The sequence below is a fragment of the Salvelinus alpinus genome, chromosome 30 (assembly GCF_045679555.1).
Source record: "Salvelinus alpinus chromosome 30, SLU_Salpinus.1, whole genome shotgun sequence".
NCBI classification, from domain to species: domain Eukaryota; kingdom Metazoa; phylum Chordata; class Actinopteri; order Salmoniformes; family Salmonidae; genus Salvelinus; species Salvelinus alpinus.
This window is the reverse complement of record NC_092115.1, coordinates 40725411-40797499: the sequence shown is the minus strand read 5'-3', so window position 1 is coordinate 40797499 and position 72089 is coordinate 40725411. Positions and strand designations below refer to the sequence as shown.

The 72089-nt window shown below is 40.2% G+C and overlaps 2 protein-coding genes and 1 long non-coding RNA gene across 3 annotated transcripts; 2 read left to right on the top strand and 1 right to left on the bottom strand.

Annotated features, from left to right (window-relative positions):
- Nucleotides 1-18599: 18599 nt before the first annotated feature.
- Nucleotides 18600-27038, top strand: LOC139560516 (zinc finger protein 180-like). The gene is made up of 2 exons (XM_071377381.1): nucleotides 18600-19218; nucleotides 25474-27038. The coding sequence occupies exons 1-2, from the start codon at nucleotides 18903-18905 to the stop codon at nucleotides 26361-26363; spliced, it is 1206 nt and encodes a 401-aa protein (XP_071233482.1). The 5' UTR covers nucleotides 18600-18902; the 3' UTR covers nucleotides 26364-27038.
- A 20889-nt stretch (nucleotides 27039-47927) lies between these two features.
- LOC139560511 (zinc finger protein 180-like) lies at nucleotides 47928-57674 on the bottom strand. The gene is made up of 2 exons (XM_071377373.1): nucleotides 57023-57674; nucleotides 47928-50606 (listed from the first exon to the last, which is right to left on the bottom strand). Exons 1-2 carry the CDS (start codon nucleotides 57426-57428, stop codon nucleotides 49645-49647), a joined length of 1368 nt encoding a protein of 455 aa, XP_071233474.1. The 5' UTR covers nucleotides 57429-57674; the 3' UTR covers nucleotides 47928-49644.
- A 3692-nt stretch (nucleotides 57675-61366) lies between these two features.
- On the top strand, nucleotides 61367-71755 carry LOC139560522 (uncharacterized). Its single transcript, XR_011671964.1, has 2 exons — nucleotides 61367-62308; nucleotides 71614-71755. It is a non-coding gene; the product is annotated as an uncharacterized lncRNA (long non-coding RNA).
- The last annotated feature ends 334 nt before the right edge of the window (nucleotides 71756-72089 follow it).

The window sequence follows — 72089 nt, the reverse complement described above, 5'->3', positions numbered from 1 at the left end:
AGAACACGTGGGCAGATGAGGAGAGAGCAGTAGGAGTAGCAGTGTTATCTGTGGTAATCCATGTTTCCGTCAGTGCCAAGAAGTCGAGGGACTGGAGGGACGCATAGGCTGAGATGAACTCAGGCTAGTCGCTAACTAGCTAGGTTAGCTGGCTAACATCCCCAACCATGAATTCACTAAGCTACTCTCCTCCTGCTAAAGAAGAGGAGGTCTGCTGGACGGAGAAAGAGGATCTGTGGCTGAACGTTGTCGTGAAAGAGGAGAAGGAAGAGGATGATGTCTCAGTAAAAAAAGAAGTAGAGGGTGAGGCTGTTAAAGAGAAAGAAGAAGAGAAAGACGTTACAGTGAAAGAAGAGGAAGACGTGTTCAGAGTGAAAGAGGAGGAGGATGTTACAGTAAAAGAAGAGGAGGCAGAAAAAGAGGAGGATGCAGTTTTTGGAGTGAAAGAGGAGGAGGGGGAGATGACTGTCACATTGAAGGAGGAGAAGGAAGAACATGAACAGGAGGAGGAGATAGGCGATCTGATTAAGACCAGTAAGTACTGTCTTAAAAACAGGAGCACAAACTATTGTTGAACTGATGCGTGGTTTTAAAGCAGCGTTCTACTGAATGTTTATGCTTGAAGAAGTTATTATTTAATGTAGGAATTGATAACTACACTGTAAGATGTGTATACCACCAAAGAGCGGGTCACCAACAAAACCTTAACAATGGATTAGCAAATTCACAACTTTAATGTCACTCAGAATTGACAAGCAAGATATAAATGATATGGGATGTGTGTTGCTATAGTAACCCGTGGGGAGTGAACACCCAGACAGTGGACATCTTTGAAAACAAAACCAGGAAGGAACTTCATCGTTACCCAGAAAGGATTTGATGTTGAGATTAAAAATGGCTGCATTGGCACTTTAATGTAAGACACATACGGTGTCACATACGGTGTCACATACGGTGCCATAGAGAGGCTTTTATTCTCTATTTTGGTTAGGCCAGGGTGTGACTAGGGTGGGCATTCTAGTTTCTTTATTTCTATGTTTTGTATTTCTATGTTTTGGCCGGGTATGGTTCTCAATCAGGGACAGCTGTCTATCATTGTCTCTGATTGGGAATCATACTTAGGCAGCCTTTTTTCCTTTGGTGTTTGTGGGTAGTTGACATTGTTAGTGGCACTATAGCCCTAGTAAGCTTCACGGTCGTTTCTTTGTTTCTTGTTTTGTTGGCGACATTCTAAATAAAAGGAAATGTACGCTAACCACGCTGCACCTTGGTCCGGTCATTTCCACCTAGACGACGGCCATGACAGACGGCTTCTTATGTGTTTTATTTATCCAACATAACTACCTTACCGTGATAGCTTTCAATTAAAATAGTCAACAAAAAAACAAAAAATAAAATACATACACCATTCTAGCTAGCTGACCACCGACTTTCATTGCAATTCATGTAAATTAAGTTAGATTTTAGTTAAATTAGGTTTTGAGAGTTTTCAAAAAAGTTATGTACACATTTTGTGCGACATTCTGTATATTGTAAAATTCGACTGTGTGACAGACCACATTTAATTTAATATCCAACTTTTAACCTCTGAAATATAGCTAACGGGTTTGCTAATGTTGCTAGTTTAACGTAGTTGTTAAATGTTGATATAACTGCTCGTAACCAAAAAGGAAAGAAATTGTACGTTTTAGATAATACATATCACGAAAACAGCTGAATGTTGTCAAGCTATAGATAGATAATAGATCTCAGCCTAAAGACATGACATGATCTATTATTATAGAGCTCTGCTCAGCCTATAAACATGACATTATCTATTATTATAGATCTCTGTTCAGCCTATAAAAAATGACATTATCTATTATTATAGAGCTCTGCTGAGCCTATAAACATGACATTATCTAGTATTATAGATCTCTGTTCATTCTAAAACATGACATTATCTATTATTATAGAGCTCTGTTCAGCCTATAAACATGACATTATCTATTATTATAGAGCTCTGTTCAGCCTATAAACATGACATATATTATTATAGAGCTCTGCTCAGCCTAAAGACATTATCTATTATTATAGAGCTCTGCTCAGCCTATAAACATGACATGATCTATTATTATAGAGCTCTGCTCAGCTTAAAGACATGACAGTATCTATTATTATAGAGCTCTGTTCAGCCTATAAACATGAAATTATCTATTATTATAGAGCTCTGCTCAGCCTGTAACCATGACATTATCTATTATTATAGAGCTCTGCTCAGCCTAAAACATGACATTATCTAGTATAGAGCTCTGATCAGCCTATAAACATGACATTATCTATTATTATAGAGCTCTGCTCAGCCTATAAACATGACATTATCTATTATTATAGAGCTCTGCTCGGCCTATAAACATGACATTATCTATTATTATAGAGCTCTGTTCAGCCTGTAAACATGACATTATCTATTATTATAGAGCTCTGCTCAGCCTAAAGACACGACATTATCTATTATTATAGAGCTCTGCTCGGCCTATAAACATGACATTATCTATTATTATAGAGCTCTGTTCAGCCTGTAAACATGACATTATCTATTATTATAGAGCTCTGCTCAGCCTAAAGACACGACATTATCTATTATTATAGAGCTCTGCTCGGCCTATAAACATGACATTATCTATTATTATAGAGCTCTGATCAGCCTATAAACATGACATTATCTATTATTATAGAGCTCTGCTCAACCTATAAACATGACATTATCTATTATTATAGAGCTCTGCTCAGCCTTAAACATGACATTATCTATTATTATAGAGCTCTGCTCAGCCTAAAGACTTGACATTATCTATTATTATAGAGCTCTGTTCAGCCTATAAACATGGCATGATCTATTATTATAGAGCTCTGTTCAGCCTATAAACATGACATTATCTATTATTATAGAGCTCTGCTCAGCCTGTAAACATGACATTATCTATTATTATAGAGCTCTGTTCAGCCTATAAACATGACATATATTATTATAGAGCTCTGCTCAGCCTAAAGACATTATCTATTATTATAGAGCTCTGCTCAGCCTATAAACATGACATGATCTATTATTATAGAGCTCTGCTCAGCCTATAGACATTACATTATCTATTATTATAGAGCTCTGTTAAGCCTGTAAACATGACATTATCTATTATTATAGAGCTCTGCTCAGCCTATAAACATGACATATATTATTATAGAGCTCTGCTCAGCCTAAAGACATTATCTATTATTATAGAGCTCTGCTCAGCCTATAAACATGACATGATCTATTATTATAGAGCTCTGCTCAGCCTATAGACATTACATTATCTATTATTATAGAGCTCTGTTCAGCCTATAAACATGGCATGATCTATTATTATAGAGCTCTGTTCAGCCTATAAACATTACATTATATATTATTATAGAGCTCTGCTCAACCTATAAACATGACATTATCTATTATTATAGAGCTCTGCTCAACCTATAAACATGACATTATCTATTATTATAGAGCTCTGCTCAGCCTTAAACATGACATTATCTATTATTATAGAGCTCTGCTCAGCCTAAAGACTTGACATTATCTATTATTATAGAGCTCTGTTCAGCCTATAAACATGGCATGATCTATTATTATAGAGCTCTGTTCAGCCTATAAACATGACATTATCTATTATTATAGAGCTTTGCTCAGCCTGTAAACATGACATTATCTATTATTATAGAGCTCTGTTCAGCCTATAAACATGACATATATTATTATAGAGCTCTGCTCAGCCTAAAGACATGATCTATTATTATAGAGCTCTGCTCAGCCTATAAACATGACATGATCTATTATTATAGAGCTCTGCTCAGCCTATAGACATTACATTATCTATTATTATAGAGCTCTGTTCAGCCTGTAAACATGACATTATCTATTATTATAGAGCTCTGCTCAGCCTATAAACATGACATATATTATTATAGAGCTCTGCTCAGCCTAAAGACATTATCTATTATTATAGAGCTCTGCTCAGCCTATAAACATGACATGATCTATTATTATAGAGCTCTGCTCAGCCTATAGACATTACATTATCTATTATTATAGAGCTCTGTTCAGCCTGTAAACATGACATTATCTATTATTATAGAGCTCTGTTCAGCCTATAAACATGACATTATCTATTATTATAGAGCTCTGTTCAGCCTATAAACATGACATATATTATTATAGAGCTCTGCTCAGCCTAAAGACATTATCTATTATTATAGAGCTCTGCTCAGCCTATAAACATGACATGATCTATTATTATAGAGCTCTGCTCAACTTAAAGACATGACAGTATCTATTATTATAGAGCTCTGTTCAGCCTATAAACATGAAATTATCTATTATTATAGAGCTCTGCTCAGCCTGTAACCATGACATTATCTATTATTATAGAGCTCTGCTCAGCCTAAAACATGACATTATCTAGTATAGAGCTCTGATCAGCCTATAAACATGACATTATCTATTATTATAGAGCTCTGCTCAGCCTATAAACATGACATTATCTATTATTATAGAGCTCTGCTCGGCCTATAAACATGACATTATCTATTATTATAGAGCTCTGTTCAGCCTGTAAACATGACATTATCTATTATTATAGAGCTCTGCTCAGCCTAAAGACACGACATTATCTATTATTATAGAGCTCTGCTCGGCCTATAAACATGACATTATCTATTATTATAGAGCTCTGTTCAGCCTGTAAACATGACATTATCTATTATTATAGAGCTCTGCTCAGCCTAGGAAAACATGACATTATCTATTATAGAGCTCTGATCAGCCTATAAACATGACATTATCTATTATTATAGAGCTCTGTTCAGCCTGTAAACATGACATTATCTACTATTATAGAGCTATGTTCAGCCTAAAGACATGACATTATCTATTATTGTAGAGCTCTGCTCAGCCTATAAACATGACATTATCTATTATTATAGAGCTCTGATCAGCCTATAAACATGACATTATCTATTATTATAGAGCTCTGCTCAACCTATAAACATGACATTATCTATTATTATAGAGCTCTGCTCAGCCTTAAACATGACATTATCTATTATTATAGAGCTCTGCTCAGCCTAAAGACTTGACATTATCTATTATTATAGAGCTCTGTTCAGCCTATAAACATGGCATGATCTATTATTATAGAGCTCTGTTCAGCCTATAAACATGACATTATCTATTATTATAGAGCTCTGCTCAGCCTGTAAACATGACATTATCTATTATTATAGAGCTCTGTTCAGCCTATAAACATGACATATATTATTATAGAGCTCTGCTCAGCCTAAAGACATTATCTATTATTATAAAGCTCTGCTCAGCCTATAAACATGACATGATCTATTATTATAGAGCTCTGCTCAGCCTATAGACATTACATTATCTATTATTATAGAGCTCTGTTAAGCCTGTAAACATGACATTATCTATTATTATAGAGCTCTGCTCAGCCTATAAACATGACATATATTATTATAGAGCTCTGCTCAGCCTAAAGACATTATCTATTATTATAGAGCTCTGCTCAGCCTATAAACATGACATGATCTATTATTATAGAGCTCTGCTCAGCCTATAGACATTACATTATCTATTATTATAGAGCTCTGTTCAGCCTGTAAACATGACATTATCTATTATTATAGAGCTCTGCTCAGCCTATAAACATTACATTATATATTATTATAGAGCTCTGCTCAACCTATAAACATGACATTATCTATTATTATAGAGCTCTGCTCAGCCTTAAACATGACATTATCTATTATTATAGAGCTCTGCTCAGCCTATAAACATTACATTATATATTATTATAGATCTCTGCTCAACCTATAAACATGACATTATCTATTATTATAGAGCTCTGCTCAGCCTTAAACATGACATTATCTATTATTATAGAGCTCTGCTCAGCCTAAAGACTTGACATTATCTATTATTATAGAGCTCTGTTCAGCCTATAAACATGGCATGATCTATTATTATAGAGCTCTGTTCAGCCTATAAACATGACATTATCTATTATTATAGAGCTCTGCTCAGCCTGTAAACATGACATTATCTATTATTATAGAGCTCTGTTCAGCCTATAAACATGACATATATTATTATAGAGCTCTGCTCAGCCTAAAGACATTATCTATTATTATAGAGCTCTGCTCAGCCTATAAACATGACATGATCTATTATTATAGAGCTCTGCTCAGCCTATAGACATTACATTATCTATTATTATAGAGCTCTGTTCAGCCTGTAAACATGACATTATCTATTATTATAGAGCTCTGCTCAGCCTATAAACATGACATATATTATTATAGAGCTCAGCCTAAAGACATTATCTATTATTATAGAGCTCTGCTCAGCCTATAAACATGACATGATCTATTATTATAGAGCTCTGCTCAGCCTATAGACATTACATTATCTATTATTATAGAGCTCTGTTCAGCCTGTAAACATGACATTATCTATTATTATAGAGCTCTGCTCAGCCTATAAACATGACATTATATATTATTATAGAGCTCTGTTCAGCCTATAAACATGACATTATCTATTATTATAGAGCTCTGTTCAGCCTATAAACATGACATATATTAATATAGAGCTCTGCTCAGCCTAAAGACATTATCTATTATTATAGAGCTCTGCTCAGCCTATAAACATGACATGATCTATTATTATAGAGCTCTGCTCAGCTTAAAGACATGACATTATCTATTATTATAGAGCTCTGTTCAGCCTATAAACATGACATTATCTATTATTATAGAGCTCTGTTCAGCCTATAAACATAACATATATTATTATAGAGCTCTGCTCAGCCTAAAGACATTATCTATTATTATAGAGCTCTGCTCAGCCTATAAACATGACATGATCTATTATTATAGAGCTCTGCTCAGCTTAAAGACATGACATTATCTATTATTATAGATCTCTGTTCAGCCTATAAACATGAAATTATCTATTATTATAGAGCTCTGCTCAGCCTGTAACCATGACATTATCTATTATTATAGAGCTCTGCTCAGCCTATAAACATGACATTATCTATTATTATAGAGCTCTGCTCGGCCTATAAACATGACATTATCTATTATTATAGAGCTCTGTTCAGCCTGTAAACATGACATTATCTATTATTATAGAGCTCTGCTCAGCCTAGGAAAACATGACATTATCTATTATAGAGCTCTGATCAGCCTATAAACATGACATTATCTATTATTATAGAGCTCTGTTCAGCCTGTAAACATGACATTATCTACTATTATAGAGCTATGTTCAGCCTAAAGACATGACATTATCTATTATTGTAGAGCTCTGCTCAGCCTATAAACATGACATTATCTATTATTATAGAGCTCTGATCAGCCTATAAACATGACATTATCTATTATTATAGAGCTCTGCTCAACCTATAAACATGACATTATCTATTATTATAGAGCTCTGCTCAGCCTTAAACATGACATTATCTATTATTATAGAGCTCTGCTCAGCCTAAAGACTTGACATTATCTATTATTATAGAGCTCTGTTCAGCCTATAAACATGACATTATCTATTATTATAGAGCTCTGATCAGCCTGTAAACATGACATGATCTATTATTATAGAGCTCTGCTCAGCCTATAGACATGACATTATCTGTTATTATAGAGCTCTGCTCAGCCTATAAACATGACATTATCTGTAATTATGGAGCTCTGCTCAGCCTAAAGACATGCCATTATCTGGTATTATTGTCACAATTCGTGTGTATAGGTGGCAGGGAAGTCAGGTGCAGGAGAATTAAACCTGGTAAAATTGAGTAATTTAACAAAACAAAACATAACTCCAAAACCATAAATACAAAATGAACCAAATTAGGTACGAGGACCGTCGCGCACCAAATACAAACAACACGACACTGAACATAAAACAATCTCTGACAAAGACATGATGGGAAACAGAGGGTTAAATACACAACAGGTAATGAATGGGATTGAAACCAGGTGTGTAGGAAGACAAGACAAAACCAATGGAAAATGAAAAATGGATCAATGATGGCTAGAAGACCGGTGACGTCGACCCGCCGAGCACCACCCGAACAAGGAGAGGCATCGACTTCGGCAGAAGTCGTGACAATTATTGAGCTCTATTCAGCCTAAAGACATGACATTATCTGTTATAATGGAGCTCTGCTCAGCCCAAAGACATGACATTATCTGTTATTATGAAGCTCTGCTCAGCCTAAAGACATGACATTATCTGTTATTATGGAGCTCTGTTCAGCCTATAAACATGACATGATCTATTATTATAGATCTCTGCTCAGCCTAAAACATCACATGATCTATTTTTTAAAGAGCTCTTATGAGAGCATGATCATAATACTGTAGTCTTCTGTCTTTTTATTATAGAGCTCTGATGTAATCAAACCTATTGTTTTGATGGATTTCTTCTCATTAATCTCTTAATGGATGAATGGTAAAAAAACACTACTCAGACAACAACAAGGGAACAGAGTGTTCCATGGGTGGCGCTGTTGTAACGGTTCTCCTCTTCCTCTTCATCCGAAGAGGAGGAGCATGGATTGAACCAAGACGCAGCGTGATACTTAGACATGATATTTATTAACAAGACAAAAACGAACTAAACTTGATACTACACAAAATAACAAAACGAATGAAGACAGACCTGAACTACGAACTTACATGAAACACGAAGAACGCACGAACAGGGAAAACAGACTACATAAACCGAACGAACAAAACCAAACCGAAACAGTCCCGTGTGGCGTAACATACACAGACACTGACACAGGAGACAACCACCCACAAACAAACAATGTGACCCCACCTTAATATGATTCTCAATCAGAGGAGATGAAAACCACCTGCCTCTAATTGAGAACCATATTAGGTACCCAAACCAACATAGAAACAGAAAACATAGACTGCCCACCCAAACTCACGTCCTGACCAGCTAACACATACAAAAACTAACAGAAAACAGGTCAGGAACGTGACAGCTGTAATAAGCATTCAAAGTCTGAGGCCTTTTCTCAATTAGAGTTGCTCACCTCCTCCATCCTTTCTGGCTTTCTCTTGAAAAGGTCAAAGGTAATCGAAGAGAGGCAAACTTGATGAAAATGTGCTTGTATAAAATCTTTAATCTTGCTTCGGCAAATTACGTTTCCACGGTGGAATCCCAAAATAAATGCATAGTGATAAAAATAAATGCTAGTTGGGTCATTCTACTATTATATATACTATACTATACTACTATATTCCTACTATTATATGTACGACACTACTATATTCCTACTATTATATAGACTATACTATACTACTATATTCCTACTATTACATATACTATACTACTATATTCCTACTATTATATATACTATACTATCCTACTATATTCCTACTATTATATATACTATACTACTATATTCCTACTATTATATATACTATACCATACTATCCTACTATATTCCTACTATTATATATACTATACTACTATATTCCTACTATTATATATACTATACTATACTACTATATTCCTACTGTTATATATACTATACTACTATATTCCTACTATTATATATACTATACTATACCACTATATTCCTATTGTTATATGTACTATACTATCCTACTATATTCCTACTATTATATATACTATACTACTATAGTCCTACTATTATATATACTATACTATGCTATCCTACTATATTCCTACTATTATATATACTATCCTACTATATTCCTACTATTATATATACTATACTATCCTACTATATTCCTACTATTATATATACTATACTATCCTACTATATTCCTACTATTATATATACTATACTGCTATATTCCTACTATTATATATACGATACTACTATATTCCTACTATTATATATACTATACTATCCTACTATATTCCTACTATTACATATACTATACTACTATATTCCTACTATTATATATACTATACTACTATATTCCTACTGTTATATACACTATACTATCCTACTATATTCCTACTATTATATATACTATACTACTATATTCCTACTATCATATATACTATACTATGCTATCCTACTATATTCCTACTATTATATATACTATACTATCCTACTATATTCCTACTATTCGGTGCCTATTGGACCTCATCACTTTTGGAAAGAAATTATATGTTTTTATAAAAAGTGGTCCTCTATGTTATATATTCTATACTGTACTACTATATACCTACTATTATATGTACGACACTACTATATTCCTACTATTATATTGACTATAATATACTACTATATTCCTACTATTACATATACTATACTATACTACTATATTCCTACTATTATATATACTATACTATCCTACTATATTCCTACTATTATATATACACTATACTACTATATTCCTACTATTATATATACTATACTATGCTATCCTACTATATTCATACTACTATATATACTATACTATACTACTATATTCCTACTGTTAAATATACTATACTACTATATTCCTACTATTATATATACTATACTATACCACTACATTCCTATTGTTATATGTACTATACTATCCTACTATATTCCTACTATTATATATACTATACTACTATATTCCTACTATTATATATACTATTCTACTATATATACTATACTATCCTACTATATTCCTACTATTATATATACTATACTATCCTACTATATTCCTACTATTATATATACTATACTGCTATATTCCTACTATTATATCTACTATACTACTATATTCCTACTATTATATATACTATACTATACTATACTACTATATTCCTACTATTATATATACTATACTATCCTACTATATTCCTACTATTACATATACTATACTACTATATTCCTACTATTATATATACTATACTACTATATTCCTACTGTTATATATACTATACTATCCTACTATATTCCTACTATTATATATACTATACTACTATATTCCTACTATCATATATACTATACTATGCTATCCTACTATATTCCTACTATTATATATACTATACTATCCTACTATATTCCTACTATTCGGTGCCTTTTGGACCTCATCACTTTTGGAAAGAAATGATGTGTTTTTATAAAAAGTGGTCCTCATGAGAGCCAGTTTTTATCATAGCTCTTGATGGTTTTTGCGACGGCACTTGAAGAAACATTCAAAGTTCTTGACATTTTCTGCATTGACTGAGGTGAAGTTATGGGTCCTACATGGGTCTATGTTGTTGTTAGGTGAAGTTATGGGTCCTACAGTGGGTCTATGTTGTTGTTAGGTGAAGTTATGGGTCCTACAGTAGGTCTATGTTGTTGTTAGGTGAAGTTATGGGTCCTACAGTAGGTCTATGTTGTTGTTAGGTGAAGTTATGGGTCCTACAGTAGGTCTATGTTGTTGTTAGGTGAAGTTATGGGTCCTACAGTAGGTCTGTTATTGTTAGGTGAAGTTATGGGTTCTACAGTATGTCTATGTTGTTGTTAGGTGAAGTTATGGGTCCTACAGTAGGTCTGTTATTGTTAGGTGAAGTTATGGGTCCTACAGTAGGTCTATGTTGTTAGGTGAAGTTATGGGTCTTACAGTAGGTCTATGTTGTTGTTAGGTGATGTTATGGGTCCTACAGTAGGTCTATGTTGTTGTTAGGTGAAGTTATGGGTCCTACAGTAGGTATATGTTGTTAGGTGAAGTTATGGGTGATACAGAAGGTATATGCTGTTGTTAGGTGAAGTTATGGGTCCTACAGTAGGTTTATGTTGTTGTTAGGTGAAGTTATGGGTCCTACAGTAGGTCTATGTTGTTGTTAGGTGATGTTATGGGTCCTACAGTAGGTCTATGTTGTTGTTAGGTGACGTTATGGGTCCTACAGTAGGTCTATATTGTTAAGTGAAGTTATGGGTCCTACAGTAGGTCTATGTTATTGTTAGGTGAAGTTATGAGTCCTTCAGTAGGTCTATGCTATTGATAGGTGAAGTTCTGGACCAAGGCTGATGGAAAAACTAGCTAAATAAAACTTTACTGGTTGAAGTGTTTTTTAAGTATGAAGCAGTTGATTTGCGACAATAACAACATTATATTAATCAGGAGATTCAAACGAGCCTTACAGTTATAATCTGATAATGCAATAATATGGTAATATTCGGAATACCTTGTGAAAAACAAATCTTCCCTTGCCATTTTTGCTCCAGGCAGATATACTACATCCATAACTAGCGGTTTCTGCATTAGCAGGGAGGAGTTTGTGCAACCAAATTGCGTGCGCGTCGGGCTCGATGCGTCAATATTATTAAACACAGAAAGGGGCCTATATTGGAGACCATAAGTTGTCATGCACACTGCTTAGGATTTCAACAACTTTAATAACTTATTTCTAGCCGACAATCATCGATGTTACTACTAATGTGACAACAAGACAATATGACTATTGTTGCTCCCTTGACTGTCTTAAGACAATTGTCAAATAATATTAACATTCATTAAAGACTTCAATTGTTGTACAACATGATGGCTACGCTGTTGGCATCACCTTTTTCAGTGGATTTCTACTGTTGTGGGCCTTTAACCATCTGTCTGACTTTTTCATTCACACAGGAGAGAGACGGGACTATAATGGATCTGCTGGGGAGCCTCAACAACCTCATGATGCTGATGAGGCAGAACAGAGTCTCTCCAGATTAGAACACCTCAAGAAACACCAGCAGAGACCAACAGGGAAGAAACCTCACTGCTGCTCTGACTTTGGGAAGATCTTTTCAAAATCATATACATTACAATCACACCAGTTAATTCACACTGGAGAGAAATCTCATAGCTGTGATCAATGTGGGAAGAGTTTTATTCAGTCAAGTCATCTGAAAACACACTAGCTGACACACAGGAGAGAAACATCATAGCTGTGATCAATGTGGGAAGAGATTTACTCAGTCAGGCGGCCTGATATACCACCAGAAAACACACACAGGAGAGAAACCTCTTAGCTGTAATCAATGTGGGAAGAGTTTTGCTCAGCCAAACAACCTGATATCACACCAGTGTACACACACAGGAGTGAAATATCATAGCTGTGATCAGTGGGAAGAGATATTCTCGTAAAAGATCTCTGATCAAACATCAGAAAATACATACATGAAGTTGTTTCATGATATCAATGAAATAATGTCACAATGTAGAATGTTTTAACATTGTAGTAGGAATATTTTAATGACGTCACAATGGCATGATAATGATGGCAAAGTTGTCTAATTACTATGTCATCGTATTTCCAGGCCACTATAGTGTCTTCTCAGATAATGGTAGCTAGCTAACTAGCCTTTTCACTGTTGTTTAAGCTGCAGTCAGAGTCACAATGTAGAACCCTAAATGTTTGTCCCCTGTTTGATTTCAACATGATATGGATATTAGCCTCAGGGGAAAAATAAAGAGTACTATTTATGTGATTTAACAAAACGTTACTAACAAATAAAGAGTTGTGTTACACTCAAAATGCAACACTTCAAAATGTAGCGAGCTGTTTTCTACAAGTTGTCCTCTAACCAGTGATGTACACATTCCCAGATTCCGTGTGGTTTTTGAGCTGTTAGTTTCAACAGGACGTTCAACCTCATCTCCCTCCTCTCGCACAATTGAGTTCAACATGATATCGAAGAGTGATGACAAATAAGTTTTGCGTTCCTTTGTTTAGTGACCCCTAAATGTAAATGCATCACTCCCAAATGTAGCTGACTGTCTTCTGCAGGTTGTCCTCTAACCAGTGAGGTAAAAGATATCTCCCATTTCCATGTTTTGTTTTTGTTAGTTTCAACAGCACGTATAACTGATTTCCCCCCTAATCGATATCAGTGATTTATTGCTACTTGTCAAAACAGCGTTCTTGGTGCTTTTGCATTTTATAAGGTGCATGTTTAAAAAAATACATGTCAAATGATTGTGGCAGATGTTTCTGTATATAGCACATGTTATGTTTAGGTTTTCAATTTATCCCAAAATGTTTCTGCATATTGGTTATTGATTTAGACATGTTAAAACTGTGTTTCGACATTGGGGCTATCCCACCTAGAACAATTTAATTGAAAATAAGACTATGCAACCAAATATTTCATATTTACATTTCACGTAACATTTAATGATAATTATTTATGCAACCAGTTGACCATTTTTGGTACAATTATATTGACATCGTTGCCCTGCTTTTAGGATATCAGGGTTAATTCTCAGATGTGCCAAACCAAATGTACTTGAGCATGAGGACTGGGCCCCGATCCAACAACATGCCTATCTAGTGAACCCTAAAAAGAGAAGCTCCGCAGTGAGGTGGGAAGTTACTACAGATATTGCAGGAGTTTCCTCTTGAAATCAGACATGTTTAAGGAAAAGTTGCTGATTTGTCTCACGGGTGGGCACTCAAAATGTTTGTGTTTCGCATTTAGCCAGTGAGTTGCCATGATCACAATTTATTATGACTGCATGTTTTTCCGTATTTTGTTTGGGCTCGTTCCAAGGGGACAAGAGTTCTAGAAGCTAGTGAGTTTTAGGAAGCCGAAAGTTCTAGAAGCTAGTGGGGGAAAATATATTTTTGTTTGTTTTTAATTGTTGCCAGCCAGTAGACACACTGTTCATATTGTAGAAGGTGAAGCATTGTAGTTGATTATAATTTCAAAATTAGTTTTAGGATTCTAGAAAGAAAAAGGAGAAAACTAATAAGATTGGATTATTTAGAAATAAGTTCTTGTTTTTAAATTGACAGGTGATGCATTTGAGTTGATTTTAATATGAAATGGAAGTTGTTTTCTTTTTGTGGTGAGAACTGGTCCAACAAAAATATAGGATATATTTGTTGTCTTGAGGAAGGTGGTACAGGCTTTGGCTTTTCCATTTATGTTTTGAGGTTGGACTTTAGCACATATAGCTCGTTAGCACGAGGGAATTTTCTGTTAAACCTTACTAATGCTTGTGTAGTAAAATATAATTATTTAAGCCGAGGCATTGGGCTTGAGATTGTTAAAGAACCTTACTCGTATAACATAGAAAAGTGTTGATATAGGCCTGTCCTAACTGTTCTGGGTGTGTAGAATGGCCGCATGATGTTCGGACACTCAGCCAAGAATATGACAGAAACTGACTGGTTCCTCTTGATCCTCCACAGACTAAAGGTTATATCCTGCACACCAGTAACAGAGCTATTGTTTTGGAGCTCGTTTCTGGGGAAAGATTGTGGTGGAGTGTTACGAATCCCTTTTGGCCCGACAGTCTAGGGGGGGATGGTAATGGGACCCATAACATAACTCACGCAAAGTGTAATAGTGACAAAGTAACAGTGAGAACGAAATAACCACAGACAACTAAATTCTACCATCAAACACTCAGGGTTTATTTGCAAACACACAGTAAATGGGAGGCAGGAAAAGGGACTGAGTTGGACCCAAGGAAAGAAAGAATAAGCATCCAAAAACACCCCTAAGCTAGACTAGCCTATTTAAACAGCTAACTAAACAAAAATACAGTGGGTGGTCCGCCCAGTTCTAACTAGTGTATTTAACAAAGTTTACCTACGGGTAGTGTATGCCCATGGGCGACCTGTCTGGTTAGCCCCTTTTCCCACCATCAAACAAACACCATAACAAAACCAATACTCACAGGTGGGGACAATGTGACATGTATCCTAAACCACACACGCGATCTACAGACATATGGCATTTACAGAGAGATTGCTCTAGAGAACACAACTGACAGGGTTTTTAAACCAAGGGAACGGGACTGTGATTGGGTAGGAGAAAAGGAGCAGGTGTCTTCTGATTAGCGACTGATTGATGACTGATTGGGGAATGATGATTGTCACCTGTGAGTAGGGGAGAAGGAGCGAAAAGAAATACACACAGGATACACACAGAATACTTGTATCCGTAACATGGAGAAATCAGAATTAGCTAAGTAACATAGATAATTAAGATGTTTTATCTGCAGAATATGCTGATATGAACTATTGACCTCTTGTTATTAGAATGTATCCTTTCTGAGTCTGGTGTTGGCAGCTGCACTTCCTCCCTCAAATGGGCCTCAGTCACCTTGGGTCCAGAGAGGGGAGAAGTCAGGCTAATCCATCACATGTCCCTCTTGCTATGCAGAATATCAGCATCGATCACATGTCCCTGTTGCTATGCAGAATATCAGCATCGATCACATGTCCCTGTTGCTAGGCAGAATATCAGTATCTATCACATGTCCCAGTTGCTAGGCAAATTATCAGTATCTATCACATGTCCCTGTTGCTATGCAGAATATCAGCATCTATCACGTGTCCCTGTTGCCATGCAGAATATCAGCATCGATCACATGTCCCTGTTGCTAGGCAGAATATCAGCAGGGACTAAGGCAAAAGGGTGCTCATTAGTCTTTCAGTTGTTATTCTTCTGTTTTTTTATCCTCTTATGTTTGTTGTGTACTAAATATTTCTGTTTATTTTCATTGTTTTTTTGTACATTTTTTCCTGTGAAGCCATTGTGTTGCATCCATGTCTGAAATGTGCTGTATAAATAAAGCTAGATTTGATTTGAACGTATTGCAAAATAAATTAACCCCATGACTGACCAATCAACAGACTCTTGCTAAACCAATGAACAAATATGTGCAAAAGCAACACGTATCTTGGTCCATCTTAGTATGAAAAACAGTATAAATTCAGTATATCTTCCACTGTGTCAATATAGTGCATGGTATGTACGTTTAATATCACGTTTCAACCAACCAGTACATTTGTTGAAAATGGAAAAAGTTGAAATCAACAATATGTCAAAGGATTCACCTACTGAAAATTGAAACAAACAATTGGATCAAACAGATCAATCCCACTGGACATTGGGTTTGATTCAGACCCTGCCAGTGTGTCAGGTGGACATTAGGTTTGATTCAGACCCTGCCAGCATGGCCAGAGATGTAACTTATAACCACAGAACCAACACAGACCTTTCATGCCTGACTAAAAACACCTAAATATTAGATTTACTGCCCTGGTCTAGTATGTCACTGCCTCAGACACCATTCACAATGCTGGCTGAGGTACGAGTAAAACATGACATATTATTTCCTAGCCATTCACAATGCTGGCTGAGGTACGAGTAAAACATGACATATTATTTCCTAACCATTCACAATGCTGGCTAAGGTACGAGTAAAACATGACATATTATTTCCTAACGATTCACAATGCTGGCTGAGGTACGAGTAAATCATGACATATTATTTCCTAACCATTCACAATGCTGGCTGAGGTACGAGTAAATCATGACATATTATATCCTAATTGTAAAAAAAATCCCCACTCCTTTATCAACTAGTCACGCACTGTTTAACCAGAATAACATGAGTTGTGTGATTCAAACTGTTAGACTATTAGTCCATAATCATATTCAGCTACTTAGATGTCATGTATTGTCATGTTATGTTCTCTATAATGAAACATCTCCAAGTGAAATAAAGTTGATAAGATACTCTTAATAGACATTAAATCAAAAATGGTTGCTCAGAAATCATTAATTATCATGTTGCTCTCATGAAATGAACAACATATTTGAATAATTCCAAGGAACATAGAATAATTGCAAGGATCATATTTGCATATTGCACATGGACCGTAAGAAATCATGAATGTATTGAAATGCCTGGGCTCGCAGGGAATGTGTTAATTCATAACCCATAATTTATACCTTTTGCTCGAAAAGGAGGCTGGCATGCTCCCGGACCTTACTTCTTACTTGGCAGGAACTAATGGGGATCCATAATAAACCCCAGGAAGAGTAGCTGCTGCTTTGGCAGGAACACAGTCATGTGATATGTGGTATAGAAAAGTCCAATCTTAGAAATGGGAGGCACGATACTGTGTATCTGCAGGTGTCTATCTGGTCAAAACCACTGATACAGGTGCCCCTCCACGCTCTGGTGGGATGGATCATGTCTACAGAGAAACCTAGATTCAAATAATTAGTTTTGTGTGTATTGGGTATATGTTGTGAAATTGTTAGATATTACTTGTTAGACATTACTGCACCGTCGGAGCTAGAAACACAAGCATTTCACTACACCCGCAATAACCAATAAAATGTGATTTGATTTTAATTTGAAATAAATATCCTATTTATCAAAGGTGCTATTGGCTGGGGTCAAAATTACTCCAAAGGATTTTAATTTGTTAAAAGTCCATTTTGATACAGAAACCCTAAACCATGATTTAGATGTATTAAGAACAAGTTGATTGACAAAGTCATGAAAAATGGAATAAACCACATTCAGGCTATGATTAAAGATATGCATCTGGGGTCAAAATGATCCATGTTAGAAGTATGGTTCAATGCAAATATGTAGTGGGTGTACAGTTTGTTTTAAATTCTCACTCATTAAACACGAATCAATCAACACATGCTTCTCTTTGAACGACTTAATATAATATTACACTTTTATTAAATAAATGAAAAATAAACTTTAGGTTCCTCAACTGCGTTGCCCACTCCAGTCAGCAGACGGCGATGTGCGTCTTTTAGGTTCAGGCGATGCTGCCAGTGTGACGTATAATCTAGTGGACGGGACGCTCCTTCAACAACAACAGCTAGTCAGACACCCCCGTAGCTTTCTAGCAAACATAGCTACAACATTCACGCTTTTTACACTGTTTTGGTGTATATTAGTCGCTGTGTATTAAACACACTTCTGTCGTATGTACTTGTTGGCCCATTTAATTATATATTTACGTTGTTTGTCAGCTAGCTGGTTTGCTAAGTTAGCTTAGAACTAGGCTATTCGCTAATGCTAGCTAGCAAACATCTCCGACCATGAGTTCACTAAGCTACTCTCCTCCTGCTAAAGAAGAGGATGTCTGCTGGACGGAGAAAGAAACTCTCGTGAAAGAGGAGGAGGAAGAGGAGGATGTTACAATACAAAAACAAGTAGAGGATGAGGCTGTTACAGTGAAAGAAGAAGAGAAAGAAGTTACAGTGAAAGAAGAGGAAGAGGCGTTCAGAGTGAAAGAGGAGGAGGGTGTTACAGTAAAAGAAGAGGAGGATGCAGTTTTTGGAGTGAAAGAGGAGGAGGGGGAGATGACTGTCACATTGGAGGAAGAAGAGGAGGTTGGAGATCTGTTTAACACCAGTAAGTACCGTCTCTGCAGTCATTGAACCAATATGCAGTAAAGGGGTTCTACACTTTAATGTTGTTCTGTAGGAATGGCTGAAGCTACACTGTAATGTGTAGAACATTAAGAGTGGACCATCAACAAAACGTTAACAATTGATCAAATGCATCCAATGACAATGCCTGAAATACTGTAGTCCTCAATATCTCTTATTAGATTAGCCCAATATGTAGTCTTAAAGGGGCAATCAGCAGTTGTTACATCCATTTTGGGACTTATACATTAACGATATGTAAAAAATTAACTTATAAATGCCTCGTGAGCTTAGTTCAACTGTTGTACCCCATCAGAACCCAAAATATAAGCTTTGTTTTACTCCAATGTTTGTCAGTAAATATAAACAAACACTGTATATCCTCAAAAACATGGTTAAAACTATAATGTTGATATCATTGATGGTTGCATTTCTCCACCCCTCAACTTTTTACTGAAACGGGCAGGGAGTACGCGTTGTTATTGTTTCTACTGCTGATTGCTGCCCCCGTTACTCCTCAAGGTCCAAGGACTGTATGTTATTTTCAGAGGTAGACTGGCTCTGGCAGGTAAAATAGTCAAATAATCCATCTAAATGTGAATCGATTCTCAATTGCGATACGTTTCTAGAAACATAAATTGCTGTAATTATCAAAATAATTTCACACAATAGTTTCATATCACGTCAAAATAGGTAATCAGTCGCGATGCCCCAAAAGGTTAACCAAATTCCTATCTCGTCATTTCTCCTTCCTTCAGGCTTCTTTTTCTTCTTTGGACTTTATATGGCGGTTGGCAACCAACTTTAAGGTGCATTACCACCATCAACTGGACTTGAGTGTGGAACTCAGTTCATCTTTTAATCACCCACGTGGGTATATACCAAGACAGTCGTGGAGGGCACAACAAAACCTTTTCCCCCTCAGGAGACTGAAAAGATTTGGCATGGGTCCCCAGATCCTCAAAGGTAATACAGCTGCACCATTGAGAGCATCCTGACCGGTTGCATCACCGCCTGGTATGGCAACTGCTCGACATCTGACCGTAAGGCGCTACAGAGGGTAGTGCGAACGGCCCAGTACATCACTGTAGCCAAGCTTCCTGCCATCCAGGACCTATATAATAGGTGGTGTCAGAGGAAAGCCCACAAAATTGTCAGAGACTCCAGTCACTCAAGTTATAGACTGTTTTCTCTGCTACTGCACGGCAAGCGGTACCGGAGCGCCATGTCTAGGACCAAAAGCCTCATCAACAGCTTCTACCCCAATTTACATTGACCCCCCCCACCCCCCTCCCTTTTGTGCACTGCTGCTACTTGCTGGTTGTTTGTTACCTATGCATAGTCACTACGCCCCCACCTTCATGTACAGACTACCTCAACTAGCCTGTACCCCCGCATACTGACTCGGTACCGGTGCCCCCTGTATATAGCCTCCACACTGACTCGGTACCGGTGCCCCCTGTATATAGCCTCCACACTGACTCGGTACCGATGCCCCCTGTATATAGCCTCCACACTGACTCGGTACCGGTGCCCCCTGTATATAGCCTCGTTATTGTTATTCTCATTGTGTTACTTTTTATTATTACTTTTTATTTTAGTCTACTTGGTAAACGTTTTCTTCTTCTTGAACTGCACTGTTGGTTAATAAGGGCTTGTAAGTAAGCATTTCACTGTCAAGTCTAAGTTGGTGTCTTGACGGATTTGTAAAAAACAGTTTGTCATAAAACACTATATATATTTTTTTTTATGTTGCTGACACCCCTCCCCAGAGGTGTCTCATTATTGGGATTCATTGCTGATTCCTACCTGTAGCTCACTATGAGGTGTCTTGTGATACAGGTTAAGGGCCCTGTTGGAGATTGGTGGTTGGTAGCGGAGTCGAGGGAACAAGCAGGGTTGGACACGGCCATGTTATTATCCCACACACAGTCTCTGTGGTTCATATGAACCCCATTCTTGGGAATTAGATTTGATTACAAATCGCCCCTGTCTGTTTCCACAAAAGGGTTCCGTCTGTCCCGTTCCCAGCTAGGTCACGAGACTCTTTGTTGCCAGTACCTATGACTGGTTGATAGGGGAAACGTCCATGCTCATTATAGAAAAAGTAATTAGGGGAAAACTATTTAGTAAACTGAAATAAAACAACAAACCTGTTTGAAAAAGGAAAACTATTCCAAAACTATCTTTGACTCTAACTAAAATAGCCTAAAATAATAACCAGCATGAATTATGTTCAGTTTGAAAAATGTATATCTTAACTTTGGGCAAAAATAGAATTGTGTTTTAAATATTTTTTATGTGGTTTTAAAGCTTCTGAACCTGGTGGCTGCTAAATGCTGCCATGGGATGGCAATGTTTCAAATAGACCTAGCTTGTGTATCACTATCACTTGCTATCACCAGAAATACTTTAAGAAATGAGGATATTGGAAACTCCTTTCGATTCGTATTAACAGCTTAAAGAAAATAACATTGGCACGAAGTACCCTCTGTGAAAAAGAAGCACAACATTACAAATGTTTTCAGAGATGTGAGATAATTGACTTGTTCTCTGTAATATCGTATAGCTTTGCAATCGTGACATTACGTACTTTCAAGGAAAATAGGCAGGTTTCTCAACTCATACCCTGACATTAAAAATCGATTTTCGTGAGAATTAGCTTAGGATCTGTGTGTCACAGCATGACAATGTGAACATGATTGGTCGACAGTCTCTTGGACGGGCGTTATATACGCTTTGACATTTTCTGGAATAGTTTTTATTTGAAAACGTTTTTGTTTACTTGCCTGCCTATTGAATTTGGAATGCACTGTACTGTTCATCTCTGAAACTCACTGAGATAATTCCTTTGTTACAGCAGTAGCAATACAGGGATATAACATCTACAGAAAAGACAGGAATGCTTATGGGGGTGGTGTTGCTGTATACAGTGCATTTGGAAAGTTTTCAGACCCCTTGACTTTTTCCACATTTTGTTACGTTAATGCCTTATTCTAAAATTGATTAAATAATTTCCCCCCCTTTCAATTAGCTAATTTATTTGGCACACCTGCTTTGATTTGGAGAGTTTCTCCCATCCTTCTCTGTAGATCCTCTCTAGCTCTGTCAGGTTGGATGGGGAACATCACTGCAGAGCTATTTTCAGGTCTCTCCAGAGATGTTAGATTGGGCTGAAGTCCGGGCTCTGGCTGGGCCACTCAAGGACATTCAGAGACTTGTCCCGAAGCCACTCCTGTGTTGTCTTGGTTGTGTACTTAAGGTCGTTGTCCTGTTGGACGGCGAACCTTCACCCCCAGTCTGAGGTCCTGAGTGCTCTGGAGCTGGTCTTTCATCAAGGATCTCTCTGCACTTTGCTCCGTTAATATTTCCCTCGATCCTGTCTTGTCTCCCAGTCCCTGCAGCTGAAAAACATCCCCACAGCATGATGCTGCCACCCATGCTTCACCATAGGGATGGTGCCAGGTTTCCTCCAGATGTGACTCTTGGCAATCAGGCCAAAGAGTTCAATCTTGGTTTCATCAAGCCAGAGAATCTTGTTTCTCATGGTCTGAGAGTCCTTGAGGTGCCTTTTGGCAAACTCCGAGCAGGCCGTCATGTGCCTTTTACTGAGGAGTGGTTTCCATCTGGCCACTCTACCATAAATGTCTGATTGGTGGAGTGCTGAAGAGATGGTTGTCCTTCTGGAAGGTTCTCCCATCTCCACAGAGGAACTCTGGAGCTCTGTCAGAGTGACCATCAGGTTTTTGGTCACCTCCCTGACCAAGGCCCTTCTCCCCCGATCGCTCAGTTTGGCCAGGTGACCAGCTCTAGGAAGAGTGTTCCATTTAAGAATGATGGAGGCCACTGTGTTCTTGGGGGACTTCAATGCTGCAGATTTTTTTGGTACCCTTCCCCAGATCTGTGCCTCGACACAATCCTGTCTAGGAGCTCTAGGGACAGTTCCTTTGACCTCATGGCTTGGTTTTCGCTCTGACATGCACTGTCATTTGTGGGACCATATATAGACAGGTGTCTGCCTTCCAAATCATATCCAATCAATTGAATTTACCGCAGGTGGACTCCGAACAAGTTGTAGATACATCTCAAGGATGATTAATTGAAACAAGATGCACCTGAAAGCAATTTTTAGTTTCATAGCAAAGGGTCTGAATACTTATGTAAATAAGGTATTTCTGTTTTTTACCTGTTTTCACTTTGTCATTATGGGCTATTGATGACACACCTCTGAAACAAGATAGCCTAACCATCAGAAAAAACCTCTTCCTTAGCCTCCTCCTCCCGCTGCTGCTGGCCTTTGTAAATTCTAATGTTATGCTCCTATGGTTTCTGGTAATAGGCTACACCAGCAGTCGTTATGCTCCTATAGTTTCTGGTAATAGACTACACCAGCAGTCGTTATGGTCCTTTTGTTTCTGGTAATAGACTACACCAGCAGTCGTTATGCTCCTATAGTTTCTGGTAATAGGCTACACCAGCAGAAATACTATCAGACATCCCCAAATGGGCACATTTATAGGCCTACATTTGTGTGCAGGCCAGGTAGACTAATCCTACTTCTATATGAGTAATCATGTGTGTGTTCTTACTCAACAATGACAGGAGTGTTTCAAACAACAGACAATGAATAAATTGCCAAAACTGACGTATCTTGCGGGGGTCAGATCTGGGTGGTCTGCCAGGGACCGTTTCATTTAGTATCCGTTTGGGTCGGTTGGGGAATGATTGTAATTTCCCCATAGTATGTTGTACCGAAGTTGACCGACTGAAAGGGAGTGTAACTTTATGACTATAATTACTGTTACCCATGCTAATTTAAGGAATAAATTGAGACTCACGCTCATCGCCTGTGGAAGGCGGGGCTTCCAGCGATGCACCGATTTAATAGTATGTTGTACCTCGTTTCCCTCCTTCAGGGAACAGTAGTTATAGTCATAACGTGTGGATTTAACAGTATGTTGTACCTAGTTTTCCTCCTTCAGCGAACAGTAGTTATAGTCATAACGTGTGGATTTAATAGTATGTTGTACTTAGTTTCCCACCTTCAGAGAACAGTAGTTATAGTCATAACGTTAAGCTTGTCATATGATGAACTTCAACTTAAATACTGGATCTTGCTGTGGGACAGTTTTTTGTATTCAGATCTCTGAAATGCACTCTAACTACGTAACATTTAGTGTCTCCTTATGTTACGCAGGGAAAACAGTTTTCATGGGAACAGAAATCCTAAATCATTTCAGAGTTTGCTAAATCCAATGGTTCTAACCCGAGAGTCACCTTAACTTTGTTGACAACACCCGAATCGATACTGTCATTAACGCGGTTCTTCAATAATTACACAATACTTAATACTGTAGCTGTTTAGTTAGTCACATATTCAACTATCATAAGCTGTTCCAGGAAATCATTTTCTGAATGCCAGTCAAATGACAAACATCACGATGCAACAACAACCAAAGTGCTCCTTCATTCATTACTCTGGTAAAGACAATTATGCCGTGCTCCATGTTGGATCCAACATCCCTAACAAATTGATGTTATTGTCTGCCTGATTTACCGTAGGGTCTCTTTAGTCTGTTTGGACACAGAGATACTTAGCTCATAATGTGTAGAGAACTGTTCCTTGATGGATAGGCTATTGTACAACACACAGAGCTATTTTCCTTTATTCAGGACATTTAGAATGACAACACATTACAGAGTAGCCTAGTGGGATTATTCACGAAATTATCTGGTTATGAAATGTCATGACAGACATTTTAGTTTCCATGTTTCACCTGAAATATTAAATGATGTATAGTCCTAGATCTGTGTTATTGTTAGGTGAAGTTATGGGTCCTACAGTAGGTCTATGATATTTGTATAACTATAATTTCTATAACTAGTGGTTTCCGCATTAGCATGGAGGAGTTTCTGCAACCAAATTGCGTGTGCATCGCCCTCATGCGCCAATTTGAGCAAACACAGAAAGGGGCCTATATTGGAGACCAAAAGTCGTCTGGCACACTGCTTAGGATTTCAACAACTTTAATAACTTATTTCTAGCCTACAATCATCGATGTTACTAGTAATGTGAAAACAAGACTAAATATGGCTTGTTGCTCACTTGACCGTCTTAAGATAATTGTAACATTCATTACAGACGTCAATTGTTGTACAACATCATCTATCATGTTGGCATCACCTTTAATAGTGGATTTCTGTTGTTATGTCCCTTTAACCATCTGTCTGACTTTAGGAGAGAGACATGACTACCGTGGAGCCTCTGGGGAGTCTCTACAACATCATGAAGATGACGAGGCAGAGAAGAGTCTCTCCACATCAGAGCACCTCAAGAAACATCAGCGGAGACCCACAGGGAAGAAATCTCATCGCTGCTCTGACTGTGGGAAGAGTTACTTAAGATCAAATTCACTAAAAGTACACATGAGAATTCACACTGGAGAGAAACCTTATAGCTGTGATCAATGTGGGAAGAGTTTTACTCGCTCAAACGGACTGATAGTACATCTGAGAGCACACACAGGAGAGAAACCTTATAGCTGTATTCAATGTGGGAAGAGTTTTACTAGCTCAAGCTGCCTGATAGTACATCTGAGAGCACACACAGGAGAGAAACATTATAGCTGTAATCAATGTGAGAAGAGTTTTACTAGCTCAAGCAGCCTGGTATCACACCAGAGAAAACACACAGGAGAGAAACCTTTTAGCTGTAATCAATGTTGGATGAGTTTTACTCAGTCAAGCAACCTGGTATCACACCAGAGAACACACACAGGAGAGAAACCTTATAGCTGTGATCAATGTGGGAAGAGTTTTACTCAGTCAAGCAGCCTGGTTTCACACCAGAGAACACACACAGGAGAGAAACCTTATAGCTGTGATCAATGTGGGAAGAGTTTTACTACATCTAGTCATCTGACTATACACCAGAGAACACACACAGGAGAGAAGCCTTATAGCTGTACTCAATGTGGGAAGAGTTTTGTTACATCTAGCCATTTGATTTTACACCAGAGAACACACACAGGAGAGAAACCTTATAGCTGTAAGCAATGTGGGAAGAGTTGTACTCGGTCAAGCAACCTGGTATCACACCAGAGAACACACAGGATTGAAACCTTATAGCTGTGATCAATGTGGGAAGAGTTTTACTACATCTAGCCATCTGATTGTGCACCAGAGAACACACACAGGAGAGAATCCTTGCTGTGATCAATGTGGGAAGAGATTCTATGATAAAAGATCTCTAAATAAACATCAGAAAATACATGGAGTTGTTTCATGATATCAATGAAATAATTTCACAATGTAGAATGTTTAAACATTGTAGTAGGAGTATTTTAGTGATGTCACAATGTACAATCATAAACGTTGTCATTATGGGTTATTGTTTGTAGATTGATTTGGAAAACAATATTATTTAATCAATTTTAGAATAAGGCTGTAACGTAGCAACATGTGTAAAAAGTCAAGGGGTCTGAATACTTTCTAAATGCTCTGAATATGCTATTGGTTTACTGTTAGAATAAGTTGTATGACTACACCAATACTGTTAAAGCAACGATGCATAGACCTAGAAAATGCATGGCCAACCTTGCTGCTAGAAATCTAGCTACTGGGTGTGCAGATTTCTGTTCCAGCCATGCACTAACACCTGACATTGTGCTGATTATTTGGATTAGACACTATTCAACTATTCAATCATGTCTTGTTTTGGAGTCAGGGGGATGTCTACATCCACTGCCCATTTCCACAGGTGTTCTTTATGATATGAAATAAAGGGTTGATTCACAGAATGAACTAGAGTGTCTTTTTGGGTCATTGAACATTCCCTGTTTGTCTGTTTTATTTGGTTGTTACTCTAATTTAGTCTGATGATATTGATGCACAATCAATGTCTGGCTGACTGTCAACTGAGTCAATCTAGTACCCACAGAATGAATGTTGTGGGTATTTAATTCTGCTACATTTAAAATTATTTTAAGCTTTATTTAACTAGGCAAGACGGTTAAGAACCAATTCTTATTTACAATGACGGCCTACCGGGGAACAGTCGGTTAACTGCCTTGTTCAGGGGCAGAACGACAGATTTTTACCTTGTCAGCTCGGGATCCACCAATCTTTTGGTTTCTGGCCCAATGCTCTAACCACTAGGCTACCTGCCGGCCCATAGGCGTGTCCAATGCAGACATGATGGATTAGTATTGGCTTATATTATAGACTCATAATGAGGCTAACCATGTCAAAGGAGACCAGATTAGACTCATAATGAGGCTGACAATGTTGAAGGAGACCAGATTTGACTCATAATGAGGCTAACCATGTTGAAGGAGACCAGATTAGACTCATTATGAGGCTAACCATGTTGAAGGTGACCAGATTAGACTCATAATAAGGTTAACCGTGTCGAAGGAGACCAGACTAGACTCATGATCAGTCGTGGAAAAAGTACCCAATTGTCATATTTGAGTAAAAGCATAGATACCTCAATAGAAAGTTACCCAGTAAAATATTACTTGAGTAAAAGTCTAAAAGTATTTGGTTTTAAATATACTTAAGTATCAAAAGTAAAAGTATAAATCATTTCAAATTCCATATATTAAGCAAACCAGATGGCACCATTTTCTTGTTTTTTATTTATTTACGGATAGCCAGGGGCACACTCCAACACTCAGACATAATTTACAAACAAAGCATTTGTGTTTAGTGAGTCAGTCAGATCAGATGCAGTAGGGACGACCAGGGATGTTCTCTGTTTAGTGAGTCCGTCAGGTCAGAGGCAGTAGGGACGGCCAGGGATGTTCTCTGTTTAGTGAGTCCGTCAGACCAGAGGCAGTAGGGACGACCAGGGATGTTCTCTGTTTAGTGAGTCTGTCAGATCAGAGGCAGTAGGGATGAAGAAGGAAGAAGGAAGGCTATCACTCCACTGAAGAAGGAAGTCTATCACTCCATTTTGCAATGCCATACCCTGTGGACGGCGCTTAATTGGAGCCAATTTCTTCCTACAACAGGACAATGACCTAAAGCACAGCTCCAAACTATGCAAGAACTATTGAGGGAAGAAGCAGTCAGCTGGTATTCTGTCTATAATGGAGTGGTCAGCACAGTCACCGGATCTCAACCCTATTGAGCTGTTGTGGGAGCAGCTTGACCGTATGACACGTAAGAAGTGCCCATCAAGCCAATCCAACTTGTGGGAGGTGCTGCAGGAAGCATGGGGTGAAATCTCTTCAGATTACCTCAACATATTGACAACTAGAATGCCAAAGGTCTGCAAGGCTATAATTGCTGCAAATGGAGGATTCATTGACAAAAGCAAAGTTTGAAGGACACAATTATTATTCCAATTATAAATCATTATTTATAACCTTGTCAAAGTCTTGACTATATTTCCTATTCATTTTGCAACTCATTTTATGTATGTTTTCATGGAAAACAAGGACATTTCTAATTGACCCCAAACTTTTGAACGGTAATGTAGGTTTGAGCAACACAGAATTTAGAACTGTCTTATTATTATAGATGACGTCCCACACGCCGTAGAGCGTGCGCAGCGTAGCCTTTATGTCATCTACTGAACCACTGACCATGTTCGAGAGGATCAAATCCATGTTGCATTGTGGGTACATGGTGACTGGTTGACTGATTTATAAATAACAATGAGTAGTTATTTATGATGCAAGGCGATTTGTAGATCACTCAGTTGGCAGTCGCCTGCAGTGTCGAACCAGCCCAATATCAAACCAATCAGGTGGTTGTTCGATGAAATTAATCTTCAGACGTCATTGATCAAGTGCTGCTGATAAAGTGATACAGGCATCGGTACACTGCTTTGAAGTATACTGCTTAGCGATTTCGATGCATGCCTAGTATCTCCGGAATCAAACATCCCTACCGAAAAGTTAACATAACAAAAAGGAGCAAGCAGGTGTGATTTTCTCTTTCCTTTTGTGACCACGGCAAGATGGCACTAGAGCCTACCATACTAACAGGTTCCCACTAGATAACACAACCACACAGTAGATGGAAAGCATGAGGTGTGGCTAACATTTGCAAGCTTGAGCTAGCTACCGAGCTAGCATACAAACTCGGTAGCACAGAGTAGATCCTCCATATGACATTGATAAATAGTGCATTGTGGATAGTTTCGAAGATATCTGGAAATAAGTGAATAAATATGTAATGACGCAAAAACATGACTGTTTGTACTTATAGGTAACCAGATCTTCAATACAACTAAGTTACTAAGTCTTTGACCACACTGTTTTGTTACACTGGTGAGTAAAAACTCTTGCGTCCTTCACTTTAGCTTTTTGTCTGAAAATTAAATATACATTTTACTCAACTGCTTTACCCACTCCAGTCAGCAGATGACGATGTGCGACTTTAAGGCAATGCTGCTAGTGTGACGTATAATCTAGTGGACGGAACGCTTCTTTCAACAGCAGCAACAGTTAGTCAGCCACCTCGGTAGCTTGCTAGCCAAAATAGCCGAACGTCTAGTTAGTTATCCGATTTAATTTCATATGTACGGTGTTGTTATTAGTCAGCTAGCAGACTGGTTAAGCTAGCTAAGATCTCCGACCATGAGGTCAATAAGCTACTCTCCTGCTAAAGAAGAGGGGTCTGCTGGACGGAGAAAGAAACTCTCGTGAAAGAGGAGAAGGAGGAGGATATCACAGTAAAACAAGAAGTCGAGGGTGAGGCTGTTACCGTGAAAGAAGAAAAAGACGCGTTCAGAGTGAAAGAGGAGGAGGTTACAGTTTTTGGAGTGAAAGAGGAGGGGGAGATGACTGTTACATCGAAAAAGGAGGAGGAAGAAGAGGAGGAAACTGAATATCTGGGCCCGGTTTCCCAAACGCATCTTAAGGCATCCAATGGTTCTAACGCTGAACTTAGCCATAAGATGGTTTTGAGAAACCGTTCCCTGATTAATACTAGTAAGTACTGTCTTAAAAACAGAGGCACAAACTCTGCAGTTGTTGAACTGATGTTTGGTGTTAAAGCGGAAATCTGCAATTGCTACATCCATATTGTAACTTTTAAATTATTTTTTTTATAGCCATTGATTCTTGAAGAATATAACACATGCCTCATGAGCTTAGTTCAACTGTTGTACCCCATCAGAACCCCAAATAAGCTTTTTTTTTACTAAAATGTTTAGAAACAATGTAAATCAACACTGTAAAGCCTCAACATGGCTAAAACTATAATGTTGAAATCATGGATGGTCAGTCCTTGCATCCATAGGTCTGTATATGAATTTTGAAAGTAGTTACATTTCTCCAACCCCATCATCGTATTACCAAAAGCAGTGGTGGAATGACAGATTTGTTATTGTTTGAACTGCATATTGCTGGGTTGTGTGTTTTTTTTAAAGAGAAACAAAATGGCTGCCCAGAGGCTTTGTTTGGTAAACAGCTGAGGGATGGGGGAAGGAGAAGTGTAACCACTCTCAAATTCATAGAGAAAGCTATTGTAGCAACCGTAACCCAACACCTAGCGACCTCGTCAAGAAGTTCAGAAATTTTGGCGTAACAGTTATAAGGTGTTGGCTTGACAGTCGCTGGACCCAGGTTTGAGTTCAGCTCAGGGCTACCCCCTGAATTCACTACACTATGAATACAAAGACTGGCCATCCATGATTTCATAATGATAGTTTAACCAGGTTTCTAGGCTATATAGTATATTCTAGAATTCGTCCATGATGTCATAATGATAGTTTAACCAGTTTCTAGGCTATATAGTATATTCTATAATCCATCCATGATGTCATAATGATAGTTTAACCAGGTTTCGGGGCTATATAGTATATTCTAGAATTGCCAGTGAAGATTTCCTGTGGAGGTCAAATTGTTAGAGCTGTTGATAAGTCATTGTATAATATTCAGCCACTTTTTTTCATACCATTATGTTAAAGGCTAAACATACCTAGATTCAATTACATTCATGAAATGGTTTGAAACCTTTGTTTTAAAACCTTCTCAAAGTTGGTCCCTTGACGGATTTGTAGAAAACGGTTTGTCATAAAACAATATTTTTTATTTATTTAAATGTAACCTTTATTTAACTAGGCAAGTCAGTTAAGAACAAATTCTTATTTACAATGACTACCTACCCCGGACGACGCTGGGCCAATTGTGCGCCGCCCTATGGGACTCCCAATCAAGGCCGGTTGTGATACAGCCTGGATTTGAATCAGGGTGTCTGTAGTGACGCCTCAAGCACTGAGATGCAGTGTCCGCTGCACCACTCGGGAGCCCCATAATCATGTTCTAGTGCTGTCCCCAACTAAAATAAATCTTGGTCAACCAAGAGTCGTCTGTTTTTATCTACCAATCGCCCCATGTGTTTTAATAAAATCAACTATATGTACGTAACTTGTCTGATGCTTTAAGCACGCTGTTTGATTAACTTCTCTGATCTACGGATACCGAATACGGGTTCACTTTCCTAAACAACCGCTGAATTGCAGGGCGCCAAATTCAAAAATATTCCTAAAAATATTTTTAATCATGCAATCACAAGTGAAATATACCAAAACACAGCTTAGCTTGTTGTTAATCCACCTATGGTGTCAGATTTTGAAAATATATTTTACAGCGAAAGAAATCCAAGCTTTTGTGAGTGTAGCTTTCAATGCTACATAAGCTAGCCCCAAATTAGCATGGTCACGAAAGTGTGAAAAGCAATAAAATGAATCGCTTACCTTAGATAATCTTCAGATGTTTCCACTCACGAGACTCCCAGTTACACAACAAATCTTCTTTTTGTTCGATAAATATTACTTTTATCACAAAAAAACGCCATTTGGGTTGCGCGTTATGATGAAAAATCAAAAGCCGTGTTCCGTTCGACAAATCCCAAAAAGTATCCGAAAATGGTCGTAGAAATATTGAAAATGTTTTTTATAATCAAACCTCAGGTTGTCTTTAACAAACATAATCGATAATATTTCAACCGGAGCATAACCTATTCATTAAGAGACAAAAGGAAAATGGGGAGCCCCTCTCTTGCTCGCAGGAAATATTCGGAGGACACCTGACCTCTTTTGAAACATCTCGCTAATTTTTCAAAATAAAAGCCTGAAACTATGTCTAAAGCCTGGTCACAGCCTGAGGAAGCCATTGAAAAAAAGAATCTGGTTGATACCTCTTTAAATGGAGGTTAGAGGGGAAAGGAAACAAAGAATATATATTTTTAAATATCACTTCCGGGTTAATTTTTCTCAGGATTTCGCTTGCAGAATAAATATAATTTTTCTCACAGACAATATTTTGACAGTTTTGGAAACTTTGGAGTACTTTCTATCCTAATCTGTAAATTATATGCATATTCTACGATCCGGGCCAGAGAAAATTTCCGTTTACGTTGGGTACGTTATTTGAAAGAAAAAAAACTGACCCATAGCGCTAAGAGGTTAAATAATTACGGATACACAAATTACTCAAGGGAGCCAGTCATCAATATAACCTAACCAGAAGAAGAAAAACTCTTCCGTCCCACTGTTGCTGGACGTAAATTCTGCCGTTATGTTCCTGAAGTTTTCAGTAATAGACTACACCAGCGGTCGTCAAACTTTTTCTATTTGGAGTGCCAATTTCTCTTACCATTTCTACCAATCTGCGTGCAAGTTATGATTTTCATATGCTCATTTTTGTGGAACAGATTCATTTAATTTATAATAGTATCTCAAAATCATTGTCTGTGATTAATCTACATTCTATATAAATCTAAATGAAAATTATACAAATCTAAAAGTAACTTTTATTGCCATTGCAACTATGTAAAAATAGCCTACATAATGCCAACAAATAAAAACATTGCAGCCTGCAGGTAGAAAATATCCTGATAAAAATAAATATCCTAGAAATAACATTGGCTGCACATGGCCTGTCTGCAACGAACTTGAAACATTGTATCAACTATCAACTGGGTTGGCGAAAACTCCAGATAGCAAGCATGCAACATTATATAAAATATTCTGGGCCCTCAGAGTTTCCCGCGCCAGTGAGTTTGGGACAGACACAGCTGTCGGCTATTTGCGCAAAGAATAAGAAGTAATCAGGTATTTTATGACATTTACACTGGATCAGAGCAATACATTTTTCCCTTTCATGCTGAGTGTTATCGAAAGGGTGAGAGCTGGAAATATTTTACGAAAATACTTTGAGGAACTATTGTCATTCGCAATTGATTTTGAATAGACTTTGTTTACTTGCTGTTTGGAGGTGAAGAAAAAATTACTTTGAGAAGCTCCACAACTCATTAGTGGTGCAGCGTTAAGACAATGAGAAATAGTATCAGACATCCCCAAATGGGCACATTTATAGGCCTACATCTCCCCTGACCCATCTGTCTATCGCCTCCTTTGAATTCCATGCTGTCACAGTTACCAGCCCTTTCAAGCTTAACATCCTTATCATTTATCGCCCTCCAGGTTCCCTTGGAGAGTTCATCAATGAGCTTGACGCCCTGATAAGTTCCTTTCCTGAGGATGGCTCACCTCTCACAGTTCTGGGTGACTTTAACCTCCCCACGTCTACCTTTGACTCATTCCTCTCTGCCTCCTTCTTTCCACTCCTCTCCTCTTTTGACCTCACCCTCTCACCTTCCCCCCCTACTCACAAGGCAGGCAATACGCTTGACCTCATCTTTACTAGATGCTGTTCTTCCACTAATCTCATTGCAACTCCCCTCCAAGTCTCCGACCACTACCTTGTATCCTTTTCCCTCTCGCTCTCATCCAACACTTCCCACACTGCCCCTACTCGGATGGTATCGCGCCGTCCCAACCTTCGCTCTCTCTCCCCCGCTACTCTCTCCTCTTCCATCCTATCATCTCTTCCCTCTGCTCAAACCTTCTCCAACCTATCTCCTGATTCTGCCTCCTCAACCCTCCTCTCCTCCCTTTCTGCATCCTTTGACTCTCTATGTCCCCTATCCTCCAGGCCGGCTCGGTCCTCCCCTCCTGCTCCGTGGCTCGACGACTCATTGCGAGCTCACAGAACAGGGCTCCGGGCAGCCGAGCGGAAATGGAGGAAAACTCGCCTCCCTGCGGACCTGGCATCCTTTCACTCCCTCCTCTCTACATTCTCCTCTTCTGTCTCTGCTGCTAAAGCCAATTTCTACCACTCTAAATTCCAAGCATCTGCCTCTAACCCTAGGAAGCTCTTTGCCACCTTCTCCTCCCTCCTGAATCCTCCTCCCCCTCCTCCCCCCTCCTCCCTCTCTGCTGATGACTTCGTCAACCATTTTGAAAAGAAGGTCGACGACATCCGATCCTCGTTTGCTAAGTCAAACGACACCGCTGGTTCTGCTCACACTGCCCTACCCTGTGCTTTGACCTCTTTCTCCCCTCTCTCTCCAGATGAAATCTCGCGTCTTGTGACGGCCGGCCGCCCAACAACCTGCCCGCTTGACCCTATCCCCTCCTCTCTTCTCCAGACCATTTCCGGAGACCTTCTCCCTTACCTCACCTCGCTCATCAACTCATCCTTGACCGCTGGCTACGTCCCTTCCGCCTTCAAGAGAGCGAGAGTTGCACCCCTTCTGAAAAAACCTACACTCGATCCCTCCGATGTCAACAACTACAGACCAGTATCCCTTCTTTCTTTTCTCTCCAAAACTCTTGAACGTGCCGTCCTTGGCCAGCTCTCCTGCTATCTCTCTCAGAATGACCTTCTTGATCCAAATCAGTCAGGTTTCAAGACTAGTCATTCAACTGAGACTGCTCTTCTCTGTGTCACGGAGGCGCTCCGCACTGCTAAAGCTAACTCTCTCTCCTCTGCTCTCATCCTTCTAGACCTATCGGCTGCCTTTGATACTGTGAACCATCAGATCCTCCTCTCCACCCTCTCCGAGCTGGGCATCTCCGGCGCGGCCCACGCTTGGATTGCGTCCTACCTGACAGGTCGCTCCTACCAGGTGGCGTGGCGAGAATCTGTCTCCGCACCACGTGCTCTCACCACTGGTGTCCCCCAGGGCTCTGTTCTAGGCCCTCTCCTATTCTCGCTATACACCAAGTCACTTGGCTCTGTCATATCCTCACATGGTCTCTCCTATCATTGCTATGCAGACGACACACAATTAATCTTCTCCTTTCCCCCCTCTGATAACCAGGTGGTGAATCGCATCTCTGCATGTCTGGCAGACATATCAGTGTGGATGACGGATCACCACCTCAAGCTGAACCTCGGCAAGACGGAGCTGCTCTTCCTCCCAGGGAAGGACTGCCCGTTCCATGATCTCGCCATCACGGTTGACAACTCCATTGTGTCCTCCTCCCAGAGTGCTAAGAACCTTGGCGTGATCCTGGACAACACCCTGTCGTTCTCAACTAACATCAAGGCGGTGACCCGTTCCTGTAGGTTCATGCTCTACAACATTCGCAGAGTACGACCCTGCCTCACGCAGGAAGCGGCGCAGGTCCTAATCCAGGCACTTGTCATCTCCCGTCTGGATTACTGCAACTCGCTGTTGGCTGGGCTCCCTGCCTGTGCCATTAAACCCCTACAACTCATCCAGAACGCCGCAGCCCGTCTGGTGTTCAACTTTCCCAAGTTCTCTCACGTCACCCCGCTCCTCCGCTCTCTCCACTGGCTTCCAGTTGAAGCTCGCATCCGCTACAAGACCATGGTGCTTGCCTACGGAGCTGTGAGGGGAACGGCACCTCCGTACCTTCAGGCTCTGATCAGGCCCTACACCCAAACAAGGGCACTGCGTTCATCCACCTCTGGCCTGCTCGCCTCCCTACCTCTGAGGAAGTACAGTTCCCGCTCAGCCCAGTCAAAACTGTTCGCTGCTCTGGCACCCCAATGGTGGAACAAACTCCCTCACGACGCCAGGTCAGCGGAGTCAATCACCACCTTCCGGAGACACCTGAAACCCCACCTCTTTAAGGAATACCTAGGATAGGATAAAGTAATCCTTCTAACCCCCCCCCTTAAAAGAGTTAGATGCACTATTGTAAAGTGGTTGTTCCACTGGATATCATAAGGTGAATGCACCAATTTGTAAGTCGCTCTGGATAAGAGCGTCTGCTAAATGACTAAAATGTAAATGTACATTTGTGTGCAGGCCAGATAGATTAATCCTACTTCTATATGGGTAATCAGGTGTGCGTCCTTACTCAACATTGACAGGAGTGTTTCAAACAAAAGACAATGAATAAATTGACAAAACTGACGCATCTTGTAGGGTCAGGTCTGGGTGGTCTGCCAGGGGCCGTTTCATTTAGGATCCATTTGGGTCGGTTGGGGAATGATTTTATTTCCCCATAGTATGTTGTACCGAAGTTGACTGACTGAAAGGGAACAGTAGTTATAGTCATAACGTGTGGATTTAATAGTATGTTGTACCTAGTTTCCCTCCTTCAGGGAACAGTAGTTCTAGTCATAACGTGTGGATTTAACAGTATGTTGTACCTAGTTTCCCTCCTTCAGGGAACAGTAGTTATAGTCATAACGTTACGCTTGTCATATGATGAACTTCAATTTAAATACTGGATCTTGCTGTCTGACAGTTTTTTTGTATTCTGAAATGCACTCGAACTATGTATCATGTAGTGGCTCCTTATGTTATGCTGGGAAAACAGTTTTCGTGGGCACAGAAATACTAAATAATTTCAGTTTGCTAAATCCAATGGCTTTTAACTGAGAGTCATCTTGTAATCCAAGATGGCTTAGCAGTAAGACGTGTTTGTTGTAAATGTTATGTTTTTTGCAATATATTTCAATCTCTTTTTCCATTTTTAAATTAAATATACCTTCCGGCAACACGCCTCACCCAATGTGATACGGATCTGCTATTGTTTTAGAACCTCCATCAGAAGCTAACCAGCTAATTAGCTACTAGCTATTTAGTCATTGTTAGCCACTGCTAGCGGCCTTTACCTTTTTAGCTCAGACAACAGACGCTTTTAGCCTGGATAATACCTGCCAGTCTGCACAGCGCGATATCAACCCTGAGCATATCGGACTGTTTTTCTCCAGTACATCACCGTATTCCTGCCGTAAGCTCCTACACGTACGCTACGGTCACAAGACGCAGGCCTTCTAATTGTCCCAAGAATTTCTAAGCAAACAGCTGGAGGCAGGGCTTTCTCCTATAGAGCTCCATTTTTATGGAATGGTCTGCCTACCCATGTGAGAGACGCAGACTCGGTCTCAACCTTTAAGTCTTTACTGAAGACTCATCTCTTCAGTGGGTCATATGATTGAGTGTAGTCTGGCCCAGGAGTGTGAAGGTGAACGGAAAGGTTCTGGAGCAACGAACCGCCCTTGCTGTCTCTGCCTGGCCGGTTCCCCTCTCTCCACTGGGATTCTCTGCCTCTAACCCTATTACAGGGGCTGAGTCACTGGCTTACTGGTGCTCTTCCATGCCGTCCCTAGGAGGGGTGCGTCACTTGAGTGGGTTGAGTCACTGACGTGATCTTCCTGTCTGGGTTGGCGCCCCCCCCTTGGGTTGTGCCGTGGCGGAGATCTTTGTGGGCTATACTCGGCCTTGTCTCAGGATGGTAAGTTGGTGGTTGAAGATATCCCTCTAGTGGTGTGGGGCTGTGCTTTGGCAAAGTGGGTGGGGTTATATCCTGCCTGTTTGGCCCTGTCCGGAGGTATCATCGGATGGGGCCACAGTGTCTGCTGACCCCTCCTGTCTCAGCCTCCAGTATTTATGCTGCAGTAGTTTATGTGTCGGGGGGCTAGGGTCAGTCTGTTATATCTGGAGTACTTCTCCTGTCTTATCCGGTGTCCTGTGTGAATTTAAGTATGCTCTCTCTAATTCTCTCTTTCTTTCTCTCTCTCGGAGGACCTGAGCCCTAGGACCATGGACTACCTGTCATGATGACTCCTTGCTGTCCCCAGTCCAGCTGGCCGTGCTGCTGCTCCAGTTTCAACTGTTCTGCCTGCGGCTATGGAACCCTGACCTGTTCACCGGACGTGCTACCTGTCCCAGACCTGCTGTTTTCAACTCTCTAGAGACAGCAGGAGCGAAAGAGATAATTTCAGGTTTTGGACGGGATTGTTCCGGTTTTGGCCAGTAGATGCCCCCATTGTGCTTTTTTGACCCTTTTGTTTTCCCTTGTTTCCAGTTATTATTTGCACCTGTGCCTCGTTCCCCTTGAATGTATTTAAATCCTTAGTTTTCCTCTGTTCTTTGCTCTGTGTTTGAATGTTAGCACCCAGCCCCAGCAATGCTGTGTACATTTGTTACTCCAGTTGGATTCTCTTGAGGTACTCTGTTTTTGTTCTTGTTTATTTATTTTTGATTATTTCTTTTGAGGTTTTTTCCCTGCTGTATCTAACACCTTGTGGATTTATCTTTTGTCTTGGAGGATTACCTTTTTTCTCTTGGAATTACTTTTGACGTTGTGGATTTATATTTTTGCCTGAAGTACTTTCCTTTTTACTTTATTTAAACACCTTTTCAAGTACTGCTGTGTCTGCCTCAGCTTCTGGGTTCTGCCGACTATTAGTGGCTCAGTTTGCTAAGTGACTGTTTCTCACACCGGAGACCCGAGTTCGTAACCGGGTCCTGACAGAAACACAGAGCCAAAAAATGAACCCAGAGGCAGCCAGTTCCCAGGACCTTTTTGCCACGCTGTCCCACCACGAGGGGACTGTCCAACGCCACGAAGCTGCTCTGGTTCAGCAAGAGGCCTTAATGGCTAGACATTCTCAACTTCTGTCGGAGAGGCTGACTTCCTTAAAGCAGATATCTGATCGACTTCCCCCGGCAACCGCTTCCGCCCCAGTACCTCAGATTCAAGTGCCCGTGGCAGTTAACCCCTTGGCTGAACCTCGTCTGCCGCCTCCCCAACGGTTCTCAGGTGATCCGAGTGCTTGTAAGGGGTTTTTCACCCAATGTTCTCTCTCCTTCGAGCTGCAACCCTCGTCGTTTCCCACCGACCGGTCCAAGATCGCATATACTGTATACTACATCCATAACTAGTGGTTTCCTCATTACCAGATATACTACATCCATAACTAGTGGTTTCCTCATTACCAGATATACTACATCCATAACTAGTGGTTTCCTCATTAGCAGATATACAACATCCATAACTATCTGTTTCCTCATTACCAGATATACTACATCCATAACTAGTGGTTTCCTCATTAGCAGATATACTACATCCATAACTAGGGGTTTCCTCATTACCAGATATACTACATCCATAACTAGTGGTTTCCTCATTACCAGATATACTACATCCATAACTAGTGGTTTCCTCATTACCAGATATACTATATCCATAACTAGTGGTTTCCTCATTACCAGATATACAACATCCATAACTATCTGTTTCCTCATTACCAGATATACTACATCCATAGCTAGTGGTTTATCTCCTCATTTGATATTAAAGAAATTAACCACATATGGGGATGTGAATCTTCACTTGCTGAAGACTCACATGGGTAAATGGTGCATGAGGGATCCCTCAAACTTGGGATTTCAGGGAGACCACACTTTGGGAACGGAGCAGATGGACCCACCTTTGATCTGAGAGGCAGCGAGCCGAGTGGATACCACATCTCAAACATAGTTTAAAAAAAAGAAAAAGGTGAGCGAAAAAAGTGGAGTTTTTAGAAAAACCTCGTAGGCTCTGAGTGTCTATTCCTGTGTGAGGGGGGCACCTTGGCGGTTTAAAGAGTGCCGAGCCAGCTATCTGTGTGAACTGGATGAAAACTAGAATCTGTGTTTACTAGTTAAGACCATGTATGATATAGCATAAGCTAGTAAGATGCACCTGTATTGTTTTTAACCTGTAATTATTTTAAACCTGGATCCCATTTTAGAAGTATTGAAAGATGTAAATGTATGAGTTACATTATCCTAGGAACTAACCACGACATAGAAATGTGAAAATGTTCCTGCAGGTTAAAATATTGTTGAAAAACAACTAATTGATTAGCTATGTTTGGGAATAGCATTGTGTGACTGCGATATGAGAATTGTGTGACTGCTATATGAGAGTTGTGTGACTGAGTCTTAATCTGAAGTTTGGATTATAACAGAGATCTATAGTTCCTCACAGAGATCTATAGTTTATTTTTTGTTCGGCTGGGAGTATGTTTGGAGAGCTGCTTTGTAGCTATGGAGAGTCCTTGAAAAGGCAAATGGAATGGTTGTCATGAGTACATGAGAATTACTTACATTTTATATGGGTTCTGTGAATATATGAAAATATGATAAATTGTATGTGTGTATAATCGATTACTAGAGATTTGATAAAGTAATACTGGGAATATAATTAGATACAATTTAACAACCCATATGTAGACGAACGTAGGTTTTGAGTTGGTATCTTTAATGGATAATTTGATAAAGATGAGGTTTAAGCATTATTAAACAGTCTACAAAGTCTGGGCAATTGTCTCAGAAACTGATGGGAGTGTGTCCACTTTAGGGCTTATTACCCTAACGATGAAACTATATAACGCTTATTGGATTTTCTCTGTCTACTACATTTGAAATAAAACTACCCTTAAAGCTTGGGGAGGGGGGGGGGGGGGGGGGGTCTTCCCAGTATGAGAGGAGTTGCTAGATTTGTTGAATAAACCTTTTTCCAGAAAGTTAGAGTGAACCAAGGTGGCTGACTAGCTGTTGATGTTGAAGAAGCGTCCCGTCCACTAGATTATACGTCACAGTGGCGCACATCGCCATCTGCTGACTGGAGTTGGTATCGCAGTTGAGAAAATACTTTCAGACAAAAAGCTAAAAAGCGACTGCCCCTAAAAACCAACGACTCCATTTGAAAACGGGCGATGTGGCATCAGAAACATTTATTATCGTGTAAAAATGTACTACAAAGTGTAGCTAAATAGAATAACTTTGGTCATACCCACTCAGCACGTGACGTCCAAGGATGTCGAATTATGGGCGATATCAGGTCTGTCTGTTGTGGCCGCTATTTCGCCCTTCAATAGTCATCCCAAATTGAGCTGTGTATAACTATGTAAATGTATCTCGGACAAGGTGACTTTGATCAATATACACTAAAAAGTAAAGGTTCCTGGAGTATCCTTTAGGGGTTCTTCAAATTGAAACTGTGGGGGAACCTCACCCCGCTCCTCCGCTCTCTCCACTGGCTTCCAGTTGAAGCTCGCATCCGCTACAAGACCATGGTGCTTGCCTACGGAGCTGTGAGGGGAACGGCACCTCCGTACCTTCAGGCTCTGATCAGGCCCTACACCCAAACAAGGGCACTGCGTTCATCCACCTCTGGCCTGCTCGCCTCCCTACCTCTGAGGAAGTACAGTTCCCGCTCAGCCCAGTCAAAACTGTTCGCTGCTCTGGCACCCCAATGGTGGAACAAACTCCCTCACGACGCCAGGTCAGCGGAGTCAATCACCACCTTCCGGAGACACCTGAAACCCCACCTCTTTAAGGAATACCTAGGAGAGGAGAAAGTAATCCTTCTAACCCCCCCCCCCCCCCCCTTAAAAGAGTTAGATGCACTATTGTAAAGTGGTTGTTCCACTGGATATCATAAGGTGGATGCACCAATTTGTAAGTCGCTCTGGATAAGAGCGTCTGCTAAATGACTTAAATGTAAATGTATAAGTTCTTTGAAGAACCCCTTATCTGGGTCCTCAAAGAACTTTTTGGGTTCATTTTTTTTAAACTCCCTGTCCACCCTCCCTCCATTATTAAAAAATATATTTTAATACAAATATTGACAATATTGATTTAAATAATTATTTGTTTATTTACTGGCACCACAAATATGAATTAATATTTACAAAATAATTTCCCAAACAAAACACATTACAAAATTGCAAAATTTCTGCAGACATGTCAGACCATAATAAATAATACATTTACTTTGTATAGTGCTTTTCATGACATTTAAAAACAATTCTAAAATAATGATGTACAATAAAAACGACATACATTAAAAATGAATCATAGGTAAACAAACAATATTGTAGACTTGATGCTAAATACAGATTTTTCAGCTTTAGTGTGTATATCATATTCACTTAGTTATGTTAGGAAGTTTGCCATCTTTATGACCGGCCCTGGTAACTTCACCCCAACTTCTCTTATCCCCAGAACACAGTAACTTAACAACATAAGAGTTTTTCTGAAATTTAAGGGAAAATAAAAAATACAGCCCTAGCAGAGCCCCAAGTCCCATGGGGACGTCCTTGAGGGAGTGGATGTTCTCCCCATCAAAGGCCAGCAGGATTTCACTCTAATGGTGAAATGGATTTCCACCGATGTGCAGTAAAGGAGTGAAGACTGGTGAAATCTATGTCAACAAAAGTAAGAAAAGATTAATACACATACAATTAACAAAGAACATAACAAATGTTCAGCTGTAGTTTTATATAAGCATGCACACCTATGTTTATGAAGAAACAGATGATTGGTGCATAGGCATACCTTGTCACGGACATAAAGGCCACTCGTGTCCTCATTGAGGAGGTAGGGCAAGAGCAGGATCGCTGCTGTGGTCTCCAGTCCTAGTAAAGTAAAGCAATGATCTTACTACACTTGCTAATTTTATTACAAAATACATTAGAGAAAGGGAAGGAATAAGAGCAAATACCTCTTCTGTATTGTCCTTCAGGGACTGTCAAGATAGCAGGATGATGTCCTCACCTCTGCCTCGCCTCTCTACCTCTGCTAGTCCTTGAATTATATTTTTGTCTATATCCATTCCATAGACTTGATTCATTTCTGACAAGATCTGAAAAGATAATTTACACACATTTGTATGCTAATAGATGTCAGTTTGTATTGACTGCTATGTAGGTTAAATATACACTTCAAATGCAGCTGTCCTACAACATATCGTACCTTCTTCTTGATCCCAATTGCATTGTGTCCATGTTCTGTCCTATAAGAATTTCAAAGGAAGAGAAAATGTGTCAAAGAATAGTCTTACAAGCATTAAAACATATACAGTTGAAGTCGGAAATGTACATACACCTTAGCCAAATACATTTAAACTCAGTTTTTCACAATTTCTGACATTTAATCCTAGTAAAAATTGCCCATCTTAGGTCAGTTAGGATCACCACTTTATTTTAAGAATGTGAAATGTCAGAATAATAGTAGAGAGAATGATTTATTTCAGCTTTTATTTATTTCATCACATTCCAAGTGGGTCAGAAGTTTACATACACTCAATTAGTATTTGGTAACATTGCCTTTAAATTGTTTAACTTTGGTCAAACGTTTCGGGTAGCCTTCCACAAGCTTCCCCCACTATGTTGGGTGAATTTTGGCCCATTCCTCCTGACAGAGCTGGTGTAACTGAGTCAGGTTTGTAGGCCTCCTTGCTCGCACACGCTTTTTCAGTTCTGCCCACACATTTTCTATGGGATTAAGGTCAGGGCTTTGTGATGGCCACTCCAATACCTTGACTTTGTTGTCCTTAAGCCATTTTGCCACAACTTTGGAAGTATGCTTGGGGTCATTGTCCATTTGGAAGACCCATTTTCGACTAAGCTATAACTTCCTGACTGATGTCTTGAGATGTTGCTTCAATATATCCACATAATTTTCCTGCCTCATGATGCCATCTATTTTGTGAAGTGCAACAGTCCCTCCTGCAGCAAAGCACCCCCACAACATGATACTGCCACCCCCGTAGTTCACGGTTGGGATGGTGTTCTTTGGAATGCAAGCCTCACCCTTTTTCCTCCAAACATAACGATGGTCATTATGGCCAAATAGTTATATTTTTGTTTCATCAGACCAGAGGACATTTCTCCAAAAAGTAAGATCTTTGTCCCCATTTGCAGTTGCAAACCTAAGTCTGGCTTTTTTTTATAGCTGTTTTGGAGCAGTGGCTTCTTCCTTGCTGAGCGGCCTTTCAGGTTATGTCGATATAGGACTCGTTTTACTGTGGATATAGATACTTTTGTATTGGAAATTGCTCCCAAGGATGAACCAGACTTGTGGAGGTCTACAATTGTTTTTCTGAGGTCATGGCTGATTTCTTTGGTCATGGCTGATTTTCCCATGATGTCAAGCAAAGAGGCACTGAGTTTGAAGGTAGGCCTTCAAATACATCCACAGGTACATCTCCAATTGACTCAAATTATGTAAATTAGCCTAACAGAAGCTTCTAAAGCCATGACATAATTTTCTGGAATTTTCCAAGCTGTTTAAAGGCACAGTCAACTTAGTCTATGTAAACTTCTGATCCACTGGAATTGTGATACAGTGAATTATAAGTGAAATAATCTGTCTGTAAACAATTGTTGGAAAAATTACTTGTGTCATGCACAAAGTAGATGCCCTAACCGGCTTGCCAAAACTTTCGTTTGTTAACAAGACATTTGTGGAGGGTTGAAAAACGAGTTTTAATGACTCCAACCTAAGTAAACTTGTATGTAAACTTCCGACCTCAACTGTATATATATATATGAAATAAATACAATCGACATACAATTGAATGCAAAATAGAAGAGCATATTGGAAAAAGCACTAGACAATACAGTACTGCCATACAGTAACAGTACTGCCATACAGGCCTAATATCACATTTCAAGATATCTTTGTACACATATTGTTCAATATTTTATTAGGCTGACTTGAAAGATTATACGCAACATTTTGCTGCGTTGCAATACTGTGTTTGGATTCTGATGGGCATTTATACAAAAGAGGTAGTCTAGACACTGTATTAATACTTTAATGAAACAGGCAGGGAGCAGGTCTCGAACCCTTGACCTTCTAGCCCGAGGTCCGGCGCGCTATCGACTGTGCCGCAAAAGCATGCTCGTGCGGCAGAGTCGATTTCCGCGCTTATAAACCCAGGGTCGTTACAATACCATTATGCATTTGAATCCCATCTACAGTTATCATCTGTAACGTTTCCAAAATGGGACAGTATTGTACATATAACGTTTCCAAAATGGGATAGTATTGTCCATGTAACGTTTCCAAACTGGGATAGTATTGTACATGTAACGTTTCCAAAATGGGATAGTATTGTAATGAAACAGGCAGTGAGCAGGTCTCGAACCCTCGACCTTCTAGCCCGAAGTCCGGCGCGCTATCGACTGTGCCGCAAAAGCATGCTCGTGTGGCAGAGTCGATTTCCGCGCTTATAAACCCAGGGTCGTTACACTACTCCCTCCTTTCAAAGAGCGCGTCCTCGCGCTAGCTTGCGACTCTACGTCTTACAGGAACGCGCTCACCGGCCAAGCACACGCACTGTCGTGGATGCGAGGTCCGATCACTTCCGACACCAATGTAATGAAACAGGCAGGGAGCAGGTCTCGAACCCTCGACCTTCTAGCCCGAAGTCCGGCGCGCTATCGACTGTGCCGCAAAAGCATGCTCGTGCGGCAGAGTCGATTTCCGCGCTTATAAACCCAGGGTCGTTACAGTATTGCACATGTACGGTTTCCAAAATGAGATACTATTGTCCATGTAACGTTTCCAAAATGGGATAGTATTGTACATGTAACGTTATGCCCCCTTGTGAGTTAATAGTATTGCATGCTGTAGCAGGCTAAATAAAGAGGAAGCCCTCCATTGACGATTCAGTTCGGTGTGACATCTCGTCTGGACAGGTCACCGTCCTTAGCAAGTTAGTTGGTTAACGAAGCTAACGTTAGCTAGTTCATTATCACAAAAGTGAGAACTGCTCTAGATTGGAAACTTACGTTAATGGGTGTAAGCCATGTTGGTTCATGGAAACGATATACAATATATGGCAAATATTATAGTTGAGGAAATAATCCAAACCTAGTTCTGCCTAGTTAGGACATAACGTTAGCTAGCTAGATAACGGTACTGTACTGTAGCTCATACAACGCCGACGGTCAAACCGGCTTAATAATATTTACGTTAATTAGCTATAGTAACGTCATGGAAGATATTCACAGAAAACCATAATTGTCTTCGTTATTCATTATTCGTATGTTATATTATTATAATGAATTATTTCGAGACATATTCAGAGCCAAACATCAACCCAAACTTAACCGTTTTAACTGTTGTCGCATCAAAACTTGTCACCATGGTTTTGGTTGTAATTGCGAAGTTCCGGGAAGAAGTCCAGCAACAACGGAGGTTCCTCGATGAACCCACCTTCTAACAAGTTCTTTGAAGAACCTTTTGGGGCTGTTTTTCATTGACCAAGAACCCTACGGTTCTTAGGGGATCTGAGAACAACTCCAGTTGAACCCTTCATTTTTAGAGTGTAGTCGGCTCTATTTACTCTCAGATTCAAACATGCTGATTAGCATCAACGATCAAGTCAGCTGCTGCTACTCCAATAAAGTATGAGGTGAGACGGTGAACTGACGTTGTTTCATAATGATTCAGTTAATTAAAATTAATCAGTGGAACTGTTTAAAAAATAGTGTATGGCATATTAAATATATTACGCTATTGTTATCATATAGAAACATCATGGAATACTGTACCTCATATTAGCATCAACATACATTATTGTTTCATTCAATTTCATATAATAAGGATATTTCATATTTTCAAGTACATAAGTCAGAACCCATCACCTGCTATGTAAGAGACAGCAGAATGCACAATGGTCAATGCTATTCGGGATCCTTGGGACATCCCTACCCTAAACCCGACCTTAACCAGTTTAAATGTCAACTTCAATGGGCTAGGGATGTCCCAAGGATATATCTCTACCTGAAAATACATGATCTAAGTGATTGATAGTTGATATTCAGCAGTCATAAAGCCTTATTTACTTTAATGAACTACTAAAATAGTGATTTTGTCAGACAGCATAGACAGCAGCTCTACACTTTATTGACTGACTGATCCATTCATCCTTCCATCCCTCCTCAGCCTTCCTCTCCTCTGAAGACCCAGTGAGGGTGGAGCTCTGTCAGAGTTGGGGGAATGGTTAGGAAGAACACTTCTACAGCGAGAGAGGTGAGAGGTCACACATGGTTTAGATGGTACATATTTATGTCCCCTTAGTGGTTTATCACATCAGCAAAAGGGAATATGTTCCATCATCTATGTTTATTTACATTAGTACAAATTGTCCACTGATATTGGTGTAATTTCTCACCCCTTTTGGCTGTATGAAAGTTAATTTCCTCTCAGGCACACACATTTGTTCTTTGATATTAAGGTCATTTGTGTCAAATGTACCTTTCCCCACTCATTCACCCCACCTCTTTACATTGCTGATGCATATTCGGTGGCCTGACTGCATCCAGACTATGTCAAAGGCCCATCCTGGTAGATCTGAACCTACTGCAGCTTGGAGTGATCAGATGACAGAAGTCACATTTAGGTGCCAGGTGTAACTGAGGCTGTAGATGCTCCATATCCATTACTTTGAGTGTTATATATGTGTTGCAGGGGCAGTCAAGAAATGGAATAGCAATGCCACAGAACATGACATAAGCAGAGCTATGGGAGACCACCTCAAGCCCCTGGTAGAGCCGGGGGTGGTGTTTTCCACTCCACCACGCCTTCAGCAGACTTTAAGAGTTAGATGGATCTGTTTGTTTGTTTTCAGTAGTTGCATCCTTTAATGTATTGTTGATTTCAACAAATGAACTGGGTTGGTTGAAAAGTGGTAGTAAACGTACGTACCATGCACTATTTTAACATAGCTATGTTTTTTCATACTAAGATGGACAAAGGTACAATACGTGTTGCTTTTGCACATATTTGTTCATTGGTTTAGCAGGAGTCTGTTGATGGGTTCATTTGTTTCACAATATGTTAAAATCAAAACAAGCTTTATTTATACAGCACATTTCAGACATGGATGCAACACAATGGCTTCACAGAAAAAGAAAAAAAAAAAAATATTTACCACAAACATAAGAGGATAAAAAACAAGATTAACAACTGAAAGACTAATGAGCATCCTAAATGTCATCGATTAAAATAGTAAGAATTGGATGCAATATCCAACCCAAAATAGAAGCTTGTTTTACTACATTGTTTGTTGTTCCGTTCCCCAGCAAGAAAACCAGAAATGTTTCTTAAACAGAAGAGGGAACTAACAAAGAGTCACTGACAACAACCAAAACTAAACAGGTGTGGTTTTAGGAGGGGCTCTGAAAGACACTATGGGGGTGTACACTGAAAGTTGACTAGTAACAACAACTGGGACCTAAAAGACACCCATCATTAGACCCACTAAATCTGCCCAAGAAGAGGCAAACAAAAGAAAAACCCACACCAAACTTACAGACTGGAAGCAAACCAAAAACGTCTAGCAACTAAAGGTATTGACTCTCCACATCTATCAAGACAATTGGAGCACTGGGCCAGACACTCTTAAATAGAACCTGAGCAGCTCAGGTGAACCACCTTCCCACTAACGAGATGGACAAGCCAGCACAGGTGTAACACATACTGACTAACGAGGTGACACCAATCAGTGCGCCCTACATGCTAAAGTCCAACCTCAAAATATAAATGGAAAAACCAAAGCCTGTAACACCTTCCCCCCTAAGACAACAAATACATCCTATATTTTTGTTGGACAAGTTTGCTCACCACCAACTGAAAACAACTTCCATTTAACATTATAATCAACTACAAGGCTTCAGCTTTACCTATATAAACATGGCTGTCAACAATTAAAAACACGTATTTCTAAATAATAATATACAATTGTATCTTTTCTCCTTTTTCTTTCTATAGAATCCTAAAACTCACTAGCTTCTAGAACTCTCGTCCCTTGGAACGAGCCCAAACAAAACTCATCTACAATACAAAAAAACGTGCAGTCAAAATAAATTATGATCCATGGCAACGCATATTGATTTGGGGGGAAATCAGGTTGAACCTGCTCTTGAAACTAACACAACAAAACAAAAAACACATGGAAATGGGAGATATCTTTTACCTCACTGATTAGAGGACAACCTGCAGAATACAGTCAGCTACATTCTGGAGTGATGCATTTAAATTTAGGGGTCGCTAAACAAAGGAACGCAATACTTATTTGTCATCACTCATCGAAATCATGTAGAAATCAATTGTGCGAGATGAGGTTGCACGTCCTGTTAAAACTAACTGCTCAAAAACCACACGGAAACTGGGAATAATGTGTACATCACTGGTTAGAGGACAATTTGTAGAAAACAGCCAGATACATTTTTAAAGTGGGATTAAAGTGGGTCGCCAACGCGGTAAGTGTAATAGAGCTCTTTTTTGTTAAATCTCATGAATAGTACTCTTTCAATTCAGAGCCTGGATTTTTCCCCTGAGTCATGCAGAAATCAATTGAACAAGGGGCAAACATTTAGGGTTCTACATTGTGACATTCATTAAAATACTTCTTCTACAATGTTAAAACAATCTACATTGTGATATTATTTCACTGATATCATGAAACAACTCCTTCATGTATGTATTTTCTGATGTTTAATCAGAGATCTTTAATCAGAGTATCTTGTCACATTGATCGCAGCTATGAGATTTCTCACCTGTGTGTGTTCTCTGGTGCGCTATCTGGCTGTTTGAGTAAAACGCTTCCCACATTGAGCACAGAGACATCGTTTCTCTCCTGTGTGTGTGTTCTCTGGTGTATCTTCAGATAGCTAGAAGCAGCAAAACTCTTCCCACATCGATTACAGCTATATGGTTTCTCTCCTGTGTGTGTTCTCTGGTGTATCTTCAGATAGCGAGACGTCGCAAAACTCTTCCCACATTGATTACAGCTATATGGTTTTTCTCCTGTGTGTGCTCTCTGGTGTACCTTCAGATCACCAGATATGATAAAACTCTTCCCACATTGATCACAGCTAAAAGGTTTCTCTCCAGTGTGTGTTCTCTGGTGTGCTTTCAGGTTGCCTGACTGAGTAAAACTCTTCCCACATTGAGCACAGCTATATCGTTTCTCTCCTGTGTGTGTTCTCCGATGTACTACCAGGCCCTTTGACTGAGTAAAACTCTTCCCACATTGATTACAGCTATAAGATCTTTCTCCTGTGTGTGTTATCAGATGTATCTTCAGATATCCAGATGTAGTAAAACTCTTCCCACATTGAGTACAACTAAACGGTTTCTCTCCTGTGTGTGCTCTCTGGTGTATCTTCAGATAGCCAGATGAAGTAAAACTCTTCCCACATTGAGTACAGCTATAACTTTTCTGGCCTGTGTGTGTTCTCTGGTGCACTATCAGGCTGCTTGACTGAGTAAAACTCTTCTCACATTGAGTACAGCTATAAGGTTTCTCTCCTGTGTGTGTTCTCTGGTGTATTTTAAGTTCAGATGAAAATTTGAAATGTTTCCCACAGTCAGAGCAGCAGTGAGATTTCTTCCCTCTGGGTCTCTGCTGGTGTTTCTTGAGGAGCTCTGATCTGGAGAGACTCTTCTCTGACGTGTCAGCATCATGATGCTGTTGAGGCTCCCCAGAAGATCCACGATAGTCACGTCTCTCTCCTGTGTGAAAGATAAAGTCAGACAGGTGGTTAAAGGCCCGCAACAGCAGAAATTCACTGTTTATTTGAGGTAAAAGGTGATGCCTGAAGTAAAGGAAAATAATGTATTGAGGTTGATTTGCACGACAACGAAGAATTGGTTCGAAAAAAGGGGGCCTCTGTCGTTTGGAACTGGTTTTGCTTTAAGATATCCGACCTCGACCAACAAACAGCACTATGTAAGTTGTGTTGACGCCAAAGGTGGAAACACCAGCAATCTTTTTCACCACCTGAAAACCCTGCATGTGCACGAATATGAAGAATCTACCAGAATGCGTGCAACAAACCCCCAGAGCAAGTCCCAAGACATCTTCAAGCCAGACCCGCATTTAGGTATCACCATTCCATTAGTGGTGACAAGACGACCAAGAAGTGGAATAGAGATAACGAGTTCAATTACGTATCACATAGCGAAAGACATGGAACCAATTGTATCTGTGGAGAAAGATGGTTTCAGAAAGTTGATTCGAACTCTAGACCAAAGATACGAGATCCTGAGCCGTAAATACTTCAGTAAAACATGTCTGAACTCTACACAGAACGTCGGGACAGAGATGCCAAGGAAATACGTAATGCTGCATTCTTCTCTACCACTGCCGACTTACGGTCAAGCTGGACCACAGAGCCATACATTAGCCCCACAATTCATTACATTGATGACAACTGGAAGCTGCGAAGCAAACGCCTTCAGCCCTCTTATTTCCCAGACGAACACACCGGATAAATAATTACAGCTGGACTGAGGTAGACACTTTCATCCTGGGGCTTGAAAGAGTCGCGTCAAGTATGTATGACTACCGACAGTGGATGGAACACGGTCAAAGCATTGGAGCTGAACAAATGGACAAGACAGTGGATGGAAGATGGTTAAAGCATTGGAGCTGAACAAATGGACAAGACAGTGGATGGAAGATGGTTAAAGCATTGGAGCTGAACAAATGGACAAGACAGTGGATGGAAGATGGTTAAAGCATTGGAGCTGAACAAATGGACAAGACAGTGGATGGAAGATGGTTAAAGCATTGGAGCTGAACAAATGGACAAGACAGTGGATGGAAGATGGTTAAAGCATTGGAGCTGAACAAATGGACAAGACAGTGGATGGAAGATGGTTAAAGCATTGGAGCTGAACAAATGGACAAGACAGTGGATGGAAGATGGTTAAAGCATTGGAGCTGAACAAATGGACAAGACAATGGATGGAACATGGTTAAAGCATTGGAGCTGAACAAATGGACAAGACAGTGGATGGAACATGGTTAAAGCATTGGAGCTGAACAAATGGACAAGACAGTGGATGGAACACGGTTAAAGCATTGGAGCTGAACAAATGGACAAGACAGTGGATGGAACACGGTTAAAGCATTGGAGCTGAACAAATGGACAAGACAGTGGATGGAACACGGTTAAAGCATTGGAGCTGAACAAATGGACAAGACAGTGGATGGAACACGGTTAAAGCATTGGAGCTGAACAAATGGACAAGACAGTGGATGGAACACGGTTAAAGCATTGGAGCTGAACAAATGGACAAGACAGTGGATGGAAGATGGTTAAAGCATTGGAGCTGAACAAATGGACAAGACAGTGGATGGAACATGGTTAAAGCATTAGAGCTGAACAAATGGACAAGACACAGACTACACATTACTATTGGTAAGTTTAAACGTCCAAAACACAGAGCAGGTAGAAAAATAACGTAACTTAAAAACAACATAACTTAAATTGCAGAATAACTATTGTATTCTTTATCTCCTCTGTTTAAAGTTATAGCTGACTACACTGCCTGATCCTTCTTATACGTTAAGCAGAATATATACCGCTATGCAAATCTATCATATTTGTAATTTGTAAATGTGTGCAATATGCAAACATTACATTGCTTTTATTTATAATTTACACATTAGCCTCTGGTTTCAATATATCCTCACTCTTTCAATAATAAATATCCTACTATATAAATGATCCTGTTCTCTAAAGCAATATAGCTCTCTCAATCACAACAGTAGTATGTAAATCTATAGATGGATTAAATGCAAGGAAGTGGTCAGCACATTTTTCTATAGTTGGAAGAAGAAGGCCCTGACAAGTGCACAGGATAAACTGAGCCTGCCCCTCAACAAGCTCAACACGGAATCCACAGGATAAACTGAGCCTGGCCCTCAACAAGCTCAACACGGAATCCACAGGATAAACTGAGCCTGCCCCTCAACAAGCTCAACACGGAATCCACAGGATAAACTGAGCCTGGCCCTCAACAAGCTCAACACGGAATCCACAGGATAAACTGAGCCTGCACCTCAACAACCTCAACACGGAATCCCCGATAAGGTGGGGATCTCCACTGCAGATGATGGAAACAGTCCTGGAGCAGGAAAAGGCCGTCACACAAGTCCTGGCAGCAGAAAACAACAACACAGCACCTTGCACCCTCCTGGCAAGACATTGAGGTCTTTGAATACAACAGCTTATCAACAGCTCTAACAATTTGACCCCCACAGGAAATCTACACTGGCAGTTATAGAAAGACCCATTTACTATATAACCATTGATTCTTGAAGAATATACACTACCGTTCAAAAGTTTGAGGTCCCTTAGAAATGGCCTTGTTTTTGAAAGAAAAGCACTTTTTTTTGTCCAATAAAATAACATCAAATTGATCAGAAATACAGTGTAGACATTGTTAACGTTGTAAATGACTATTGTAGCTGGAAATGGCAGTTTTTTTTCATGGAATATCTACATAGGCATACAGAGGCACATTATCAGCAACCATCACTCCTGTGTTCCAATGGCACGTTGTGTTAGCTAATCCAAGTTCATTATTTTAAAAGGCTAATTGATCATTAGAAAATCCTTTTGCAATGATGTTAGCACAGCTGAAAACTGTTGTTCTGATTAAAGAAGCAATTAAACTGGCCTTCTTTAGACTAGTTGAGTATCTGGAGCATCAGCATTTGTGGGTTCGATTACAGGCTCAAAATGGCCAGAAACAAATAATTTTCTTCTGAAACTCGTCAGTCTATTCTTGTTCTGAGAAATTAAAATGAAGGCTATTCCATGGGAGAAATTGCCAAGAAACTGAAGATCTCGTACAACGCTGTGACTACTCCCTTCAGAGAACAGCGCAAACTGGCTCTAACCAGTGTTGGATTCGGGCTAAACTTTGAACATTGAGATATTAAAGACATGATAGATCAGACGCAGAGTATATAAAGGAGTGAGATCTGTAGAAAGACAGAGTGGCTGTGGAATGTGCTGGGTGGACGGGAGGAGATCACAGGATAGCTATAGGGGAAGCGGATGGACATCTGTGGATTAAGCGAAGGAGGGGTTGATGTCAGGAGGTCAGGTCAGATCCCCTGAAGGGAGTAATAAGGGTTTAGTATCCTGTTACCCTCTTCCTGTCGAATCAGAAGATGTAAGGATTGGAGAGAAGGAGGAGTGTCCAAAGTGGGGTATGTAAAGACCCTTTGGGAAGAATTCAACTTGGTTCAGCTTCTCTAGTGTCTGTGAGTTATCTGAAAAATTAGAACCAAACACCAGAATATAAAGAGGAGCGGGAGGCCCCGGTGCACAACTGAGCAAGAGGACAAGTACATTAGAGCGTCTAGCTTGAGAAACAGACACCTCACAAGTGCTCAACAGCTTAATTAAAACACCAGTCTGAAAGACGTGACTCCGGGATGCTGGCCTTCTATGCAGAGTTGCAAAGAAAACTACATATCTCTGTCTGTGTTGTTTTGCCCATCTTAATCTTTCATTTTTATTGGCCCGTCTGAGATATGGCTTTTTCTTTGCAGCATCTCGGAGTCGCCTCTTCACTGTTGACGTTGAGACTGGTGTTTTGCGGGTACTATTTAAATGAAGCTGTCAGTTGAGGACGTGAGCTTTTCTTTCAAAAACAAGGACATTTCTAAGTGATCACAAACTTTTGAACGGTAGTGTAACTTATAAATGCCTCAAATATTTAAACTGTATTACCCCATCAGAAACCAAAACATAACCAAAACATTGTATAACTCCACTGTATAGCCTCGAAGCCTGGTTAAAACTATACTTTTGACCTTATGGATGACCTTATCCTTGTATTTATAGTGTAGTGAATTCAAGGGGTAGCCCTGAGCTGAACTCAAACCTGGGTCCATTGACTCTCAAGCCAACACCTTATGACTGTTACGCCAAGATGTCTGAACTTCTTGACGAGGTCGCTAGGTGTTGGGTTACGGTTGCTACAATAGCTTTCTCTATGAATGTGAGTGTGGTTACATTTCTCCAGCCCCCATCCCTCAACTATTTACCAAACCAAGTCTCAGGGCTTACAATTTGAGAACGGTAACAGTTCCCCAGAAAAATCTGCAGTTGAAACAATAACAAAGCTGTCATTCCACCACTGTTTTGCTAATAAGATGATGATGGGGCTGGAGAAATGTAACTACTCTCAAATTCATAGAAAGACCTATGGATGCAAGAATTGACCATCCATGATATCAACATTATAGTTTTAACCATGTTGAGGCTACAGTGTTGGTTTACATTGTTTCTAAACATTGGAGTAAAAAAAGCTTATTTGGGGTTCTGATGGGGTACAACAGTTGAACTAAGCTCATGAGGCATGTGTTATATTCAAGAATCAATGGCAATAAATAAACAAATTTAAAAAGTCTGAATATAGATGTAGCTATTGAATATTTCCCCTTTAACACCACACATTAGGTTCAACAACTGCAGTTTGAGCCTGTTTTTAAGACTCCTCCATTTTTAAGCCTCCTCCCTAAGTTTGTTGTATTCACTGCTTTAGCACACTCCACCCTGATGTCCTAGCACTGTCTGAATCATTGCTTAGTGCTTTGAAATTTCCATCCCAACTACAACCACTTCCGATAAGATAGAACTTCATCTGATCATCAAAGGTTAGTGATTAATTTTATCTCTATTTCTGCTTTTTGTGACTCCTGTCTTTGGCTGGGAAAATGACTGTGTTTGTCTGTGATTTTGCGGTGACCTATCATAATCGTTTGTGGTGCTTTCGCTGAAAAGCCTATTTGAAATCGGACACTTTGGTGGGATTAACAACAAGATTACCTTAAAAATGGTATAAGATACATGTATGTTTGAGGAATTTTAATTATGAGATTTCTGTTGTTTGAATTTGACGCCCTGCACTTTCACTAGCTGTTGTCATATCGATCCTGTTAACGGGATTGCAGCCATAAGAAGTTTTAACAAACCTCAAAACGAGCTTCAATGCCATACAACACTCCTTCCGTGGCCTCCAACTGCTTTTAAATGCTAGTAAAACTAAATGCATGCTCTTCAACTGATTGCTGCCCGTCCAGCATTACTACTCTGGACAGTTTTGACAACTACAAATACCTAGGTGTCTGGTTAGACTGTAAACTCTCCTTCCAGACTCACATTAAGCATCCCCAATCCAAAATTAAATCTAGAATCGGCTTCCTATTTTGCAACAAAGCCTCCTTCACCCATGCTGCCAAACATACCATCGTAAAACTGACTATCCTACTGATCCTTGACTTCGGCGGTGTAATTTACAAAATAGTCTCCAACACTCTCCTCAGCAAACTGGATGTAGTCTATCACAGTACCATCCGTTTTGTCACCAAAGCCCCATATACTACTCATCACTGCAACCTGTATGCTCTCGTTGGCTGGCCCTCGCTACATATTCATCGCCAAACCCACTGGCTCCAGGTCATCTATAAGTCCTTGCTAGGTAAAGCCTTGCCTTATCTCAGCTCACTGGTCACCATAGCAACACCCACCTGTAGCACGCGCTCCAGCAGGTATATTTCACTGGTCATCCCCAAAGCCAACACTTCCTTTGGCCGTCTTTCCTTACAGTTCTCTGCTGCAAATGACTGGAACGAATTGCAAAAATCACTGAAGCTGGAGTCTTATATCGCCCTCTCCAACTTTAAGCATCAGCTGTCAGAACAGTTTACCGATCACTGTACCTGTACACAGCCAATCTGTAAATAGCACACCCAACTACCTCATCCCCATATTGTTACTTATCCTCTAGCACTTTTGCACCCGAGTATCTCTACTTGCACATCATCATCTGCACATCTATCACTCCAGCGTTAATGCTAAATTGTAATTATTTCGCCTCTATGGCCTATTTATTGCCTTACCTCCCTACTCTTCTACATTTGCACACACTGTACATAGACTTTTATATTGTGTTATTGACTGTACGTTTGTTTATGTGTAACTCTGTTGTTGTTTTTGTCGCACTGCTTTACTTTATCTTGGCCAGATTGCAGTTGTAAATGAGAACTTGTTCTCAACTGGCCTACCTGGTTAAATAAAGGTGAAATAAATCAAATACATTTTTAAAAAGACAGTACTTACTAGTGTTATCCACGGCCCGTTCATCGTTAGAACCATAAGATGCCTTAACATGCCTTTGGGAAACCGAGCCCAGATATCCAGTTTCCTCCTCTTCATCCTCCAATGTGACAGTCATCTCCCCCTCCTCCTCCTTCACTCCAAAAACAGCATCATCCTCTTTCTCTTCCTCCTCTTCTTTTACTGTAACATCCTCCTCCTCCTCTTTCACTCTGAACGCGTCTTCCTCTTCTTCAACTGAAACGTCTTTCTCTTCTTCTTTCACTGTAACAGCCTCACCCTCTACTTGTGTTTGTATTTTGACATCCTCTTCCTCCTCTTTAACAACAACGTTCAGCCACAGACCCTCTTTCTGCGTCCAGCAGACCTCATCTTCTATAGCAGGAGGAGAGTAGCTAAGTGAGCTCATGGTCGGGAATGCTAGCTAGCTAGGCTAATGCTAACTTAACCAGCCCGCTGGCTGACTAATAACAACAACACCGTAAATATGAAATTAAATCGGATAACTAACTAGACGACAGAAGAGGGTTTAAAACACAGTGGCTAACATACACGAACGCGTCTAAAGAGCTTTATTGGTTCGGCTATTTTGGCTAGCAAGCTACCAAGGTGTCTGACTAACCGTTGCTGCTGTTGAAAGAAGCGTTCCGTCCACTAGATTGGACGTCACACTAGCAGCATTGCCTTAAATTCCCACAATGCCATCTGTTGACTGGAGTGGGTAACGCAGTTGAGTAAAATCTATAATTAATTTTCAGACAAAATGTTAAAGGGTAGGAAGCATGAGTTTTTACTCACCAGTGTAACAACACAGTATGGTTACAGACTTAGTAACTTAATTGTAGTCATTCTGACTGACATCTGGAATCTATTATGGATTTGGGGGATTTTCCCTGACATCATTCTGTATGTCTTTGCTCTTTTGATCTGCAGTCATGTTTCAGTTGGGTTTTGTTAGTTGGGTTCTAACTGGTCTCCTGTAGTTGGGCTCCAGCTCGCTGACCATAGTTAGTTGGCTAAATAGCTAATGTTAGCTGGCTGGCTAAGATAATTGCATATAGCTCAGACCCACTGGCTCCAGGTCATCTACAAGGCTATGCTAGGTAAAGTGCCGCCTTATCTCAGTTCACTGGTCACGATGGCTACACCCACCCGTAGCACGCACTCCAGCAGGTGTATCTCACTGATCATCCCTAAAGCCAAAACCTCATTTGGACGCCTTTCCTTCCAGTTCTCTGCTGCCTGCGACTGGAACGAATTGCAAAAATCTCTGAAGTTGGAGACTTTTATCTCCCTCAACAACTTGAAACATCTGCTATCCGAGCAGCTAACCGATCGCTGCAGCTGTACATAGTCCATCGGTATATAGCCCACCCATTTACCTACCTCACCCCCATACTGCTTTTATTTATTTACTTTTCTGCTCTTTTGCACACCAGTATCTCTACTTGCACATGATCATCTGATGATTTATCACTCCAGTGTTAATCTACTAAATTGTAATTATTCGATTTATTGCCTACCTCCTCATGCCTTTTGCACACATTGTATATAGATTCTCTTTTTTTCTACCATGTTATTGACTTGTTTATTGTTTACTCCATGTGTAACTCTGTGTTGTTGTCTGTTCACACTGCTATGCTTTATCTTGGCCAGGTCGCAGTTGCAAATGAGAACTTGTTCTCAACTAGCCTACCTGGTTAAATAAAGGTGAAATAAAAAATGTAAATAAATAAAAAAATAGCTAACATTCTTTGATATTTGGTTAGATGGCGTTATGTATTTCCAAAACTGTGGTTTACTTTAATCACTCAAGTCATGAGTGCAAACGATTGGTTTAATTTGAAGTTATTTCTGTTGTAGTTTACATCATAGGGAATAGGCTGGTCCTCCATATTACATCACACCTGACTTTGGCATTCTTTGGAATTCTGATTGGTTTCATGTAAAAGCTGTAACTTTGCATTGGGACTTAAAAAATATTTAATTTGATATTTTATAAACAATACAAAACATACACATACAAATTACAATATCATACAAACTTTAACTACATCACACCAGCCCAGACCCAATAGAACACACCCCCATCTCCATTAACTACATCAAACCTGCCCAGACCCACTAGAACACACCCCCATCTCTATTAACTACATCACACCTGCCCAGACCCACTAGAACACACCCCCATCTCCATTAACTACATCACACCTGCCCAGACCCACTAGAACACACCTCCATCTCCAGCGCCTGCACCACTCTCCGCCACATAGCCTCAAACTAGACCATTTGATTTCTCTCTATCCCCCAGACACTAGACACTTGTCTCCCACTCCCTGCCGCTGAAAAACACCCCTACAGCATGATGCTGCCACCACTCTACCATAAAGGTCTAATTGGTGGAGTGCTGCATAGATGGTTGTCCTTCTGGAAGGTTCTCCCATCTCCACAGATGAACTCTAGAGTTCTGTCAGAGTGACCATCGGGTTCTTGGTTACCTCCCTAGCCAAGCCCCCCCGAATTCTTATTTCGGCCGGGTGGCCAGCTCTAGGAAGGGTCTTGGTAGTTCCAAACATCCATCCATTTAAGAATGATGGAGGCCTTTCCAAATAATGTCCAATCAATTGAATTTACTACAAGTGGACTCCAATCAAGTTGTAGAAACATCTCAAGGATGATCAATGGAAACAGGATGCACCTGAGCTCAATTTCGAGTCTCATAGCAAAGGTCTGAATACTTATTTAATAAGATCTCTGTTGTTTGTTTTTTTATAAATTTGCAAACATTTCTAAAAAACGGTTTTCGCGTTGTCTTTCTGGGCTATTGTGTGTAGATTAATGAGGGTTATTGATTTAAATGTTTTATTGTTTATTTTTTTCACTGGCTGCATTTACTGGCTACATTCACTAGCACCATTGTTCTTATGTAATATAACCATATACAATGTTTTAAAGTGATGGACTGTGCCATCCCCACGGCCTCCGCAATGGATCAGTCCACTCAGACAGGTCTCCGCAATGGATCAGTCCACTCAGACAGGCCTCAGCAATGGATCAGTCCATTCAGACAGGCCTCCGCAATGGATCAGTCCCCTCAGACAGGCCTCAGCAATGAATCAGTTCGCTCAGACAGACCTCCGCAATGGATCAGTCCACTCAGACAGGCCTCCGCAATGGATCAGTCCACTCAGACAAGAGCCTCCCAAATGGATCAGTCCACTCAGACAAGAGCCTCCCAATGGATCAGTCCACTCAGACAAGAGCCTCCCAATGGATCAGTCCGCTCAGACAGGAGCCAATCAGACAGGAGCCTCTCAATGGATCAGTCCACTCAGACAGGAGCCTCCCAATGGATCAGTCCACTCAGACAGGAGCCTCCCAATGGATCAGTCCACTCAGACAGGAGCCTCCCAATAGATCAGTCCATTCAGACAGGTGCCAATCAGACAGGAGCCAATCAGACAGGAGCCAATCAACCAAACACACAACCAGTCCACTATATGGGGTCAGTCCTAGTACAGTCGACCAACAGCCAATCAGCCAAACACACAACCAGTCCACTAAATGGGGTCAGGTGACCAACAGCCAGTCAACCAAACACACAACCAGTCTACTAAATGGGGTCAGTCCCAGTACAGTCGACCAACAGCCAATCAGCCAAACACACAACCAGTCCACTAAATGGGGTCAGGTGACCAACAACCATGCAACCAAACACACAACGAGTCTACTAAATGGGGTCAGTCCCAGTGCAGTCGACCAACAGCCAATCAACCAAACAAACAAACAACCAGTCCACTAAATGGGGTCAGTCCCAGTACAGTCTACTAAATGGGGTCAGTCCCAGTACAGTCTACTAAATGGGGTCAGTCCTAGTACAGTCTACAAAATGGTGTCAGTCCCAGAACAGTCCACTACATGGGGCGGCTTCTATGAACTGTAATTCAGTAAAATATTAGAAATTGTTGCATGTTGTGTTTATTTTTGTTCAGTGTATATATATATATATATATATATATATATATATATATATATTCCAAAGTCTGACATTGCTCAATCTGATATTTCTTATAAAAAATATATTTTGGATTTGTGTGTTTTGTTTTGTTTTGTTACATTTTACTGCACTAACTGTTGGATCTATTAACGTAAGCATTTCGCTGCACCTGCAATAACATCCGCTAAATATGTGTACATGACAAAGACCATTTGATTTGATTGATGTGCTTGTTTTCATGACATAAATGCTTCAGAATTCACAAAAAGTGACGTCATAGAGTCTCATAGAACACAACGTATCCGATCTCCTAAGCCTGTGTTCACCACAGACCCTATTTTCCGGGTTTATCCAAAAACCCTACAAAAAAACGAACCATGGCAGAGTTAGTGCCTACAAAAAGACGCCATTAATATTTATCTTTATTGGCGTCTTTCAGCGATGCATTCAGGTCGCCTGGACGTTTGCTACGTGGAACGGTTTGTGCTGAACGACACGGTTTGCCAAAACGTTATTGTACGTTCTTGAACAGACTTTGAGATACGTTTGCTCCGTTCGGTGGGTGTGCCAGGGTGTGACTTTAATCAAGGACTGATGTATTTAAAAGGAGCTGTGCATGTTTAACACATTTTTAACCCGTTGTTCCAACTGGTCGTTCAGTACAGTACCATTTTTGTTCGATTGAACGTTGTATTACGTTTGTATGTACTGAACATAACCCAGTCGATACTGCCAGTGTGACGTGTAATCTAGTGGACGGGACGCTTCTTCAAGAACAACAACAGTTAATCAGACACCTCGTTAGCGTGCTAGCCAACATCGCAGAAACATTGAAGCCCTTCAGGCCGTTTCAGTGTCTATTTGCCACTGTGTTTAGAACACACTTCTGTCGTATCTACTAGTTACCCCATTTAATGTAATAGTTACGTTGTTAGTCATCTAAATTAGCCTAGCCCTGAGCTCATGCGAACTAGCTAGCTAACATCCCCGACCATGAGTTCACTAAGCTACTCCCCTCCTGTTAAAGAAGACGAGGTCTGCTGGACGGAGAAAGAAGGTCTTTGGTTGAACGTTGTCGTGAAAGAGGAGAAGGAAGAGGAGGCTGTCACAGTTAAAAAATAAGTTGATGGTGAGGCTGTTTCAGTTAAAGAAGAAGAGAAAGACGCATTCAGAGTGAAAGAGGAGGAGGAGGATGTTACTGTGAAAGAAGAGGTTATAGTTTCGGAGTGAAGGGGAGATTACTGTGACATTGAAATATGAAGTGGTGGAGATGGGAGATCTGATTAACATCAGTAAGTACCCCATCAATTTGTTTTTAACTTCGGATATTCGGAGTTCTCTCGTCAATACCTCTTCGATGGAGGGCCCTAGGATGACTGATATGTGTAGAATCAGACGACGTAGAGAGCAAGCTGCCCCTTGTCTTCTCCGTTCCGTTTCCAAAAAGTGACATAACATATATGTTTGAGAATGGTCTATCTGCTGACCGCAGACTGGGGGGCACGGCATGTAGTGATTTTTGTGTAGTGATGATTTACTGCACACCGTGCCCCCCAATAGTGCCATGCGAGAGTTGGGTTGGCTACACCAAAGATTATGGATATACTGACAAGATGTCTCTCCGCCCTAACAAGGGGAGTCGGTTGTCCACAAAGCGACACTGCGGGTTGTCTAGCTCCCACCTATTCTTTCTTTTAATTTGTTGAATACATCTTATTATTGTAATCTGTTGTTTATATACTATGAGGGTTGTTGTCGTCAACCGCCTGTATTCAATGGAGAGAGATGCTAAGCTACTAGCATGAATATGCATAGCGATCTGGAGACAACTTATAGTGTTTTTTATCAAAGTTGTCGGTATGTCACGTGTCCACAACTTAATCATTACGAAACTTCTGTTAGATCAAGTAAACCTCACGTAGCAAATAAGCCATTCATTTTGTTGTTGACCAAATTCGACACTTTCCACATTGGGTTGATAATTGTTTCCACTTGGATACAACCTACTGTAGCCTACTGGCATGACCTAGAGAGTTACAACCTACTGTAGCCTACTGGCATGACCTAGAGAGTTACAACCTACTGTAGCCTACTGGCATGAACTACAGAGAGATACAACCACTGGTATGCAAGCATTTCTAAACTTTTTTTTTCTCACTTTTATGGGGTATTGTCTGTAGATTGAGCACTTTTTAAAATGTAATCCATTTTAGAATAAGGCTGTAACGTAACAAAATGTTGAAAAGGGGAAGGGGTCTGAATGCATGTATGTTGTATGTTCTAGGGGTGTCCCAGATATAAAAAATATAATATTTTCTTTCTACATATTGATTGGTTGAAATGTTATGACATGTATTTTTCCATATAGACACACCCCATGTGTTTAATAAAATCAACTGTATGTGCGGAACTTGAACTGAACTGATGTTTCAAGCGTTTGATTAAATAATTAACACACACAAATTACTTGAGGAAGCCAGAGATCAATTTAACCAGAAGAAAATAACCAATTCCCGATCTGCTGCTGGCCGTCGTAAATTCTGATGTTATGCTCCTGAAGTTTCCAGTAAAATCGGCAAACTATTTCCATTTGGAGTGCCAATTTATCTTACCATTTCTACTGATCTTCGTACCAATTATGAACGAGTTACAACACCTGTTTGGCCCCGCCACTTCCTGGGTCAGTGAAGTGCGGTATTGAATTTAAGGACAAAATCCGAGTCTCACGCTCATCACCTGTGGAAGGCGGGGCTTCCAGCGAGGCGTGGATTTAATTGTAAATTGTACCTCGTTTCCCTCCTTCAGGGAACAGTAGTTATAGTCTTAACGTTAAGCTTGTCATATGATGAACGTAAATACTGGATCTTTCTGTCGGACAGTTTTTTGTATTCAGATCTCTGAAATGCTCTCTAACTACGTAACATTTAGTGTCTCCTTATGTTACGCTGGGAAAACAGTTTTCATGGGCACAGAAATACTAAATAATTTCAGAGTTTGATAAATCCGAGAGTCCCCTTAAGTTGATTCACAACACCCAAAATGATACTGTCATTAACGTGGTTCTTCAATAATTACACATAATACTTAATACTGTAGCTGTTTAGTTACAGTCACATGTTCAACTATCACCAGCTGATCCCGGAAATCAATTTCTGAATGACAAGCACATGACAAACATCACGACATGCAACAACAACCAAAGTGCTTCTTCATTCATTACTCTGGTAAAGACAGTTATGCTGTGCTCCATGTTGGATCCAACATCCCTAACAAATTGATGTTTATAATGTGTTTTTGTCTGCTTGATTTACAGTAGGGTCTTCTTAGTCTGTTTCAACACAGAGATACTTACCTCATAATGTGTAGCGTAGAGGTCGACCGATTAATCAGAATGGCTGATTAATTAGGGACGATTTCAAGTTTTCATAACAACCGGTAATCGGCATTTTTGGACACTGTTCATGGCCGATTACATTGCACTCCACGATGAGACTGCGTGGCAGGCTGACTACCTGTTATGCGAGTGCAGCAAGGAGCCAAGGTAAGGTGCTAGCTAGCATTAAACGTATCTTATAAAAACAATCAATCTTAACATAATCACTAGTTAACTACACATGGTTGATATTACTAGTTTATCTAGCTTGTCCTGCGTTGCATATAATCGATGCGGTGCCTGTTAATTTATCATTGAATCACAGCCTACTTCGCCAAACGGGTGATTTAACAAGCGCATTCGCAAAAAAAGCACTGTCGTTGCACCAATGTGTACCTAACCATAAACATCAATGCCTTTCTTAAAATCAATACACAAGTACATTTACATTTATATATTTTTATACCTGAATATTTAGTTAATATTGCCTGCTAACATGAATTTCTTTTAACTAGGGAAATTGTGTCACTTCTCTTGAGTTCTGTGCAACAGAGTCAGGGTATATGCAGCAGTTTGGGCCGCCTGGCTCATTGCGAACTGTGTGAAGACCATTTCTTCCTAAAAAAGACAGCCAACTTCGCCAAACGGGGGATGATTTAACAAAAGCGCATTTGCAAAAAAAGCACAATCGTTGCAGGAATGTACCTAACCATAAACATCAATGCCTTTCTTAAAATCAATACACAGAAGTATATGTTTTTAAACCTGCATATTTAGTTAAAAGAAATTCATGTTAGCAGGCAATATTAAACTAGGGAAATTGTCACTTCTCTTGCGTTCATTGCACGCAGAGTCAGGGTATATATATTTTTATTTTTTATTTTTTTATTTCACCTTTATTTAACCAGGTAGGCAAATTGAGAACACGTTCTCGTTTACAATTGCGACCTGGCCAAGATAAAGCAAAGCAGTTCGACACATACAACAACACATAGTTACACATGGAGTAAAACAAACATACAGTCAATAATACAGTGAAAAATAAGTCTATATACAATGTGAGCAAGTGAGGTGAGATAAGGGAGGTGAAGGCAAACAAAATATATATATAAATAAATAAAAATATAAAAAAGGCCATGGTGGCGAAGTAAATACAATATAGCAAGTAAAAAAACACTGGAATGGTTGGTTTGCAGTGGAAGAAAGTGCAAAGTAGAGATAGAAATAATAGGGTGCAAAGGAGCAAAATAAATAAATAAATACAGTAGGTAAAGAGGTAGTTGTTTGGGCTAAATTATAGATGGGCTATGTACAGGTGCAGTAATCTATGAGCTGCTCTGACAGCTGGTGCTTAAAGCTAGTGAGGGAGATAAGTGTTTCCAGTTTCAGAGATTTTTGTAGTTCGTTCCAGTCATTGGCAGCAGAGAACTGGAAGGAAGAAGATTCAGCAGATTCTTCCAAAGGAAGAATTGGTTTTGGGGGTGACCAGAGAGATATACACGTGCTACAGGTAGGTGCTGCTATGGTGACCAGCGAGCTGAGATAAGGGGGGACTTTACCTAGCAGGGTTTTGTAGATGACCTGGAGCCAGTGGGTTTGGCGACGAGTATGAAGCGAGGGCCAGCCAACGAGAGTGTACAGGTCGCAGTGGTGGGTAGTATATGGGGCTTTGGTGACAAAACGGATGGCACTGTGATAGACTGAATCCAATTTATTGAGTAGGGTTTTGGAGGCTATTTTGTAAATGACATCACCGAAGTCGAGGATTGGTAGGATGGTCAGTTTTACAAGGGTATGTTTGGCAGCATGAGTGAAGGATGCTTTGTTGCAGAATAGGAAGCCAATTCTAGATTTAACTTTGGATTGGAGATGTTTGATGTGAGTCTGGAAGGAGAGTTTACAGTCTAACCAGACACCTAGGTATTTGTAGTTGTCCACATATTCTAAGTCAGAGCCGTCCAGAGTAGTGATGTTGGACAGGCGGGCAGGAGCAGGCAGCGATCGGTTGAAGAGCATGCATTTAGTTTTACTTGTATTTAAGAGCAATTGGAGGCCACGGAAGGAGAGTTGTATGGCATTGAAGCTCGCCTGGAGGGTTGTTAACACAGTGTCAAAAGAAGGCCCAGAAGTATACAGAATACTGTCGTCTGCGTAGAGGTGGATCAGAGACTCACCAGCAGCAAGAGCGACATCATTGATGTATACAGAGAAGCGAGTCGGTCCAAGAATTGAACCCTGTGGCACCCCCATAGAGACTGCCAGAGGTCCGGACAACAGACCCTCCGATTTGACACACTGAACTCGATCAGAGAAGTAGTTGGTGAACCAGGCGAGGCAATCATTAGAGAAACCAAGGCTGTCGAGTCTGCCGATGAGGATGTGGTGATTGACAGAGTCAAAAGCCTTGGCCAGGTCAATGAATACTGCTGCACAGTATTGTTTCCTATCGATGGCGGTTAAGATATCGTTTATGACCTTGAGCGTGGCTGAGGTGCACCCATGACCAGCTCTGAAACCAGATTGCATAGCGGAGAAGGTATGGTGGGATTCGAAATGGTCGGTAATCTGTTTGTTGACTTGGCTTTCGAAGACCTTAGAAAGGCAGGGTCGGATAGATATAGGTCTTTAGCTGTTTGGGTCAAGAGTGTCCCCCCCTTTGAAGAGGGGGATAACCGCAGCTGCTTTTCAATCTTTGGGAATCTCAGACGACACGAAAGAGAGGTTGAAAAGGCTAGTAATAGGGGTGGCAACAATTTCAGCAGATAGTTTTAGAAAGAAAGGGTCCAGATTATCTAGCCCGGCTGATTTGTAAGGGTCCAGATTTTGCAGCTCTTTCAGAACATCAGCTGACTGTATTTGGGAGAAAGAGAAATGGGGAAGGCGTGGGCGAGTAGCAGAGGGGAGGGCAGTGCTGTTGACCGGGGTAGGGGTAGCCAGGTGGAAAGCATGGCCAGCCGTAGAAAAATGCTTATTGAAATTCTCAATTATAGTGGATTTGTCGGTGGTGACAGTGTTTCCTATCTTCAGTGCAGTTGGAAGCTGGGAGGAGGTGTTCTTATTCTCCATGGACTTTACAGTGTCCCAGAACTTTTTTGAGTTTGTGTTGCAGGAAGCAAATTTCTGCTTGAAAAAGCTAGCCTTGGCTTTTCTAACTGCCTGTGTATATTGGTTTCTAGCTTCCCTGAAAAGTTGCATATCACGGGGGCTGTTCGATGCTAATGCAGAACGCCATAGGATGTTTTTCTGTTGGTTAAGGGCAGTCAGGTCAGGAGAGAACCAAGGGCTATATCTGTTCCTGGTTCTAAATTTCTTGAATGGGGCATGCTTATTCAAGATGGTGAGGAAGGCATTTAAAAAAAATATCCAGGCATCCTCTACTGACGGGATGAGATCAATATCCTTCCAGGATACCTCGGCCAGGTCGATTAGAAAGGCCTGCTCGCTGAAGTGTTTCAGGGAGCGTTTGACAGTGATGAGTGGAGGTCGTTTGACCGCTGACCCATTACGGATGCAGGCAATGAGGCAGTGATCGCTGAGATCTTGGTTGAAAACAGCAGAGGTGTATTTGGAGGGCAAGTTGGTTAGGATGATATCTATGAGGGTACCCGTGTTTACGGAATTGGGGTGGTACCTGGTAGGTTCCTTGATAATTTGTGTGAGATTGAGGGCATCAAGCTTAGATTGTAGGATGGCTGGGGTGTTAAGCATGTTCCAATTTAGATCGCCTAGCAGCACGACCTCTGAAGATAGATGGGGGGCAATCAGTTCACATATGGTGTCCAGAGCACAGCTGGGGGCAGAGGGTGGTCTATAGCAGGTGGCAACGGTGAGAGACTTGTTTTTAGAGAGGTGGATTTTTAAAAGTAGAAGTTCAAATTGTTTGGGAACAGACCTGGATAGTAAAACAGAACTCTGCAGGCAATCTTTGCAGTAGATTGCAACACCGCCCCCTTTGGCCGTTCTATCTTGTCTGAAAATCTTGTAGTTAGGGATGAAAATGTCAGAATTTTTGGTGGTCTTCCTAAGCCAGGATTCAGACACGGCTAAAACATCTGGGTTGGCAGAGTGTGCTAAAGCAGTGAACAAAACAAACTTAGGGAGGAGGCTTCTAATGTTAACATGCATGAAACCAAGGCTATTACGGTTACAGAAGTCATCAAAAGAGAGCGCCTGGGGAATAGGAGTGGAGCTAGGTACTGCAGGGCCTGGATTCACCTCTACATCACCAGAGGAACAGAGGAGGAGTAGGATAAGGGTACGGCTAAAAGCTATGAGAATTGGTCATCTAGAACGTCTAGAACAGAGAGTAAAAGGAAGTTTCTGGGGGCGATAAAATAGCTTCAAGGAATAATGTGCAGACAAAGGTATGGTAGGATGTGAATACAGTGGAGGTAAACCTAGGTATTGAGTGATGATGAGAGAGATATTGTCTCTAGAAACATCATTGAAACCAGGTGATGTCATCGCATATGTGGGTGGTGGAACTGAAAGGTTGGATATGGTATAGTGAGCAGGGCTAGAGGCTCTACAGTGAAATAAGCCAATAAACACTAACCAGAACAGCAATGGACAAGGCATATTTACATTAAGGAGAGGCATGCTTTATCGAGTGATCATAAGGGTCCAGTGAGTAGAGGTTGGTTGGGGTCACGGCGATCCAGACAGCTGGCCGGGTAGCTGGCTATCGGTAGCAAGATAGCATAGGATGGAGGTCTATTTTTAGTCACCTCGTGCGTTTCCGTCGGTAGATTAGTGGGGTTCTGTGTGGTAGAGGGGATCAATCCAATTGGCAAAATAGATATAGTGACCCAAGAAAAATTGTCCGATATACTTATTCAGATAGCAGCCGATAAGACAGCTAACGATTAGCGGGCCCCAGATGAGCGTTCAGGTAACGTCGCGACGGAGGTGCCAGTTGGATAACTCCCTCGGGCAGATAACGTCGGTAGTCAGTCGTGAAGGCCCGGTGGGGCTCCGCATTTGTAGTAAAAAACGGGTCCGGATAGGTGATTGTAGCCCAGGAATGGCTGATGGAACTCTTCAGCTGGTTAGCTCCGGAATAATTTAAGTTTGCTCCGGGATCGACGTAAGCCAATAGTCACACGGTTTGCAGCTAGCTAGCTGCGAAATCAAGGTGTAAATGTCCAGAGCTTGCGGTTGAAATCCGGGGATATTGAGAAAAATAGGTCCGGTATGTTCTGGTCTGAGTCGCGTTGTACAAAAGTGCCGATAGATTATCGAGCTAAAGGAATAGCTGATGACCACAAAACGTGGGTAGTTGAAATACTAACGTTAGCCAGTAAACCGGCTAACTTCTGGGTAGTTTCTGGTTAGCTTCTGGCTAGCTTCTGGTTAGCTTCTGGCTAGCTTCTGGTTAGCTTCTGGCTAGCTTCTGGTTAGCTTCTGGCTAGCTTCTGGTTAGCTTCTGGCTAGCTTCTGGTTAGCTTCTGGCTAGCTTCAATTGTGAATTTTCAGATTTGAGGTAAATAATACTTTTTTTCTGTAATTGGTGAGGCGGGTTGCAGGAAAGCTTTTTGTAGTTGAGTTCTTGGATAATAAAATATATAAAAGATATGCGAAGAAAGGTGTAAATATATATATATACAGGACACGACAATACGAGGGCAAAATGACGTCTGAACTGCTATGCCATCTTGGAAGAAATTGTATGCAACAGTTTGGGCCGCCTGGCTCGTTGCGAACTAATTTGCCAGAATTTTACGTAATTATGACATAACATTGAAGGTTGTGCAATGTAACAGCAATATTTAGACTTATGGATGCCACCCGTTAGATAAAATATGGAACAGTTCCGTATTTCACTGAAAGAATAAACATTTTGTTTTCAAAATTATAGTTTCCGTATTTGACCATATTAATGACCTACGGCTCGTATTTCTGTGTGTTATTATATTATAATTAAGTCTATGATTTGATAGAGCAGTCTGACTGAGTGGTGGTAGGCAGCAGCAGGCTCGTAATCATTCATTAAAACAGCACTTTACTGCGTTTGCCAGCAGCTCTTTGCAATGCTTCAAGCATTGCGCTGTTTATGACTTCAAGCCTATCAACTCCCGAGATTAGGCTGGCAATACTCAAGTACCTATTAGAACATCCAATAGTCAAAGGTATATGAAATACAAATGGTATAGAGAGAAATAGTCCTATAATTCCTATAATAACTACAACCTAAAACTTCTTACCTGGGAATATTGAAGACTCGTGTTAAAAGGAACCACCAGCTTTCATATGTTCTCATGTTCTGAGCAAGGAACTTAAACGTTAGCTTTTTTACATGACACATATTGCACTTTTACTTTCTTCTCCAACAATTTGTTTTTGCATTATTAAAACCAAATTGAACATGTTTCATTATTTATTTGAGACTAAATTGATTTTATTGATGTATTATATTAAGTTAAAATAAAAGTGTTCATTGTTCATTCAGTATTGTTGTAATTGTCATTATTACACGTGTATATATATAAAAATCGTCCGATTAATCGGTATCGGCTTTTTTGGTCCTCCAATAATCGGTATCGGCGTTGAAAAATCATAATCGGTCGACCTCTAGTGTAGAGAACTGTTCCTTGATGGATAGGCTATTGTACAACACACAGCTATTTTCCTTTATTCAGGACATTTAGAATGACAACACATTAAGGAGTAGCCTAGTGGAATTATTGACAAAATTATCTGGTGATCCGGTTATGAAATGTCATGACAAAGACATTTTAGTTTCCATGTTTCACCTGAAATATTAAATTATTTATAGTCCTAGGTCTATATTGTTGTTAGGTGAAGTTATGGGTCCTACAGTAGGTCTATGGTATTGGTATAACTAGTGGTTTCCGCACTAGCAGGGAGGAGTTTCTGCAAACAAATTGCGTGTGCATCACCCTCGTGCGCCAATTTTAGCAAACACAGAAAGGGGCCTATATTGGAGACCAAAAGTCGTCTGGCACACTGCTTAGGATTTCAACAACTTGAATAAATTATTTCTAGTCTACAATCATCGATGTTAATACTAATGTGAAAACAAGACAAAATATGACTATAGTTTCTGACTTGACTGTCTTAAGACAATTGTCAAATAATTCTAACATTCATTACAGACGTCAATTGTTTGTACAACATCATGGCTACGCTGTTGGCATCACCTTTTACAGTGAATTTCTGCTTTTGTAGGCCTTAAACCACCTGTCTGACTTGTTGTTCACACAGGAGAGAGACGGGACTATCATGGATCCTCTGGGGAGCCTCAACAACATCATGATGCTGACGAAGCAGAGCAGAGTCTCTCCACATCAGAACACCTCAAACACCAGCAGAGACCCACAGGGAATAAATCTATTTGCTGCTCTGACTGTGGGAAACGTTGCAAATCTTCATCAGATCTTAAAATACACCAGCGAGTACACACAGGAGAGAAATCATACTGCTGCTCTGACTGCGGGAAGAGTTTCTCAAGATCAAATTCACTAAAAGTACACCTGAGACTTCACACTGGAAAGAAATCTCACCACTGTTTTGATTGTGGGATGAGTTATTTAAGATTAAAATCACAAAGTACACATAAGAATTCACACTGGAGAGAAACCTTATAGCTGTGATCAATGTGGGAAGAGTTTTACTATATCTGACTATACATCAGAGAACACATACAGGAGAAAAACCATATAGCTGTACTCAATGTGGGA

Excerpts from the sequence above, each read along its gene's own strand:
- LOC139560516 (XM_071377381.1), top strand. The coding sequence starts at position 18,903 with ATGAGTTCACTAAGCTACTCTCCTCCTGCTAAAGAAGAGGATGTCTGC. Across the intron at positions 19,219-25,473 it reads TGGAGATCTGTTTAACACCA|GAGAGAGACATGACTACCGT; the intron begins GTAAGTACCGTC and ends GTCTGACTTTAG.
- LOC139560511 (XM_071377373.1), bottom strand. The coding sequence starts at position 57,428 with ATGAGCTCACTTAGCTACTCTCCTCCTGCTATAGAAGATGAGGTCTGC. Across the intron at positions 50,607-57,022 it reads ACGGGCCGTGGATAACACTA|GAGAGAGACGTGACTATCGT; the intron begins GTAAGTACTGTC and ends TCTTTCACACAG.